The sequence below is a fragment of the Engystomops pustulosus genome, chromosome 6 (genome assembly GCF_040894005.1).
Source record: "Engystomops pustulosus chromosome 6, aEngPut4.maternal, whole genome shotgun sequence".
NCBI classification, from domain to species: Eukaryota; Metazoa; Chordata; class Amphibia; order Anura; family Leptodactylidae; genus Engystomops; species Engystomops pustulosus.
In genome coordinates, this window is record NC_092416.1 from 155,719,348 (window position 1) to 155,780,295 (window position 60,948).

At 43.5% G+C, this 60,948-nt stretch overlaps 1 protein-coding gene, 1 long non-coding RNA gene and 1 other non-coding gene across 5 annotated transcripts; all 3 read left to right on the forward strand.

Moving 5' to 3' along the window:
- Positions 1–3,914: 3,914 nt before the first annotated feature.
- Positions 3,915–11,096, forward strand: LOC140064766 (uncharacterized). The gene is made up of 3 exons (XR_011847811.1): positions 3,915–4,056; positions 6,732–6,774; positions 7,981–11,096. It is a non-coding gene; the product is annotated as an uncharacterized lncRNA (long non-coding RNA).
- LOC140066600 (small Cajal body-specific RNA 16) lies at positions 4,084–4,227 on the forward strand. The gene has a single exon (XR_011848439.1). It is a non-coding gene; the product is annotated as a small Cajal body-specific RNA 16 (non-coding RNA).
- Positions 11,097–16,863: 5,767 nt separating the features above from the next.
- SEC14L1 (SEC14 like lipid binding 1) lies at positions 16,864–60,652 on the forward strand. 3 transcript variants are annotated; one of them, XM_072111983.1, is made up of 18 exons: positions 16,864–17,005; positions 21,382–21,467; positions 24,892–24,984; positions 34,327–34,476; positions 35,375–35,506; positions 36,118–36,246; positions 36,327–36,561; positions 37,440–37,549; positions 37,676–37,865; positions 38,121–38,209; positions 38,455–38,525; positions 39,461–39,632; positions 39,727–39,861; positions 39,951–40,085; positions 41,177–41,428; positions 41,518–41,696; positions 42,481–42,582; positions 60,545–60,652. In XM_072111983.1, the coding sequence occupies exons 3-18, from the start codon at positions 24,922–24,924 to the stop codon at positions 60,585–60,587; spliced, it is 2,187 nt and encodes a 728-aa protein (XP_071968084.1). In that variant the 5' UTR covers positions 16,864–17,005; positions 21,382–21,467; positions 24,892–24,921; the 3' UTR covers positions 60,588–60,652. The 3 variants fall into 3 exon arrangements, with proteins under 3 accessions (XP_071968084.1, XP_071968082.1, XP_071968083.1); XM_072111981.1 differs by lacking the exon at positions 60,545–60,652 and adding an exon at positions 43,237–46,277; XM_072111982.1 differs by lacking the exon at positions 60,545–60,652 and adding an exon at positions 43,051–43,155.
- The last annotated feature ends 296 nt before the right edge of the window (positions 60,653–60,948 follow it).

Below are 60,948 nucleotides of genomic sequence, written 5' to 3' on the forward strand. Positions count from 1 at the left end.
TTCATGCTCCGAATACTGTTCTGACCAACCAACGCCAGTACTGGGATACCTGGGCAAGTGCCGGGGCTCAGAACTGCTGGGGGGCCACATAAGGCTGTACATAAGGAAGCCATAAGGGTGAAAGGCTGGATCTAATGAATCCATAGGAGATCAGGGGGCCTTTATATAAAATAACCATGAGGGGACTGTGTATAAAATAACCATGAGGGGGCTGTTTGGTGTGATAAACTGGGGAATATTTTAGGGAACAGGAGTCTGTTTTACTTTCTAAATTTTCATTGCCACCACATGAGTTCACTGCAAAGGGGCCCACTGTGTTTCTGTCACCCAGGGGCCTAATGAAACCTGGAGCTGGCCGTGTAACAGACACGCCAAACCTGCATTGAGGTCTGATGGTGTGCTTGTGTACTGTGTCTTCACTATATAGGAATATATGAAATATGGATTCTGGCCACAATCTGATACACATAAAGTGTAAAGCATAGCAATAGTTAATTCTTCCTTTGAAACCTGTCTGCTATGGAAGACTCTCTGGGTGTGGGTCACAGCGGTCATGCTGTTAGTGATTTTTATCTAGGGCTCCAACAGCCCTTCTACGATTGTAAGGCGTTTGCCAAAATTATAGATCTTTGTTCCCATCGCTGGGATATGGGCACAGAGAATGACACGTACACAGTCATAAGGTGAACTCAAATCACTGAGTTTATTTCAAACCTGTAGTCATGTACATAGAAACAGAAAAAGATTTGCAGAGGGTGTGAAAAGGTTATGAAATACTGAAATGCTATAGGTTAGCTTGAATATACCAGAACCTCCCCTTTAAGCTATTTTCCCAAATTCCCTAGACTTGATGGAAACAGAATGTTTTTACTAAATGTCCTTGTGAAGCTCTGCGTAAGTCAAAACAAGACAAAACATGGCCTTCAAGATGAGAAGCTGCAGAAAAAGACAAGGAAAACAGTAGCAAGGACAAAGTATTTTTGGAACAGTTTACACAAAATTATGTTTGAATCCTGACATGGCTGACAGTGGACAATATAGCCCCCGGCTAAAACAAGATGGCCTGTGGTTGAACAAAATGGTGTCTGGAGAGAAATATGATATCTCTCACATGCCATGGCCTGAATATACAGGTTGTTTGTTCTATGTGTCTGTGACCTACACCATTGCCTGCTACTAATTATGCTGTGACCATAATTACAGTGACTCACTACCTCCACTGTGATGTATGTGTAACACAAAAGCTTTGGAGAGTAGTGGATAATGAAGCTTATCTTTATGTGGTTGTTTCCACATCAGATAAGCTTCATTATCCAATTATTATTGGAGATGTCCATAGGTGTTGGTCCCACACAGGTCAGAGTTGTAAAAAATACCAGGAAGGTGTGGATAGGGAGGAACACCATATTCAAGAATTGAAGGGTACTGTAGGACACAATAGTTTCTTCCAGGATGAAGGATTGTAAACCAAGCACACTTACATGCAGATGTGTGTCCACTTTGACAGGATCTTCTCCTCATGAATCTTCCTATGCTCTTGTTTTAAAAAAAAGGCTTTAAAATTATGCAAATAATCCAGAGGGGCTCCAGGCTCTATTCATTTATGGAGCCTGGAACCCAACAGACTCATTTGCATAATTTTTAAAGCCTTTTCTTTGTAAAAACAAGGGAATCACGAGATCCTGCCAGATAGGACACATGCCATCATGTAATTGTGCTTGGTTTATAATCCTCAACCCTATACCCTAGTATACTACATGGGGGCTGGCTGTATACTACATGGGGGCAGACTGTATACTACATGGGGGCAGGCTGGCTGTATACCACATGGGGCACATGTAGTATACAGCCAGCCCCCATGTAGTATACAGCCAGCCCTCATGTAGTATACAGCCAGCCCCCATGTAGTATACAGCCTACCCCCATGTAGTATACAGCCAGCCAGCCCCCATGTAGTATACAGACAGCCTGCCCCCATGTAGTATACAGCCAGTCTGCCTCCATGTAGTATACAGCCAGCCCCATGTAGTATACAGCCAGCCAGCCCCCATGTAGCATACAGCCTGCCCCATGTAGCATACAGCCAGCCCCATGTAGCATACAGCCAGCCCCATGTAGCATACAGCCAGCCACATGTATCCAAACGAACAAACGAAGTCTGCGCTTTCAGGGAAGTTGCAAGTAAAATCAAGATTCTTTATTGTATGCCAATAAAATCCAGAATGGGCAGTTAGCATAGGTGTGAAGGTCCAAGCATAGCGACCTACGCGTTTCGCCCTTAAGCGGGCTTAGTCATGGTTATAGACCATGACTAAGCCCGCTTAAGGGCGAAACGCGTAGGTCGCTATGCTTGGACCTTCACACCTATGCTAACTGCTCATTCTGGATTTTATTGGCATACAATAAAGAATCTTGATTTTACTTGCAACTTCCCTGAAAGCGCAGACTTCGTTTGTTCGTTTGGATTTTTGTGCCTGCAGTCCGTGGGGTTTCTCTGGAAGTGCTTGCGCTGGGGACCATAGGCATCAGAAGGTGAGCAGGAACTATACTTTCTTTTTTCTAAGCCAGCCACATGTAGTATACAGCCAGCCCCATGTAGTATACATGTAGTATACTACATGGGGGCTGGCTGTATACTACATGGGGGCAGGCTGTAAACTACATGGGGGCAGGCTGGCTGTATACCACATGGGGCACATGTAGCATACAGCCTGCCCCCATGTAGTATACAGCCAGTCTGCCTCCATGTAGTACACAGCCAGCCCCATGTGGTATACAGCCAGCCCCCATGTGGTATACAGCCAGCCCCCATGTGGTATACAGCCAGCCCCCCGGAAAAAAAAATAAAGTTAATACTCACCCTCCGGTGTCCCCGATGTTCGTTGCGGCTTTCTTCTCTCTTCTCTACGATGCGACGCTGTCGCCACTGATGACGTGATCAGCGGCGACACTGCCGCATAATTGTGTGTGACGGCCGGTAGTTCGCATGGACGCGAATCTGCCAGCTAGAGAAGAGAGAAGAGCAGCGACGAACATCAGGGACACCGGAGGGTGAGTATTACGTTTTTTTTAAAAAATTGACTCGTGTATAAGCCGAGGTGAGGTTTTTCAGCACATTCTTTTGTGCTGAAAAACTCGGCTTATACACGAGTATATACGGTATAACAAAAGAAGATTGCTGGATACGGGTATGAGACGGGTAGGAGAGTGTTTATCTGATGGTAGATGTCCTGTAAAGGATTATGGAGCATGCGGCTGCATTCACACTAACAGTTGAGGAGATTTGCCTATTTACATTGCTGTTACCATTAGACAACACCATTACCAACACTCAATGTTAACGCATATGTTATGTTACCGCAATATTAACACACGTGTTAACATTCCTTTGGTGGTTGTGGTTTGTAAACACAAATGTTAACAGCAATGTAATTAGGCACATTTCCTCTCCTAAACTGTTGTATTGAGTTTCAAAACGCAATGTAAACGCCACGTGTGAACAGAGACTAAGGTTATGTTTATACATTATGATTCAATTGAAGCACTTACTCCAAAACACAGATGTACATGTCATAGTACAGATCATACATGATGTGCACATAAATGACATTTCTCGGATACTATGAGGGAGATTAATCAGAAATGTCTGAGGGTAGAACTGTTTTAGTTACTTATGGCAACCAATCAGAGCTCAGAGTTTATGTTCCCACAGCTGTTTATAAAATGAAAGATGAGCTCTGATTAGTTGCCGTGGGAAACTAGAACAGTTTTACCACAGACACTTTCTCTCCCATATGAATATATTTCTGTACTGCAACATAAGAGATGGACCAAGCCACGCCCTCTTTTAACCACGTGTCCGCGCAACTCCGGCGTCATCGCTGCCCACGTGACACATCGGAAGTCGCTCTCGGAGCCATGCTCGCGCATGCGCTGTCCCTTCGCTCGTTTATCGGCTTCCGTCTGCTTGGCGTGATGACGCAATGCAGACCCGTGTATAAAAGCGAGGCGGTCCCCCCCATGCTTTAGCAGAAGCACGTGCGCGTCCATAGCTAGGTAAGTGGAGAGTGAATGGTTTAGGTTGTGGTCTGTGCTACGGCTCCTGGTTGTTGTACCTGGCGCCCATGCACGGACCTAGAGAAACCCACCGGGTGCGACTACCCGGGGCAGTACCAGGTGTGGGCACCTCCTAGTCTCTGGTGTCCATGTATGATACTGCCGACAGGCTTTTATATCCGTGCATGTAATGATCGGTGCTCGGCTTTCCATGTCTTATCTACTCCAGACCCGCTCAATCTATAGCGGGCTCTAAATGTTAACTCTACGCAGGACTTGCTGTAACTGATTTAATGGAGAATTCCATAGTGTCCAAATGCATTCTGTGGCGTTTACCTGATTCCATATCTTTAGGAGATATCAGTGGTTAATGGCTGCAAACACCAGGCTCCTCCAGTCTTCTGATCCATGTGACTGGGGGTTTCTATAGGTCATCCTATGCTGGGGGTCTAATGTCATTGCCATGTGGTCAGTGTTGGACTGAGGCGCACACAACCAGAGTATGGTCCAGTTACAACAATTTTCAATATGTTCTGGTTTCTAGATCTCTGCTTGCTGTTACTCTGAAGGAAGCTTTATTCCTGGGAAAGGGTGTTTCATCCTCCATGTGATCACACAGGTGCATGGCTTGTTATCACACTGTTTGTTATAACAAGTCATGCACCTGTGTGACATCACATTATCATGGATGTATTCCAAGGGATTAAACAATGGAACTTCCTAAACAAAAAACAAGAAGCTGTCTAGAAAACTGAAGAATTCATTGAAGGGGTTTTCCAAAGAACTAAGTTAGGCCCATCCTGTGGATAAAGCCTAACTTGCTGATTGTTAGGGGTCTCGGTGATGAGACCCCCACAGATCATGGGACCAAGGAGTCCAATGAAGTCCCAGATACCTCAGTTGGACCCATCCTTGCTCTGGTCCTCTCATCATGGAGCTGACAACTGAGCATGGAAAACCTCTTCCTGCTTAGTTCTGCCTCGAATCTTACAGGAGAAGCAATTGAAATCAATTGATTTAAAGGAAACCTACCACTTTAAAATGACCCTTCTGACCCACAAATACCTTAAGCTAGCTCAGGATGAGCTGATGCTGGACCATATTTTCAATTAAACCAGAAACCGCTGTATTTGTAGAAAAATGATTTTCTTGTGGTAGTAAAATCTCTCTTTGGCGCTTCTGTAAGCGTCATGCGGCGCGCACCCCGGACCCTGCTCCGCGGTCACGCTCTCGTCAGCGCCGCTCCTGTCACTAATTTTGCAGTGCCCGAGAGCCGGTGACGTCACCGAGCTCTCGGGCACACTAGCGCATGCGCACCACCTCCCGATACTACCACCTCGCGATACTACGAGGCTTCGGGACTTCGCGCATGCGCAATGGGATCCGGCCGCGACGCGCCGGGAGGAGGTGGTGCGCATGCGCTAGTGTGCCCAAGAGCTCGGTGACGTCACCGGCTCTCGGGCAAAGCAAAATTAGTGACGGGAGCGGCGCTGACGAGAGCGTGATCGCGGAGCAGGGTCCGGGGTGCGCGCTGTATGACGCTTATAGAAGCGCCGAAGAGAGATTTTACTACCACAAGAAAATCATTTTTCTACAAATACAGCGGTTTCTGGTTTAATTGAAAATATGGTCCGGCATCAGCTCATCCTGAGCTAGCTTAAGGTATTTGTGGGTCAGAAGGGTCATTTTAAAGTGGTAGGTTTCCTTTAAGGGGATCTAAGTCTAGAACTCCAATTGATATGAATTTGACCTGTTAATGTATGGAACAAGGATCCTAAGGATTGTCCAACCTGCCATGTGTATTAGTCAACATGGCATCAGTAAGCACTCTCTTGCAAGTTAACCTTAAAGGGGTTTTCCCATTACAGCAAATCGATGTTTCTTGTATGAAAAGTTGTACAATTATCCAATATTATTTCTGTAATAATTGCTGATGGTTTTCTAGATCTCTGCTTGCTGTCTTTATATAGAAAGCTTATGTTTTCTTCCAGTGGACAGAAATAAGACCATGGTCACACAGTTGCATGGCTTGTTATATCTCACAGCAGGTTAGTTAATGACCCATACACCTGTGTGACCATGGTCTTATTTCTGTTCACTGTAACTTAACATAGGTGTTTTCTATAGGACAGCAAGCAGATCTCGAAAACAATGTAACGAAAGTTTAACTTTTTATCATATAAACAATTTCTCAAACGGGTTTACCCCTTTAACTGTGTGTAAGATATGTTAATGGATATATGCCAATCATTACACCTGTTTTTAGGACAGGGTTTTATTTCTGACTGTATAGTATCTCTGTGTTATGCCTGCATAGTGTGCATTGACGGACACAAGGTTTTGTAATGAGACGTAACTGGGGGCGAGATGCAGTTCAGCAGACGTCTGGGTCATGTTCACCTGCTCTTCTGGTTGCTCTGCATTTCTGTGACAATGAGACAAGTTTTATACATTGCCTTAGGGTTATGTTTTACTTCAGGTAGGTTTATGACCCCCCAAGTTTTGGACTAGTAATAGCCTAGCTCAGTAATAATGAAGTTTATGGGTCTGAGACTTCTTCCCTGCTGTCAGGATCTGACGTGGGATGTTGATGATGCTTTGTATGGTTGCGATGGAGGCAGCCATGGTCATAAGGTGTATGAATACCTTGTGTTAATCTTATTTTTCTCTTGCAGGTAAATGCAATACACAGATCCCTTGCTACATATCTATAACACGGTGAGTCGGTATAATATGGCTGCTCTTTCTATTGCTATTTGTTTGTGATAAGTTCCCTATGACTGATGGATAAATCTCTGAATACTTCTAGTTAGGAAATCCCTGAACAGTCTGGTCTGTCAGCTATACAGAGAAATGCATTATTTGCCCATTTGCATGTGTTGGGACACACTTGTGGCACAAGTTGTCTTTAGAATGTGTTTTTTAGTACACAATCTTATTTACTAGCAATGGATTAAGTGAAATGTATTGGTTACATTGCTTGAAACTTGTACAGCAATCATTGAAGTAGAGAATTTTAGTGATGTCTATTCCCTGGACTCCCTAGGCTTGTTTGGGGCCATTAGTTGTCTTTAGCTGCACTATCTCTATCGGGATGTGCTCTGTACAGTTCTCTTCCTGATGCATGCAGTGAAGCCTTTTCATCAGTCAATTGTCTTGTAGGGGTTACTTTTTATAGATGACAAAGCTTCCACTATTCGGACCCCGTTCCATCTTCCCTTTGTGCGAGTCAGAGCATGCTGGAGTTGTAGTAGTCAACATTGTAGATTTACTAGCTAAGCTTTTAAAGAGATGTCGGCATGCAGAGTGGCATAATCCCTTTAAACGAAATCTGTCATCATTATAAACCAGGGGCATAATATATCCATGGCCTCCTACCTTCTAAAACAAACTTTTATAGTTGCTAATGAACATCAGCTTCTAGCCTAATGTGATTATGCCAATACATAATTAGTCTCTCCCTTGCTCCCTCAGCACTGATTACAGTAAGAAGTTCACTGCACAAGTGCTGAGGGAGCAGGGGGAGGGTGAGACAGATTTGTTTAAACTAACTTTAGTTGGTCATTTTTGTACACTAACATTAACTCATAAGCATACACTGCAAGATTTGTCATGGGTTGTATACCAGTTTTCTGCATGACCAGGAATTGCAATTAATTTCCCTTTATGCCACCTCCACTTGAAGGGGGGCATTTGCAGTGTGTTCAGGGCTTGAAAGGTGCAGAGTTGATGACAGGCCCCTCCATAGTGTCTTTTCCAGTGAAGTTATAACTGATTGTATTGGAGGCAGAGCTGTGCAGCAGCTATAGAAGCAGGATTAGTCTCTGCATCCTGTGATCTGATAAGCCATCCTTTGATTCATAACTTCAGGACTCTTATCCAGTGTACAAGGAGCTAACCCTGGTATATGTTCTTGTTTTGCAGAATTGGATGAAAATCGTGAAGTACCGCCTTGCGAAGAAGTTGGATAGTGCTTTATAGTAACATGGATTAGTGTAATACAGCTCATGTAACCTCATAAGCATCAATTTAAAGTAAATCTATCATTCAAATCCATTATGATAAACCATGGACACTCATAGATCCAGACACTGACTGTTGTAATCTAATATTTATCCTTGGCCTCCCTGCTAAAATCAACTTTTAAAATTGTTAATGAACCCAAGGGGCTGTTACACTGTACAGGCACACACCTCCCTCTGTGTGCTGTAACTTAATCTGCTGTAGTAGGATCACAATCAGGTGGAGGGAGGGAAAGTGCCTGGATCAATGAGCAAGTGTCCCTAGTGTCTTCATGCTTGATTTGAATGGCAGATTTCCTGAATAGATGGTAGAGGATGTGGAACTTGGTGCAACTGTAGGTTTGGTAGGTATAATTAAAGGACATGTCAGATGCCCATGGTAAAGACCTATCCCTAGCCCTCTTCTAGTTACTGTGAAAATCCTTTCTTTATCAGAAAATACCTTGGGGTGCGTTCATTTCAAACGTTCAGTTTTTCAGATGCAGTTTTCACTATTCAAACCTGGAGTTAGTAGTAGTTCGTTTGAAAATTTTACAAAATGTACTATAAATTACAAAAAAAGCTTTTCTCCACATTACCCTTAAACTAAAAAATATGTAAAGTAATTTTATTAGCTCTTCTGGAAGAAAACATGGCAAAAAATTATGGCACTTAACCCCTTAGTGCTCTGCGCTGTAGCTGTACTGCGCTGAGTCCCGCGAATAGCGCTCAGCACAGTACAGCTACTGCGCAGACCATGCCGGTTCAGCTCTGCACAGGAGCCGAACCGGCATCGGGGGTCGCAGGATTTCAGCGGTAATCTACTGCTGACATCCACGGTCGGAGTGGTCTCCGACCACGGGTATTTAACCCGTTAAATGCCGCGGTCAACGCGACCGTGGCATTTCACATGCCTTCCGGGGGTCTTTACCCCACGATTGGCACCCCCGCAAAGTTTTCGGGGGTGCCGATCGCTGCTATGGCACCTCTGGGGTCCGATCAGGACCCCAGAGAAGCCTAAAGGCAGTGTCAGCCTACGCATCTCCATAGGCTGACACTGCAATACTCATGTATTGCAGAGTATTATTATGAACAAGCAATCAGATGATTGCTTGTTCATATCCCATGGTGGATCAAGTAAAAAAAATGTAAAAAGTTTTTCAATAAAAAAAACTTTATAAATCACTAAATACCCATAAGCCCCAAAACATAGAAACATATAACGCTCAGTCTAAATCATAACACAAACCCCACATATAGTATCACTGCGTCAGTAACAATCCATAGAATAAAACTAAATAACTATTGAACCCATAAAAAAACTTTAAAAACCCACCAAAAATTATGGTTTTTACCTATTATATCCCACTAAAAATGCAATAAAAAGTGATCAACAAAACGTATGTACTCCAGAATGATACTGTTGCAAAGTACAACATGTCCCACAAAAAACAAGCCATCAACCAGCTCTGTAGCCAAAAACGTAACAATGTTATGCCACTTGGAAGACGGCAATGCAAAAATGATAGATTTTTCCCCACATTAGGGTTTTATTTGGTAAAACATAAGAAAAAATATTCATGTCTGGTATCCCCGTAATCGTATTGACCCATATAATGAAGATAACATGATTATTAGTCTATACGGTGAACACGAAAAAAGTAAAAAATCCAGTACAGAATTGATGCTTTTCTACTCATGACCTCAAAAAAAAGTTCCAAAATTTTCAACAATGGGTGATACCAACCCCAAAATGGTAACACTGGAAAAAGCAGCATCTCATCCCGCAAAAAAAAAAATGCCGTCACATGGCCCCCAATAGCAAAAAAGAGAAAATTTTGTAGCCTTCAAAAGGGGGCAACAAGAACTAAAATCCTGGCAGCTGCAGGGCTCCTTCCCTTCTGCACCTCGCTGTGCCCCTGTAAAACAAGTCACACGTGGGGGGTCTCTGGTGGGTTTTCTTATTATCTTCTGGAAATGTGTAAATTTTAAGGCTAAATGAATGTATGACCGACAAAATTTGACCTTTCTAAATTTCACCTCCATTTTGATTCAATTACTATGAAGATCTGATAGCTTGAGGGGTGCAGATTTGAAAATAGGTCAGTTATATAGGGTGGTTTTAATGCTAAATATGTAAAATTTAATTTCAAACAGTATTTATCCCCAAAATAGTCAATACTGAAAATACGGAAAATCGCTATTCTATTTGTAAGCCGCGTAACGTCAAAATAAATTATCCAAACATTTCAAAAATTATGAAAAAAAGTAGATATAAGTGAAATGTTATTTAGGTGGTAAATCTATCTGCCTGAAACTGTGGTAATTACGAAAGTGGCAAATTTTTCTAAACATTCATCATTTTTCTTTTTTTTGTAAACGCAACATGTGGGGAAAAAACAATCTCGGAATCACTTTGATAAGTAACAGTGTTCAAAAGTTATAACCATATAAAGAGACGCAGGTCAGAATCCAAAAAATGGGACTGAGCCTTAAGCTACAAAATGGCTGCGTCCTTAAGGGGTTAAACCACCACATGCAGAAATTTGCTAAAAATTCCCAGTCACTAGTCTGCATCACTAAGGGGTTAATGGAGATTTGTTTGCTTTAAATGGATGTTCTAAACTAGTGGTAGATTTGCTGCTCCTTGTGCTGCAGAGTCACATGAGTTGCTAGAAAAGGTTGCACTCAAGTCAATAGGGTTGAGCTGTGAGTTCAAAGTAAATGACTTTTGTCCACCTGGGTATGTATTGTAGATGTATAGATCAACCCTCTAAATAGCTTGAAGGTTTTGTCAACTGCAGAAATAAGGCTTCACACACTGACTTGTACTGTGGGTTACGAAGACACTGGTTCCTGGAATGACTTGTCTGACCTGTCGACGAGGGTCCTTTCGTGAATTTGTCTTAAAGTGTATTAAAAAGTTTTTGCCTCTGGTTAAGTGTTTTGTTCTGAGAAGTGCTCTGGCTATGCTGTATAACACTGCAGGGATCATGTGTACATAATCTACAGAGCACTGACCTCGTGTATTTCTAAATGCATAATTATGCAAATCATACATAATTATCAAAACCAACTGGGAATTTGAAATATGGCATTTCAATAGCATCTATTTAGTAATCACTGGAATATCTGGCTAGACTGACTGATGTATTGGTCAAGACTTGCATTCCCAGTAGTTGGTTCTCGCCCTTGGAGGAATGCCTAAAATGTACTGGAATTTAACCTGTTCCTGTGGAGATGTATCATCTACAGGGATCTGTGATAATGGGACACTACAATCGGCTCAGCTCCTCCTGCTCTGTAACGTGCTGTCTGTGCATGGGACACAATGTATGGAGATGTAATTTATCTGTAGTAGAGAATGGGGCAAATTTACTTACCCGGTCCTGTCGCGATCCCTGTTCTGTACGGTCCGACGAAGATGAACTCTGGCACGATTCACGTAGCTCATGCGCCTGATTTCCTGCATCCGCAGGAGTTAACTTTCTTCCCGGTGCGTCTTGTGACACAATTTGAATTTTAAATCCCGTGCGTAGTTCAAACCTGTAGGGTTGTCTGACGGCCATGCTCCCCATTTGCGTCGCATGAAAGTAGGCGTGAATGCGCCAAAATCCGATCGCGTGCTCCAAGTGTTAAATGTGGCAGAAAAAATCCGATGAAAATGCGCTCCACGGACCCTTAGTTAATGAGCCCCAATGAGTAACAAAAGAAGTGTATTGCAATTCTACACTGTAAAATGGTTCTGCAGCCACATACATAATCTGTAAATAGGGAGCCCATAGATCATAAGAATGGGGGCTGTTGAGCAGCTGGTCATGCGTGTTGCTGGTTGCTCTAATAATTTTACATCTCACTACCTAATACAGTCATAAGACTACAGTGCCAGGTGATGGCTGCATTCTCACTGAGCAGCTGGCACGACTAATGGTGGTGCTGAAGATGCTGATGCCTGAACATTTTAAAGCTGTGACCCAATAAAGTTTTGCCCTGAAAACAAATGCAGAGGAAGGAAGTCATCGCTGTAGCACGCAGCTCTCAGGATGTGTTCACATGTTGAAAGGCTGGAGATTTCCTCACATTATATTGTGTGAAGCAAATTCACAACAAGTGCATGTGATGTCTACATCCAAAATATATACTTAAAGGGGTGTTCCCTTTTCAGCAAATGTTGGTTTGAATAATTAAGTTATACAACTTTCCAATATACTTACTATATCAACCTGGTTTTCTAGATCTGTTTGCTGTCATTATATAAGAAGCTCCTATGTTTGTTCCAGTGGATAGAAATAGTTTGTCTGAATTTTCTGATGCTTGGGTCAGGCCAAACCCCTTCAGCCAAGCTTTAAAACTGCCCAATATGGTTTAGAACCCTCAATAAATGTGGCTCATAGCATTTTAGGAACACATGACTCCAACATTCTGGTGTTGAGGTTATGGAAGATGCAAAGATAAGATGAATATGGCATCATAATGTAGAGGTAGCTTTCCTGGAACAGTATACACTGTGTTATGACTAAACCATCTTCCTGGGCAGCTACCAGTCTAAAGATGGTGAAAACTGCTACCGGTTTTGATGTGAAGAATTTACCAGCAGTTTTGACCATACAATGCTGTAGTATTGGATTCTGGTACTGGAGAAATAGGATACCATACTTGTGTGTTAGGCTGCAATTGCATCATGTTATTTGCCATACATCATAAGGACACGTCAGGGGGATTCCGACATATCCCACTGTATGCGTGGGGGGAGTGTACATTGGCAGCAGGCAGTTATGGCTGCTACCTATGTACTGGGGTGTTTCCCCAGTTATGTCACTGTCCTTACATAGACAGTGACATCAGCAGGTCCCACCTTCTGCTGATTGACGCATGCTTTGAGAAGAGGAGTAATACGCTGCGCTAATGAAGGGTGACTTTGCAGTTTGAATGCCGAGGTCAAAGAGCACAGCAGTGTGAGGAGACTCCTCCAGTGCTTCATGTCCAGCTACACTCAGAATATAAACCCTCCACTCATGTAAGCCCTCACCACACACACACCTATTTTTATACCCCACAATCTCTATCCTCCAATTGTTCTTTTATGTTTACATTTTATTGTGCCACCTACCTAACGCTCTATGCACCCTATCTTTGTTTCCCCTACCTGATCAACTCTGAACAATTTTATGATGCTGATAAAAAAAATATATATCAATCAGGTTCTAGCTTGTGGCTTTACCTCAAGCTAGATCCGGTGGCAGCTTCCTCTAATGTACAGTAGTATAGACCTTTTTAGGGCTAATTTTTTTGTGGCTTATAACTTTTATAAATTTTAATTCCCCCAATATTCAAATTTTCTAAAGATGCTACTGGGGCGTGGAGTAGCTTAAGCTGAGGCCACATGGCGCGGCTACTCCACACCCCAGTAGCCTTTTGCATTCCGCCTACCAATGCATCTTCAGTCCGCAACTACAGTACCAGGAGCTGCACGCTGAAGATAGCATAGTAGGCAGAACGCAAGAGGCTACTGGGGCTTGGAGTAGCCACGCTGTGTAGCCTCAGCTCCAGCTACTCCACACCCCAGTAGCCTCTTTAGGAAATTTGAATATTGGGGGAATGAAAATGTGTAAAAGTTATAAGCCATGAAAGAATTAGCCCTAAAAAGGTCTATACTACTGTACATTAGAGGAAGCTGCTGACGGATCTACCTTAATAGGTAGATCCGTGGTGCTAGGTTTCCTTTAAAGGGAACCTGTTACTAGAGACCTCATTCTTACTAAAGACAGGTTGCAAAAGCCCATTATAGATTACTGTAAGCATTTGCATTCCAATATAATTGTGTTATAACTTACCATGGGCTTTGGTTTGGATGCATTTCCCACCTTTGTGCTCCTGTACAGCTCCTCCCTCCCCCACTGATGTCATATCACCAGACTAAGCTCTGTGAAGGAGCAGGAGGGGAGGAGCTGTACAGGAGCACAAAGGTGGTGGCTGAGCAGTTTGCAGTCACATTGTGTTTTTTTTTTTAAGTGCATCCAAACTAAAGCCCTAGGTAAGTTATAACAAAATTATATTGTAATGCAAATGCTTAGAGAAAGCAGAAAAACATATTTGCAATGCAGCTGTAATCTGTCTTTAGTGAAAATGAGGTCCCTAGTGACAGGTTCCCTTAAAATGATTTTTTGGAGAAATGGGAAAAAAACTCATAGGTGCCTGGGTGGGGTGACAAGTAATCGCCCCATTCCCATGTTGTATTGGTCTTTGGAACTTGCCCCTGGCCAGAAGTGTCATGGAGTGATGGGACCTGCTTTGACCTTTCTGTGGCCTTCTGGAACCAGGGGACTTTTTTTTTCCTTTGTTGTCCACAAATAGGCTGAAGCAGTTCCTGTAAATCTCGACTCCTAAAGCCCCCTCCCTTTAGCCAAGTGCAGGTGTATGTCTTGTTTTTTACCTATAATATAGAAATGTAATCTTACCCTTAATACACCCCACACTACCCCTCCCCAATTACCTCGGCCCTTCTTTTATACAAATCTGCCCCTATCGTTATGTTATACCGTGTAGACTACAAGGCTCCACTATAACATCCCACTCAATTTGAACCCCTTTATTTTGTAATTGGAGGCAAATAATTACGGACATACTGCTGAGCTCCATGGAGTGCCTCCAGTTATGAGCTGTTGGGCCGCGGTCACGCTTACCGCTAGGTATCCGTTCATAATGCGACCCTAGTGCATAGGGGGAGGTCCTTGGCCAAAACGCATGCAATTGATAAGCTGATCGCATGTATTTCTATGGAAACACGTGTGTTCAGGCCGAGGACCGCCCCCTGTGCGCTAGCGGCGTGTTATGAACGGATACCTAGCGGTACGTGTGACTGCGGCCTTAGAAGAGACTGCAGCATTTGGAAAAGTGGGTTCTACGTAGACTACAACCACTGCTTGTGCTTGTTATTGCCTTTTATATTACACCTCACAGAACTGTAATATTCAAGCAGCACTCAATGGAGAGGTGGAGAGGACAGGTGTCAGACCTCCACCATTCTGAAATTGATCACTTAATGGGAGGGTTTAAAACGCCACTCATAATAAATTTCCCTCAATGTATAATTGGCCCTGGATCATGCTAAGTCCTCATGAACGTATGTTGCGTCCCGGGCAAGCATACAGCTGGGTGCAGGAGAGAGGAGGGGTGAGTACTCCTCGCCCCACTGTATATAGACCCGTCTGGTTAGACACGGTGAAGGAGATTTATCATAAGTCTCTTAGAGCAGAACTGTACTAGTTGGCCAAATCAGAGCTCAGCTTTCATTTTCCCACATCTGTTTATAAAATTGAAGCTGAGCTCTGATTGGTTTGGGCAACTAGAACAGTTTTACCTCAGAAACTTGATGATAAATCTCCCCCTGTGTGCTCACGGGAATGGGGACCGCGATCTAGCCCCAATAAGACAGTGTGCATGAGGCCCGAGGGCGCGTTCCCACACAGCGTTTTTGTTGCATTTTTAACTGCGTCCAAAACACAAGTGGGAGGGGTCTTGGCCACAAACCATGTCATCTTTAACTATATGGACGCTATGAAAGAGGAGTGTTAGACGCTTGGCACCCTGCAATCTGGGAATTAAAGGAAACCTAACACTTGGAAATGGTCATTATGGCCCACACTAACCTGCACATAAGTGGAGCTGAGCTGGTGCAGGCACATATTTTGGTTAAGCAAATAACGAAATGGATGGATTATAACTATAGATTCTTAACTTTGCTAATAACCCACTCGGCGCTTGTCTCTACGTCACAGCGCTTGGGCATTAGCATACTAGGGGAGGCATGCAGAGTGCCATCCCCGCCTCCCCCCACCCTCTCTTCTTCACTCCTGAGAGCCGGTGACGTCACCGAGCCCTCAGGAGCATTAGAGCTCACATGGTGGCTGCGCTATTGCGAGACTTTGACGAGGAGACCGCCAAAGTATCGCCGCAGAGTGGCTGTGCGTGCTATCGCCGATAGTAGGCACAGCCGCCATGTGAGCCAGCGATGCGCATGCTCAGTGGTGTAAACTAGAAGCTAATGGTCCCCAGTGCAAAGACTGCCAGGCCCCCGACTATAATGTATGGTTTACAGTAATAGTCTTCTCATATGGCTAAGTGACACCATAAGGGCCCCCTAAGCCTCTTGGGCCCAGGTGCGATCGCAACCTCTGCACCCCCTAAAGTTAACCCCCCTGCGCATGCCCTAATGCTCCCGAGGGCTCGGTGACGATACCGGCTCTCAGGAGCGAAGAAGGGAGGGTGGGGGGAGGCGGGGATGGCACTCTGCATGCCTCCCCTAGTATGCTAATGCCCAAGCGCTGTGACGTAGAGACAAGCGCCAAGTGGGTTATTGCCAAAGTTAAGAATCTATAGTTATAGTCCAGTGGTAGGTTTCCTTTAAGGAGGGCACAGCACTGTGTTTTGCTGTATGGCAATGGCCTGGCAGTGTACTTGAGGCCGGCTGTATTTCTCAGCACAGTCTGGACAAGTGGGAGGTCGGCTACTAGGGAGGACCAGCAAAGGGGCTGCAGCAGTAAATCAGTGTCTTGTGACTTAGGAGTGCTGTGTGAACCAGAGGTTAAATATTTTCCCCTGACTTTGTAAGATGGAAGTGCCCCTTTATGTCACCCCAGCATTTTCCTGCAGTGTTATATCTATAGCAATGACTGATTAATATTCCAGGAACGTCACTCCTCATTCATACCAATGCACCGCGCACGTCACACACTGGGAGGAGCCGCTGACGGCTCCGCCCCGCACGTGATCACACCCCGGAATGCGAAGATCATACAGCGGCGGGAGGCGGGGCGGAAAAAATGGTCACGATTGACGTCACTCGCTGGCATCTGTACGCACGCGCAGTGTCGCTGTGCTATTGGTGGCCGGTAGCACAGCAGGACCGGCGCCCGGCGGGGCGGACACGGACCCGCAGCGGCTTCAAGGTGAGAATGAAATACCGGGGACTGAGCACGGTGCGAACTGTGACTGTAAATACGGACCTCTATGTGTTGTATAACCGTGCAGGGTGTGTATAGCTGTAAACATGTGAGTGCCGAGGGTATATAGTGATATATACGTAGTGTATATGGCGGGGGAGATAGTGAGGTATTGCATCTATATATTTTTTGTGTATATACCGTTTGTGTTTGTATATACTTATACTGTGTGTGTACGGCTGTATAATTTATATGTATGTATATAATCTATATTTTGCATGTAGGTATATGCACTATATGACTTATGTATGATGTATATACTGTGTGTTTATACAGTATAGTGTGTTTATGTATGTATTTACTATAGTATCAGCCACTGTGTTTGTAGTTTGTATGTATGTTTATATACATTCATACACACACCTCTTTGTGTTTACTTAGTATTACATCAAAGTCTCTTTACCCAGATGTCTATTTGATGGTGTTGATTTAGATTCTACATATGTAGGTGTCACTGATGTGTATATAGATTAAATGTATATCTATAGTAGGCACCAGCTACCTATACCATGAGGTGTATGGGGATAGTGTCAGTCATCAGTGGAGCCTTCATGCGGCATACTATAGATTGCAAGCTCTTGTGAGCGGATCCCTCATTCCTATTGTTATTGCTCTGTAATACTTTATTGGGTTTGTATATGTACCCCATGATCTGTTTATCACTGCAGAAAGTGATGACACTCTCTCTCTCTCTCTCTCAGTATGATTATTGGTATGATGGGAGTAGTCATCCTCACGCTGTGGTCAGGCCTTCGTTTGTAGATCCGTGTGACTAATTCCTATCGCTTGGTTGTTGCATTTACATGGAAGTACGGTAACGGGGAGATACTGAATCAGTGATGCTATATCTGCTTCTGTTACCACATTGTAGTGAGATGATGTGACCTATTTATGAATGATCGGCAATTTAAAGGGATAAAATATCTGGAAAATCCCATTATCCTTGGTCAATGGGGAAACCCCTTTGAGTCACTTAGTGTTTGTATTGTACTTCAGAGATGTTTACCTAGTTTTTTGCTTCTTTTTGGGCACTTCTGGCATTCCCAGGAATTTGCACCAGATCCATAGAAGAGCGCTGAGGAATGGGGGGTGGACACTAAGGTAGTTTTCAGAGAGCCTACTGTGTGTGAGCCTGGCCTGGGGCAAATCTGACCAGAAAGCTGACATCTGGTATTTGTTTTGGCTCCGCAGGGTTTTCCCCACCTGTTCACTTCCAGTTTCCAGCCCCTTCATGTCCAGCAGGAGTTCAGTCACCCTCCACCTGCTCAGAGATTCAGATGTCACTAACTTTTCAACAAACTTTTTAGAATAAAGCACAAAAAATTGAATAACCTTTTTTATAGATGTTATCCAAGATGAATCTTTTTTGACTTTTCTTCCTCTTCCTAAACTGACCTTTTGTCTGTTTTGCTTGATGGACTGGATTTACAAAGCTATACATTTGCATAAAAGTCTATTGAAGAGGTTAGTTACTGTCAGAGGCTGCTAGAGATGGATCACATGTTTCTATCTTGCCCCAAGTGCTTTATTCACACTAGTTCAGAGAAATAATTCTCTCCGTGTTCGCGTGGGTTTCCTTCGGGTCCTCTGTTTTCCTCCCACATTCCTGGTAGGGTGATTAGATTGTGAGCCCCATAGGGACAGTGACTGATCTGGCAAGCTCTGTGCATCGCTGCGTGATCTGTGTGCGCTATATAAATAAAGGAATTTTTATTATTAGTTTCTATATGACTCTTCGACACGTTTGGCTTAGGATGGTTTTGAATGTCAATGGTCCATGCAGTCTCATGTTTTGCAAACCAACAACAATGTCTGCGATGGGACTAGATGCATCGTAATGATACATTGTTACACTTTGGTGGGAAAATAATGAATCCTTTCATTATATATCACTATGATGCATGGAGTCCCATCCCTAGTGGTGAAACGGGATGCTACTAAATCTCTGATTCATCTAAAACTTCCCTTGGAGAGAGAGTTATGTAGATGATTCTCCTCTACTTTTTATGAGCCGTGTACGGGAGACGACATAGCAGCCAGTCTCCATCCACAAGCAGAATTGAAGAGAGGACTGCTAAAACTCAGTCCACAATGCTGATTGCATCTTGAAAACCCCAAATAATTACAGGCACCTTTAACCAAAAGCTAATCACGAAGTGTTACTCAGAGGGAATAGTGGCAGTAAGTGTCCAGTTTCCCTACAGCGCCGCCACAGGACAAATAAAGTATTACACAATGTCTATATAGATTGGTGGTGAACTGTGTATTTAATGACAGGACAGGTCTACCAGGGGTTCTATGATGATCATCACCCTTGAGGGATGCACCCCATTCTATGTTTATAATGAAATGCTCCTTGAACCGGGTGCCCCTTTACGTCGTACCCTTTTTGTAAATGTAGGCTCCGCATTTCATGCAATGGATTTCAATTGTCCTATACTTGCATTGCAGATTGTAAACTAAAGTTTCCAGCTTCTCGTGTTTCATATCTAGGACATCTGATAAGAGTACAGAGGATCGAGGACATAGGACCTGTCACCTACTCGGCGTGTATAAAAAGTTATGTCATACTGTGCACTGTGTTCACCTGGATAGGACCTGCTATTGGCAAATCTACATAAAGATGTTTTTTAATATAATTATTCTTCACACGTTGTAAAATGATTGGTTCTCAAGTGACTGAGCTGCAGTACCAAGAACAGCCACTGCACAATATCTGGCTATCTATGGAGAGAAAGCAGCGTCGGCGCTGTTTTAAAACATCGGCAAAGCTGCTGGAAGTGCGACTGATATTGATTATCTAGTACTAGAATATCCCTTTAAGAAGTTTCCACCTGCAGTTCCTAGTCTACACTTATACTTATGTTTTATTCATTGTGGTGCGATTGACAAATGCAATATCACTTATGGCAGGACTGGACGTGTCCCAAGAGTCGGGAGCACCAGTTTTCCGAAAAAAATCCTATTGCCGCATTCCTCTGTCCTCTGTTTCGAGGTCATTTGTTTCTCTCCTCCTAATTAGCCTTCCAGATTTTTCCTCCTGGCTCGGGATCAGCTTGTCCTGTCGGGTTTACTGCAGCGTACGGCCGCTGTTCTCTCCCCTTCAGGAAATGCTCAGCGGTGCCTGATATAACAGCTGGACGTTCAACAACTGCTGCCGCATCCCTGAGATTACTGCCGCACACGTTGTAGGCCGGCGCACTAAAGTATAACCAGACTGGAGTTAAAGGGGTCTTCTGGATTATCAATCAGATCTATGGGTGTTCAGCACCCCTGATGATCACTGGGTGAGTTGTGGTCACACCAGTGACCTCACATGGTCTGAAGTTAAGAGATCACAACACGCTGCCATCATACTTCATTAAAGAAGTTGTCCAGAGTTTGAAAAACATGGCTGCTTTATTCCAAAAACAGTGCCCCACCAGTTTGTGGTGTTACATCAGACCTTTGTTGCTCTCTATACAGCTGAGCCGCAATACCGGCACAAACTGTCGCTGTTTTTGGAAGAAAGCCATATTTTGTAATCATTTAACAACCCCTTTAAGTAAATACGGCAGACTTGGGAATGTAGGAGCCAATGTGGCTTGTGGCCCAATTGCCTCTGTCAGAAAAGGCGCAGGTCTACTGCTTTAATGTAGTGAAATAAACTTACTTGACCCCTCCGTTCCAGCACTGGTGACCCTGACTCCTGCAGCTTTTTTTGCTTTTTTTTCAATGATGAGCTGTTCATTGAAGGACAAAGCCAAACAATCGCTGGCGTTGTTGCTGGCCTCGTTGCGATTGGTTGCAGCATCCTTGTGTGTTTGTGTGTATGTACTTCATATATATATATATTTTTTTATTTTATTTTTATTTTTTTTAACCGTTTGTCGTATCCTTGTTGTATAGATCTTACTGGGAAACCTATAAGATCGGCAGCAGTTTTATAGAGACATTTTCACGATCTGTTGGGTTCCTTATAGGTATGACCTGGTGTCATCATAGCAACTTGTGGTCTTCTGTCCCATAGCCCTCCAATACTTTACAGCCAGTGTGCACCACCCCTTGCATGAGTAGGGGAGAAATCCTACTACAGATGGCTGCTATGACTTCCCTATGGCTTACATAATCCTCCCTGTAGATGTGTAATGTGGGTGGGGCGCTGCAGCTGTGTGTAAGTTCAGGGCAGGGTACATGTGTATGTGAGAAGTCCTATACAATACATGGATTGCCTGGAATCTGGAGCGCGGCTGTACATGTCACCCTATAATGTGTACAATGGACATCTTTCTTCTGCTTTGTACTATGAGAGTAACGTCACTTCTTCTTTCTTCTCTCCGCAGATGTGTTACATGACCCCCTGCACTTTGTAGAGCGATGTGCGACACCTCCATCTAGTCCGGGATTCTCCAGCATTCTCATATTTTAGGTAAGAGCTGTGATCCATAACCGCTCGTCTAACACTGGATTTATTTTTAGGGGTTGGTTCATAAAACGTTATGGAGCTGAGCGTGAATGTCTATTTGCATCCAGGCATGTCGGCAGTCAACCCTCTAATCCTGTGCAAGGTAAAGCACACGGCCGACATCATTCACTGCTTCTGTACCGACGTGTGCTGACACGCCGCGTCCTTACTGCTCATACACAATGTGAATCCTTTGAATTAGTCTTTGTTATTTAAAAGAAATATCCATCATGACAAACCAGGGGCACTTACTCATAGGTCCAGGCACCATGACTGTGGTGGTCTACTTATATTAGTTATCCATGGCCTCCTTCCTTCTTGTTTATCCTTGCCTTCAGTAGGATGAAGAGGTCAAGCACCGCCCCGTTGGCTAATTTCTTAAACGCTGCTGACATTTATTATTCATATTTTGTCACCCTTTAAAGGGAATCTACCCCGTAAACCACGCACACTGACATACCGTTGTGTGCCCCATCTGGCTGGATCTGCTCTTCTTATAGCCTCCTATGCCCTTGTTTTTAAGGTAAAAAAGGCTTTAAAATTATGCATATGTGTGTGATTGGTGTACAACCCTTCATCCTGGTGGTAGATGTCCTTAAAGACCTTTGTTTCCTGGATTTGGCCAGTTATTCACTCAAACCCTGTGTCCTGCCTTGAACTGTAAGCTGCTATGTCTTACCTGCTGCAACATGTTTCTGGAAACCATAATCTGGAAGATTATCCTAGGGAATACCCTGAATGTGAGCAGGAACGCCAAGTTTTACTAACTGCATGCAGATATCTTAAAATTAGGGGCAGACTGTTTTCTAAAAACCACAAATTAAAAACAGTGATGTTTTTGAGGCTATCCTGGCCGTGTGTATTGCCCCATCAGGCGGCTAGTTTCCCAGTGTATTATTTTCCTACATAAGACTGTTGTGCAACCTTACGCCGGCTAATCCTGAGATTTAGGAAAGAAAAGCTTTTAGCTGGGAATAAAACATTCATGAAGAGCTTTCAGAACGCCGTGTACGCCACTCGAAATCCAGAAATAAATTATGCTTTCCTTTAAGAGTGAGTGTTAGTCACCTGAGATCCCGTTATATACAAGAACAATCATACAACCTACGCTGCTCTCCGGGGTAGGAGAAGATGGAACATAGGAGACTGTGGTGTGTTTTCAGAATGTGCCGTCACATTGAATCTCCAGCTGCGCCATTTATTATTATTTTTTTAATAGGAGGTGTCAAATATAAAATAAAATAAGACCTAGTCGTCTACCTGCCCACATTCTCTCTGCTTCCTGTCCTGGGCAATGTGGAAGCTCCCAAGAATGATACTGCCACCTTACTGGCCTCAATTGGCACATACACATGAATGGTAACCAATCGGCAGTGATTCTCGCACATCTATCCATTGAGGGCAGCGATTCCTTGCAGTGGTCCAGCATAGGCATAACAGGGTAGTTCACAACATAGTCATTGCGGGAGGGGTATCTTTTCGCATTCTCCAAAAAATCATTTTAAAGAGAACCCGTCAGGCAACATAACCCCCTAAACTAAATATATTTTCAACTGCCATTAGAAAGCATTGCCTCTATCCCTTCATTGTCCCTCTACATCCCTGTAAACCTAAGCAATGAGGTCCTAAAGCTGTATGCAAATGACCTGTGAAATGTCCAATGAGTCATTAGCATATTCAAGCTGTCCATTTTATTTATGAGTGGGAGGTACAGCCACACCCCCAGTGCTTAACTGACGGCCTGTATAATGGTGTAATGGCTCCTCCATGTGCTTCCTGCTGCTGGCGCCCCCTGCAGCCTGTGTGTATGAGATACTACTATACACATGACTGACAGCCTGTATAATGATGTGAGGTATAATGGTGCAATGGCTCCTCCATGTGCTTCCTGGTGCTGGCGCCCCCTGCAGCCTGTGTGTGTAGGAGAGATACAACAGCTCCCAGCAGCCATGTTATAGCAGAACATGTCAGGTCTGTGTATTAGGAGGGAGAGCATGTCAGCAGATGCAGCACCAGCAATGCTTTACTATACGTTACACACAGACATGAGCAGGGGGAGGAGAGGGGAGGGGGAACAGGAGTGACATCACTGCCTCTGACCATGTGACCAGCCTCATTTACATGATAAAGAATAGATGATTTTACAATGATTAATGTATGAAATGACTAGATAAAGGCTGGGATGGAAACCTTGTGAGCTGCTCCAACAGGTAGAGGTTACAGAAATAGTGACACAGACCTGATGACAGTTGTCCTTTAAATACAATAATACAAAAAGAACATACCCTCTGGCTCCAGTATTTCCGGCATGAAGTGAAAGGAGGAAGACACATGATCCGAGTCACCTGAGATCTCATGGTCTGACGAGGCCACTCATTGACTAATGTTGGTCTGTGAACTCTTAGAACTGAAGACCACCAGGTCTCACGGGAGACACTTCAGCCAATGAGTGTCCCCCTTAGACTATGGGTATCACTATGGGTCTGAAGAGACTGCTCATTTGCTGAAATTTGCAGAAACTTCTCAGACTGAAAGTACTGGAGCGTGCTACGTCCGCTTTCATTTTTTTTTCTTTCAAACCCTGACATGTTCCCCCACTGAGTTTTCCATGAGGAATCTACAAGCAGAAGTAGATCTGATGGTGGACTCCTCCTTTCTTCCTCTTCCCTAATATGTAATTTAATAATCTTGGAACCTAACCTAACTTTTAATAATATGTAAATTACCGCGGCGTGTATTAGCCTGACCAGACACTGGGAGCTAATGCTAGTACACGCCCCAGTAGCCTCTGCAGTTAATTTAGATATTACTAAAATAAAGTTTTTAACAAATTTGGTTTTGTTCCAGGATCATTACATTAGAGATTAGGGCAGAGGCGGCAGGAGGAATCTACCATCACATCTACTTCTAATAAGGGAAATCTACCATGAGGATTCTTCTAAATGTGTTTGACCTCACCAGTCTTACCTGAATGAGAGGTCATCTAAAATAAACTCCCAAAAAATCTCTTTAAAGAGCATTTACCATCAGGATGAAGACTGTATGCAAATGAGCATCAGGGGCTCCGTAGGTAGCAGTGGAGCCTGGAGCCCCTCAGGCTCATTTGCATAAAGTATTTCATCCTGGCGGTAGATGTCCTTTAAATGGCCTCATGTCTCGTGGGGGAATACAACTGTGTTTTGTCTGCAGAGATATTCGGATGTGCGCATCCATTTACCAGCCCAAACCCAGCACCAGCTAAGGGCTGGTTTGTTCTGGGTAATCCAGCCGACCCTTGGACAGTGTTTGTCGTACTGAACTCGGTCGTGTGCAGTGACCTTTCCAGGTATAATATCGGGTTGTAGTATGACTTTCTCATTGCAATATTGTTTTTTTTTCTCCGTTTCAGGTTTCTGACATTCCACAAGCCCCCGTCACCATGGTGCAGAAATACCAGTCACCCGTCCGGGTGTATAAAAACAGCTTTGAGATGATTATGGCTGTAAGTTTTCTCACTTTTATCTCTTTTTGCCTGTGATAAGACTTTAATTTGATAGGAAAAGTTTTATGAGTTGCATGTATTTTTTTTAAAGCATTAGCAGAAAAATTACTAAAAATTTCCATTTTTAAAGTTTTTTAAATAATTGGTAAAATTGAATGAAACTTTGAACACGTGTTAAAAATATGTACGGTATCAATCCTTTAGCCTTCAACAGGTTCATGCCGAGGGTGCATGTATTTCTACAAACTCTCTGCTCTGTCTCCATGCAGCTCCTCCTATATTCTGACATCAGGCTGGGGGGGGGGGGGCACCCTTCGTACGGTTATATTTCCTAAACCGTGGCGCCTAGAACACTGTTTATTTTAAAGAGGAGAATTAATATTGCATCAGTATTGTGTTTTATTTACAGATGGGAATGTGCTGTATGATAAAAATACATTCCTACATGGGAACATACAACTCTTTAAAATGACACCAGAACTGTGCTTCTAGGTGCCACCGATCAGAAAATAAAGCCGTTTGAAGTGTGTCTATACATGTGCTACCTGCATGGGGTATATAGCCGTATGGCTGTTGTGAATGGGTTAATGTACTCTTATCAGTCTGTTCTGCAGATTTGCCAATCTCCTCATATAAATGTGAGTTAATTGCATGTAATATTAGCACTTTCCGGGAGCCGTCCATATCACTGTATACACTACAGCAGAGTTATTTCTGTCCCAGCTCAGAATAATACAGGCCTTTAGGGTCTCCATCCAAGATCTGGCCGCTTTGATGTCATGCAAATCCAGTGCGGCAGCCAGGAAAGCAGATTTGCAAAGCTTTTCACTTTGGTTTCAGACTGCAAGGGTTTTTTTCCCTGTAATAATTTGCCATGAAAATCCCCTGCGGCTTTAGCAATGGGATTTTCATAGGCACAGTATTTTTGGGATGCAAAGAAATGTGCTGCCTTTATAGAATAGATTTTGATTATGTTCACATTTTTCTGCTTTCCATTACATTTTGTCATCTTGTTAAAATAAAAAAAAAGGTTTAATTTTCCAGGAATATCAACTTAAACCTAAGCAAATAGCGTGCAGATAACAAGCTGTACAGCCAAATTTCCAAGTTATAATGATTTTTGCCAAATTGTCATATGTGATTCCCTTTTTGAAAACAGGAATGATCCTTTATTGTGTTAACTACCCTTTTCTTTCGAGAGTTATGAAATTATATGTTCTGAAAGTGTTTGACACCAGTGGTGAAGTGGGAGATGACCAACCCCTACCTTTATCTGCCTTAAAACTGAGCCAAATCACTCTGCCCACTGTTCCCATCATACCTTGTGTTCTCTCATTCAGTAAATTCAGTGAGCTTTCTACAAGTAAATCCATTGAATAATGCACAGTGTGTATACAGGATGTATATGGTCACTATCCTGGCAGTTTCCATCACATGGAGGAGTAGGAACATGTAATAAGTGGTAGATATAATAAGCAACCCAGTTACAAGTCTATAGCCTGTGCTGTGTGAGCACTAAGGGTTAATAGCTTGGGTTTCCTCCCACACTCCAAAACATACTGGTAGGGTGATTAGATTTAGCCCCACTGGGGACAGGGACCGATTTGGCAAGCTCTGTGTTCGCTGTATAAACAGTTATTATTATCTGCTCTGTACAAGGTGGGGGAGGGGAGCAGCATGAGGCGAAGAAAAAGACAGAGAAAGCTCTGTACAATCACAGACTGGGACAGAGGGACTGATGGGGAGCAGGGGAGATATTGTACCTCACTGTTCTGTTTAGGTGATCTGTATCCACAGTCCTGAACACACACAGGGAGCACTGTCACATGACCTATGTGAGCAGGATGCACAAGCCCCTTCCAACCTGTGAGTTGGCAGATTTGGGGGATTTGGCAGCACAGGCAGGGGAAGCAGCTACTTCAGGACTGGGCTAAACTGAAGATGATGGCAAAGAAATTGCTGGGTATTGGTAACAAAGATCATAGGCAAAGTTGTTCTATATCCCAAGAGCTATTGATTTGTGAAGAATTTTTTTTTACAGTTTTTAAGTGTAGTAGATTAAAAAAAATATAACCTTAATCCAAACTGCAGATGAGACCCTTCCCCATATGCTGCCTGCTCTGCCCACTGCTGTATCTTTAAGCCTGTTCTCGGCATTCTCTAAGACCCACCTATTCTGCCAGGATTGGGGAGAGGGAAGATCTTCTCGGTAGTAGATTGGGGTGCTGCAGGCAGCAGAGGGGATGGGCCCAGGAGGAAATTGTGGTGCATCGCCAGTGAAAGGCACTCAATGGGTGCATCAAACAACCCATTGGGACTTCAGGTCAACCCATGGGAACCCATGTTGCTTAGTTGATCTCTGCATGGGTCAGCCAGTGGTCGACTGTTCTGGCCTGAATTATTTAGAGTAGCACCATGAATTGTGCAAATTCTTTAACTATGCCGCCCCTCAGGCCAAAATATGCCTTTACAAGTCAATTACACCTCACTTCTTTGTGCATATGCAAGAGATAAATCCTGCATCAGCTTGGCCAATAAGTGAGTAGTACGACTTTTTGTGATCCTTTCTGTATGGATGTGTATTTTGTCTCCTAGGCCCTTGCCCTGCTATACAGGGCTCGGTGTGATATAACCCGCAATGTCATGGCATCTCTCCAGTTTTGGGCTGTTTATGTTAATGCTTCGCTATGTGTTTAGTGTAACAGACTAATAAATCATGCATTGCCTCCCATTAATGTCTGCCGTCATTACCATATCGCCGGGGACTGGAGGAGCTGTGGATCCTTTCCAGTTTTCCGACATTCCACATGTGAGTTATGTTTTGTCAGCAGAACATTGTAGAGTTAATACTGGGGGGTCTGCACATTACACGCCTGGCTCTTGCTTTATGATGTTGGTGCAAATGTTATAGGAATCGCTATCCATGAAACGCGTTAGCTCCGATTCCACGGCCGGCGGAACCGATGTATAGGTTTTCCTAAAGCATGATCTGAATTTACTGTACTTGAGATTCTTCGCTGTGAGGATTGGAAAGTCCTCAGATTCTGGAAATGTTTGTGGGCGGCTCAGGAAGTGGAATGTGGGCGGTCGGGTTTATCTTTTGTGAAGCCAGTGCGTGTCAGCTGCTCCGCTCGAGCGCTCGCCCAGAACAGCGTGTTCTCACAACGCCTTCATCTGTGCTTCCTGAGAGCCAGGACACCCAGCACCCTTCTACATAATGGGCGAGGTCACATGACTGCTGCAATCCAAAATATCTGGCATCCCCCTCAGGTTGTGATGTTCTCAGGATCTAGTCCATCATTGCCGATGTCAGCACTTTCCCCGGTTATTGTGAGGAAGATTAGACTGCAGTGCAGAGCTGTGTGTTATATAAGTATATACACTTATTCACATATCCTCTTAATTGGCTACGCAAGGAGAATTATTATATCCTGATATACATACACTACACATATGGCCATTCCTAAGAAAATCTGTCTTAAATGCAGACAATAAACTTTTATTTATATGCATATAAGCATTTTGGTGCACTATGGGTGTAGCCCTCTTACAGTCACAGGGAAAGCAATTCCATAATTGTAGCTGGACTTTGGCATGTCCTCCCACTACCGTGCTGTGAAATCTCTGAAGGATTTTCTTTTCAGCCCCTCCTATGTTCTGAGTAAAATCTGTAGCTGTAGTTGAATGCAAAGGAGTCTCTCAAAGGGAGGGCCTGTAGAGCAGATCAATGCTTTAAGTCCAGCTACAATTCTGTTTTCCTAGTGCTTCTGGTAAATCAAGATCTTGTAGAACCACTGTTACTGCAGTATGTTGAAGTTGTTGTTGTCTTCTGTATGAGGTTGTCTCTTTCTTCGTTCCCACTCTTCTATTATAAATGAATGGCCACGAACCTCAGTGACCTGAAGCAATGATCTGTGGTCATTGGTTTCTCTAAGCAATGTATGATCTGACCTTGGGTGAGTTTTCTGGGATGTTCTCTCCTGGAAAGCTTGTCATCTAAGGAATGTTTTTTATGGACACCTTTAAATACTATAGATATTTGTTTCCTATCTTGCTGTTTGCGAGCTCATGTTATCTCACAACCTTTTGCCTCTATCTTTGTGACAATAGTTATATGACCTGCAATTACAGCGATGTACAAACGTTCCCTCCGGAGCTTCTACTTCCAATACAATAGATTGGGTTGTGTTCCATTCTATTGGACTTCTCCTAAACATTTGAGTATGCACTTCCCCCTCTCTGACCATCTTATGTGATAAGGAGTGTCCTGAACTGGTGGATACCAGGGGAAGAAGGATTAGAAGTTCCACATGTTGGATCCATCTGTTTGCATGGGAAATAAGTCGACTACTGCAGCTTACTCTTCTCTTGCTATAAGGAATACCTGCACACTTGGCTGAGGTTGTATGTGTACTGGAAGAATCAGGGGGAATAGATATTGGCCAAATGATCAGTATGGCAGACCATTAGCGGGAGGCGTCAATGTTTCCCTTGCTCTTTGCGAGAGAGATGTTAACGCAGGTGTTTATGCCATGTTAACAAACGCTGTGTGTGGATGCAAGCGAAGTCTATGGCTTTTTAGTGCTAAATGACTTGGCCCGTGACTGGCTGTGTACAGAATCGCAACGTCCAAGGGGGTATCGAAGACTTTTCTGGCCTCTATGTCCCTCATAAGATGGCTGACTTGGCTTTTGTACAAAGGCAGCCGTGCCTCCTGCTATGATGTCAGAGAGGCAGATGGGGGGTGACCGTACCGGATCTGATGGGTCTATACACGGTGGGCGGCAATCCCAAATCATGTTATTTTAGACCCCTGGATAATCCCCCTGAGAAAGCACATCATAGAAGGCAGCGTTATACTGTCTACTAGTATGGAGGAGTTGGGTGAGGTGGACTATGAGGCACCCGTGACTGCCATCTAGCACATGCACCCCCTGTTATGTGAGAAGTGTCTATTATGCTCCTCACTTCATCTGACAGCAGGAAGTGTCAGGGTGGGTCCAGCTGATAGGAAAGCTTAGTCAGCTGACTGGCGGCACAGGCAGAACGCGTTGGCTTCCTGCATCTGGCTCCGCTGAGACCGCTCTTCTGTACGCTCCTCTAGTAAACACAGGAAGCAAACCACTTAACCATTTCTATACTAGTTACCACCGTACACAAGTCTACTGCGGTTTTCTGCTGCAGGAAATTGCTGATTGCAGGGGGACTAATAATGTGCTCTGTATATGCCCTTAGTTATACCGGAGGACACATCGGGAGCTTTCAGAAAGGGGTTGCATCTAGTTTCCAATTTTATGACCTCTGCTTTGGCTACCTGATAACTTTCCAGTAGTTTTGGATATCTTCTGCAGTCTCATAGAGATTAAAGAGAACCTGCCATGCAAATTAACCCAACCCAAGATAAATAATTAAAAACTATGATTAAAAAGCATTGCCCTTATTCCTTTAATGGTTCCTTTCCATGGTTGCAATGTTAAAAATCAGTTTGTAAACTTATAAGCAACTCACCAGATGTGAGCCAAATGATAGTAATGGGGTCCGGCATATGCAATGTTCACAGCACTGCCCTGCCTCCTTATTCCTAATTGACAGGTCTTGCTGCCAGGACTTGCTGCAGTGTGGAACATTGAGAGAGCTCTGTTACATCATTTCATGTGACCCCATGATGTCATCTACGGTTCTTTACCCAGTTACATTTGCAACGTCTGCCCCATGTATGTACCTGATCACATGGAATCACAGCAGCCACTACGGAGGATGGGAGGAGTAGGAATCCATGCTGTGATTCCATGTGACCAGATCCATACATGGGGTAGTTGTTGCAAACTTAATCGGGTCACATGACATGGGGAAGAGTAGATGGGAGGGGCTGGTGAAGCAGGACATGCCCCTTCTGATGCCAGATAATATAATATAAAATTTATTTATGGGGATGTAAATTTTTAAGCTAAAAAAAAGGGAGTTGGTTAATTACTAGGGCTCTATGGGAATCTGTCAGTAGCTGTATTTGTGAAAATGTGGCAACAGGTTCCCTTTAATAGTACTCGGCCTACTAATGTATTCGCATTGGACACCCCCAGTCATTTTTAATATTGATGGACTTGTGTTCCCTTATGAATATGCAAAATCTTAGTGGGATTGCCAAAGTTGTAACGTACTTGGATATCTTCTGAAGTCTCATAGAGATTAATAAAGTGACAAGTTCTTACTGTAACGTTGGGGAAATGACAGCGGGGGTCCTAGAAGTAAGACCCTTGTGATTTTGAAAACAATAAGTTTGTGTTTCCTTCTGAATATGCAGGGTCATAGTGGGATTTTTGGTGCAGTATATTATATAATATATATTGTGCCGTGTTACTACTAATAATGATCCTTTAGTTTCTGTTTTCCCCATGATACCGGGTATAAACACTCAGCACATACTTATATGATAGGTTGGATGTATAGGGTGCCTTCAAGATTTTTAGAATATTTTTTGGATTGCCGGCAGTGTCTGAGTAATGAACTTTGAAAACTTTTGCAATCTCATAGTAATTAATAAGTAATTAAGTACATTACTCAGACAGCTCTGGCAGTCCCACTGTGAACCTGTATATTCATAAGAGAACACAAGTTCCTTTTCCCTAAAATCACTATAGGTCTATCTGCTGGGACCCCCACAATCATGTTCCCAATGTGCATAGAGCAGTTGGTCGAGCCCTAGCACTGTCACCTTATTAATCTCTATGAGGCTGCACATTATATCAAAGTGACAGTGTGTGTGCTCAACCTAGAGCTCTATTCACATTGGGAATATGATCATGGGGGTCCCAGCAATAAGACCTCTGCTAATCAGAAGATCATCACCAAATTTCCATTGAAGTGTCTGCAGGAGAGGATCATAGTGGAGGGGACTTTATATAGGATCTGTTAATTGATCTCCATGAATCCATTGTAAATGGGCAGGTAATAGATGTAATATGTTCTGGTTCCTGCAGCTCCCTACCTCTGATCCCTATTTAGAGTACAAGGATCACGGCTGTAATGCAAAGCGCTTAACATTGAGTCTCCCACATGGCTCTTCCTTCTCGCTATGTTTGGAGTCTGCACGGAGCACTGGAATGAGCAGGATAATCTCCACTGATAATAGAGGCGCATATTTCAGATTCCTGAGCCATTATAAGGGGCACCCAGGGGTGTCTGAGATACAAAAAACCCAGAGGCCCTCTACAGACTAGACAAACTCCTATAAGAGCTATAAACTACTGGTCCTTAAAGGGGTTTCTTAGATTTAAATAACAATGATGCTTTTTCAAAAAAACAGTACCACACCTGTCCATGGTTGATGCTGGTATTGCAGCTCTGCTGTATAGAAATTCTTGTGGATAATCTGCTATTCCTCACACTTACTGGGGCTTATGTAAGAAAGCTAAGAATTGTAAAGCAGTTGTGATTATTAGGTAATTACCAATATGTATAGGAGATTGAGATCTGTCTTATCAGATATTGGGTAGTTACCAATATACATCTATTAAAAGTTCTGCTCCGCTTTCCTGATATGTAAAGTGAAGCCTCCTGTCTTTTACCTCTTCAGTCAGACATTTCTGACCATTTTCAGGGTCATGTGATCTTCATATGTCCTTGAGCAAGCGCCCTGATATTCATGAATATAAGATCAAGGTCCTGACAGGGTGATTGTTCATGGACAGTTAGAGATCACATGACCCTCCATCTGCAGCCGTTCTATGGACGGGAGTGTCTGGCTGATGAGGTAAAAGACGGGAAGCTTCACTTGCGCATCTTGGTGATGGATGGCAGTGCTTGGGTAAGCACTATATGCCCTCTATTATTTACAAACCACAGTGCTGTTCATTTTGTAGTGGCCGCTTATAGTACTGCATCTCCTTACCATTCAAGTAAATTCCAGGCACAGCCGCTTCAAGTTTCCGAAGTGTCTGGTAAACCATTAGAGCCTCTATGTTATCAGCTGATGGGACCCCAACAAACTGATATTGACCATTAGTTTAGATTGACTGCTTTTTCTTAGTCTGACAATACGGTTGCTGACAACCACAACCTGAATTGTTTCAACTCTTCAGAAGATGAGAGGTGAGGAGATCAGACAGGAAGTGAATGGATTCTTCTGATTGCTTTGTTTTTGTCCCAACAATTAGGCACAGGACCAAATTTTGGGTCAAATGACTTTATGGCTGGGAATTTTATAAATAACTAGTGCCCTATGTGGGACCTAATGTTCTCTGTATACAACAATATTCTTCCCAGCAGCAGTCGCTGACTCTTCCCTTCTGTCATCGCGCTCTGCTCCCTTTCCTCCGTTCTTTTGTGTCCCAAAGCGGTGTACAGCTGCGCTCCCTCTCTGTTCTGACCCAATTCAGTCAAGGAGAATAAGTGGCTGTAGTGACGTATAGTGAACACGGCCAAATGAGCATTTTGGAAGTACAATAGGAACTGCACGGATAATCGACTCCTTCAGATAATAGCTTCTGGATACACGGATATTGGGCTTCCTCCTAGAAGAGCTGGTACAAGCTTTGTTAGGGCTGAATTAAATCTGAGATAGCGGGACTGTTATTCATCTAAGGTTAACCTATCCCTTGGGCGGCATAGCCCTTTAGATCGGGGTATTGCGTGGCATCTATAGATTTTCACTTCTTTGTACATGAACGAGGCGCCATGGGATTGACCTTGTCCTTCCCACCAGCTATGACATTGACTATTCACCTCTGTCAGGAGAGTCTTGAATGCACTTGAATCTCATAGTTGGTTGAGCTAGACTTTCAAGCAAAAAGCTATGTATACACAAACATGCTAAGATTATTAGCTTTAAAATGACACCAGAAGCATATTTCTAGGAACTATAGAGACCAAGATGGGGACATGTGACATGACTCTCCCCCTGCTGACTCATCCCGGGTAAAAAATGACTCTTCTAAATTTGCACATGGATAAAACTACCTAATGGTGCTGATAGTTTTGTGTGGTAAAAGCTGGTGACAGGTTTGCTTTAATCTTACAACTATTCTCTAGTTTTGACCATCCCTGGGGTATCGGAGTACTAGACCAAACATTCCGGGGGACGTGTCATCTTGAGCACCATTATTTTTCCTTTTTAACTGTGTTGATCAACTTCCTCACTCAAGGCTAACAACAGGTCTGTTACCATGGAGAGAAATACTTCTGCCTAAGACTCAAAATTGTTCATGTTTAACCAAAATTGTTGATGTTATTGTAAACGATGTACCAAAAATATATTAGTTGTGTTCCTCCCACTCTTCTTGTGATACGATTGAGTGCGGCTTTATAAGATATATTTATTGACCTTTGACCCCTCCTTTCTTGCAGGCCTATCAGCGGCGGTTCCCCACTTGTCATCTCATTCCCATGTTTGTTGGTAGCGATATCATGAACGAGTACAAGAGTGAAGATGGAGCAGTGCACGTGGTGGAGAGACGCTGCAAGCTGGATGTGGACGCGCCGCGACTCCTGAAGAAGGTCAGTCTTCTGTATATGGTTAACTGGTATGTAACGTCACCCCGCCTCAGAGGGGCATTTCATAACCGAACTACTGATGGCCTAGGCCTAGGAATGGTCATCAATATCAAATTGGTGGGGGTCCAACACCTACCAAGCCCACCCAAACAGCTTCTTGGAGGATATGTATAGTATCGCAGACCTTTGTACAGGTCCATTTAGTAGCACATCCTCCGGTCAGACACTTTTACTGAACAGTGGCGGAGGCAGAACCGGTCAAGTCCAATACCGGTCCTGCTATATAACCACTGGTCCCAGCAGTCTTGTGAACATTGACATTCCCGCCTCAGCATACTGACCGGAGGATGCTCTATGCACGCACGCACGCACACACACTTTTATTCCAACTGCTATTAACCCTGCAGCGTGTTGAAGGACGGCAGTGCTTGTGTAAATATTATATGCCCTCTATTATTTACCAACCACAGTGCTGTTCATTTTGTAGTGGGCGCTTTATAGTACTGCATCCCTTTTACCATTCAAGTAAATACCAGGCACAGCCGCTTCAATAAGGGCCTATGTTATCAGCTGATCTGACCCCTATTCTGATATTGATTATTAGAGCTTTTTTGTCTGCGTTCACGGCTAATCTGTTCTAGATGTATTATTCTTTTTACACTTCCTACCCTTGAGAAGTTCAGAAGGGTTGTTCTATGGCTTACAATTCATGGAATAGGTCATTAGTTGGAGATCATTGGAGTCCACCAGCAGTTGATTACAGAGCCGATAGCGGATGACTCCTACACTGTGCATCCACCAGCTGCAGGATGGCTAAGGATAGACTGATAATTGCCATTCTCGACCACCCCTTTATGTATCACGCAAGTTTTTTTTTGTTCCCTCCCTTCTTGCTTTCCAGATTGCAGGCGTTGACTACGTATACTTTATCCAGAAGAACTCCTTAAACAGACGAGACCGCACTCTGCACATTGAAGCTCACAACGAGACCTTTGCTAGCCGTATTGTAATCCACGAGTATTGCTGTTACACTGTGAGTACTCACCTTCCTTGTAGTAGCACTAGAAGATTCTTAACAAGCCTACAGTGTACAGTGGTCATTGGCTTAAAGGGATTGTTGGGGGTTGCTTAAAGGGTTGACCTGTGAAAGTAACTTATCCCTTGTTCACAAGATGTGGGATAAGTTGATGTTCACTGGGGATAAAAGACTATCATTCTATTCTTTTCTATGGGATTTCCTTACGGTGATGCCTTTGAAGCCTGTAGAAGTGAATGAAGTGCTGGTTAGACATTGGCACTGGCATTACATTCACTGGGGGAGTTTTGTCCACCGTTCTGCCTGTCGCTTGCAGGTCCCACTGCTACATGGCCTACGTTTGTGAACAGTGCAAAAGTCACAATGTGGATCAGCATCACTATGTCCGATATTACAGCTCTTCCTTATCCAAGTGAATAATTTGAGTTGCTATACAACAAATATTCCAGAGGGTGGAGTATTATTGTTACAGAATCTGGATTTCCCCCTTTTTAAGTCATATCAGACCTGACCCATACACAGTTATGTCATTTTGTCCATATTAGTTTTATTAAAGCATTTTATTTTTTCGTGATGTGTATGAATTGTTGTCCCTTTCCGCTCCCCAGGTACACCCTGACAATGATGACTGGACCTGCTTCGAGCAGTCAGCTAGCCTGGACATCAAGTCATTCTTTGGTTTTGAGAGCACAGTAGAGAAGATTGCCATGAAACAGTACACCAGCAATATCAAAAAGGCACGTGGTTACCAATCTTCACACTTGCTACGTCATACTGCATCACAAATACATATTAAGTGAACATTTCTCCTCTCCAGGGTAAAGAAATCATAGAGTATTACTTGAAGCAGATGGAGGAGGAGGGCATAACACAGCTGCCCCGATGGACTCCTGCCCCCAAGGAGCTACAAGAGTGTCAGACATCTACCTCAACTCATTCTGTCTCCCCTGCACTAAATATACCTACCATAACTTGTACTGATGGAAATAGTAGCAGGGATGGTCCTCCCACGTCATCCAGTCCTCCAGAGGCTCTCAGCAGTACTCCCGATGGTGAGCATTTCAGTCAGATATAAAGAAATTCCATTCACATACATTTTGATAACCTACCATGTGTAAGTTAGTGAGTTGTAGAGGGCAAATAAACAGGAGGTATGACTACATGAGCAGAGTTTGTAGTCTGTTACCATGGAAACATTTGGATCTATGCAATTCAAGTTAATTTCAAAGCTTCATACAACCCTTTTATCTCTTGTCGTCAAGATGGGCAATAACGCACCGAATGGTGAGGGTCTAACTGCTGAGCCCACCAATCACAATGGGAATGGGACTCCCAGCATTCTGGAAAACATGGATCCTGATTTATGGGAGTGGTGGAAATTGCAGAGTACAGTGAATAGGAGTGCTGGAAATACCCGAGTGCTGTGCTAGGGAATTATAACACTACCATGCTATTGGATGTAGAGGCAGGGCACAAGCTCAAAGTGACCCCCCACCCATTAGTGAATCCCGTTCTTTGGATTACGGGGTCCTGTTCTTATGATTAGCGAGGGTCTCAGCAGTTGCACCCTCACCGCTCAGCTTTTTATCCTGAGAACTTGCAAACTTGGGCCAAACCTCTTTCAAAAGGTTTTTTTTTTTTTTTTTAAGGAAGACCGTCTACATTTCACATAATAACAAATGTATCGAGGACACACTTTAAGGGGTATTCCCATCTCTGTTATTTACATATGTCAGAAATATCTGCCGAATGTGTGTCCCACTGTACAAAACTTTTTGAGCTTCCGTCCGAGCTGTAGGTTATTTCTTGACAATCTGCTCTTGGATAATTGGGTCACACATATTGAGGATCTTCATCAAGGGGATTCTGTCTGAGAGCACAGAGGCGAGTGCATGACCCTATTAATACTCGTTGCCGTCTTTCCCATCAGATAAGTTGGACGCCGACTACATCAAACGTTATCTGGGAGACCTAACGCCATTACAAGAGAGCTGCCTGATCCGTCTGCGCCAGTGGCTGCAGGAAACCCATAAGGGCAAAGTAGGTGTCAACTTTTCATTTTGGTTTTTAGATCGTTTAACGTCTTTATGACTGTCCTCCTCTTGGGATCTGATTTTATGACCTAGTCCATGAATATTAATGTAATCTCTTTTGCTTTTTATATAGATTCCCAAAGACGAGCACATCCTGAGGTTCCTGCGCGCCCGGGACTTCAATATTGATAAATCCAGAGAACTCCTGTGCCAATCACTCACCTGGCGCAAACAGCATCAAGTAGACTACCTACTGAACACATGGAACCCGCCGCAGGTCCTACATGATTATTATGCCGGGGGCTGGCACCACCATGACAAAGGTTTGTACTAGGCAGGGGAGATATATTAAATATGACACACGCTATCCTACATATAAAGATGTTGTGGGAATTTAGAAAACTTCCGAAACTTTCTTGCATAAGATCAACCCTGGGGAATTAAGTTGCAGAATTCTCTTCTGGGTAGGGATGGGTGTGGTTGGCACTATTACACCAACTGTTTGGGGTGCAGCATTTCATAACAGACTCAAAACCCAGCGTCTGCTTGACTTATCTTATATGGCTTTTCCTTTTCAGATGGCCGTCCCTTGTACGTTCTAAGGCTGGGGCAGATGGACACAAAGGGTTTGGTCAGAGCTCTTGGTGAGGAGTCCCTACTAAGACATGTAAGTACCCAAAGCAGGACAACGCCAAGGAAGTGCCCCCTACTGTGCCCTATAGTGGATAGGACTTTGGAGATCACTTGTCCTTTAAGAGGACAGGAGAGCACAGGACCTCCAGCATTATTAGCTGTAGGGCAGTTCAGAAGGACTTGCGGCCCATCCCATTCTATCAATAACAGGGGGGGTAAGAACACTCGGACAATCTGTATGCAATGCTCTTGATTATTTCACTCTGTTTTTGCCATTAGGTTCTTTCCATTAATGAGGAAGGACTGAGACGATGTGAAGAAAACACCAATATATTCGGGAGACCCATCAGGTAAGAGGTTTGCCATTTAGAGTGCTGGAAATGGTGCCTGTAGTGTGGAGATAATGACTTAAAGGGGATGTCCACTTTCAGCAAATAATTCATTGTTTGTGTAATTACAATTTTCCCATATACCTTCTGTATCAATTCCTCACAGTTTTCTATAGCTGCTGTTATTCTAAAGGAAGCTTCATTGTTTACTTCCTGTGGGTAAAAAAGCGTCCCTGGTCATATTATGTCACACAGGTGCACAACTCGTTATGTCACAGAGAGTAATCGGAGCCGTGTGATGTGTAATGAGCTGTGCACCTGTGTGACATCGCATGTCCAGGGATATATATCGAGCCTTGCACCTGTGTGACATCAAATGGGCAGAGAGATAACGAGCCATGCACCTGTGTGACAGCACATGACCGGTAACAGATTTTAGAATAATAATTAATAATAATTTTGTATATAGCGCACACAGATTATGCAGCGCTACACAAAGCCAAATTGGTCCCCTTCAAATAAACAATGAAGCTTCCTATAGAATGACAGCAAGCAGAGATCTAAAAGGCGGTGAGGAATTGATACAGAAAGTATATCCAAAAGTTAAATATTCATGTTCAATATCAAAAACAATATCAATTATTTGCTGAAAGTGAGGAAACTCCATTAAGGCTCCAAGGGTTTGCCATGTTTAATTGTTATCCCCTGGTGCTGAGACCATCATCAGTCAAGATTTAATTTCTGCTAACGATGGAGCAGCAGGTCGCTCCCTACCAAACATATTTCTGCACATTGTGGATTGGCGGTGCTTTGTATTGCAGCTCAGATACGTTCACTTGAATGCATTAGTTTTAGCTTTGTAAATGATTTATATAACCACCAGGGGGCTGTATTGTGCGCTTATAACTTCAAACAAGTTATTTTAAAAATTGTGTACAATTTAATTTCTCTTCCAGCTCCTGGACGTGTCTGGTGGATTTGGAGGGCCTAAATATGAGGCATCTTTGGAGGCCAGGAGTCAAAGCCTTACTGCGCATCATTGAGGTGGTGGAAGCCAACTATCCAGAGACACTGGGACGACTACTCATCCTGCGGGCTCCTAGAGTCTTTCCTGTGCTGTGGACACTGGTAACTTATTTTAAACGCACAGTATTTTATAGTTTGTTTTTTTTTTGTTTGGTTTTTTTTATGTTTTATAAATTGCCTGTGTGTCATTTCTCAGGTCAGCCCCTTCATAGATGAGAATACTAGAAAGAAATTCCTCATCTATGCCGGCAACGATTATCAGGGTCCCGGCGGATTAATTGATTATATTGACAAAGAAATCATTCCCGATTTCCTCGGGGGAGAATGTCTGGTGAGTAAGAAACATATGAATTATATACTGATGGATGTTACGTGGTGCGGTGTATGATCATGTACTAATACGTGTCACTGGGTCTGCAGTGTGAAGTTTCCGAAGGTGGGCTGGTTCCCAAAGCCCTGTACAGGACACCTGAAGAACTTGAAAGTGAGGATATCCGATTATGGACTGAGACCATTTACCAATCGGCCAGTGTCTTTAAAGGGGCACCACATGAGGTATATATCCAAATATACAATAGATATTCTCCTGCTTTTCCTGGTTTGCATTGATTTGCATCTATCATTGGGGTTTGATCTGGTAGATGGTGCCATACCTAATTGAGAAGGTGGCGCTGTGTACTGAATATTGATGTCACTGAGAAACTTGCCTCGTTTTGAAATTCAATGAAGCTTTTCCTCATTTAGCTTGTGCCACCATCATATTCCTCTAGTTCCATCCAGTTTATGTTGTTGGGCATCCAAAGGCTGCCAGTGCTGGCTGGTGGGGGACATAACCACTGCCACCAATGCATGACGTGGGGTCAATGTGTTCACCAGTTGTCCCTAGTAGACTTTGTCTGCGTACTTTTCTCCTTTCCTACACTATGACACCGTACAACCGGTGTTATCTGTCCATCCTCCATATTGACTCTGTGATCTGCTTTCCACAACCCCTTCTTCCCTTTTTGGTGCTATCACTAACACTGAGAGAAGAATTCAGTACAGTAGAGAGTTAAAGAGGAGTAGAGTGAGGAGACCTGGCTTTGTGCAGTCAGATCTACAGTGGGTATAGGAAAGTATTCAGACTCCTTTTAAATTAAATTAAAAATTAAAAATTTTCTTCTTTTGTCAAGATGGGGTGCAATAATTTAATGAGCAAAAATGTAGAAACTTTAAAGGGGTGTTAATACTTTCCGTACCCAATGTAGATGCAGCAGGACAGCCGGCTCTATGAAGGAGTTATACCTGGTCTGTACACTGCAAAGAAAAATGGACTGAAGGAGAGAGAAATGTAATTGTAGAATGAGGAGAAAGTAGATCTGTATGTTCTTCCCCCGCTATATTCTATAACTAAGAACAAGAGAAAAATGGAGTACAATGAGGAGAAATGGCAGATCTATGTCAGAAGCGGGACAGGCAGCTCTCTGGAGGAGTTACAACTGGTCTGCAGCAGCAAACAAACTATTGGATGAGTGATGTGTACAAAAAAGGGTAGAGGGGAAATAAATGTGAGCAGTGGTGTCCATATCCTTTATAGCATTTTGGTTTATTTGGTTATAAGTTTGATTTATAAGCTTTGGCAATAACTTCTGCCTTTTCCTATTTAGATCTTGATCCAGATAGTAGATGCCTCTTCTGTCATCACTTGGGACTTTGATGTGTGTAAAGGAGACATTATTTTTAACATTTACCACTCCAAGAGGGCGCCACAGGTCCCCAAGCGAGATACCCTGGGTGCTCACGGCATTACATCTCCAGTGTGCAACAATGTGCAATTAATCGATAAGGCTTGGCAACTGGGGCGAGATTACAGCATGGTGGAGTCGCCACTGACCTGCAAGGAGGGGGAGAGCGTGCAGGTAACCTCAGGTTCTTATGGCCATCGTTATTCCTGATTTTTTTTTTTTTTTTTCTAATGCTGACACTTTGAAACCTTTTCTTTTCTTAGGGATCTCATGTGACCCGCTGGCCGGGTTTCTACATCCTGCAATGGAAGTTTCATAACATGCCAGCCTGTGCCACCAGCAGCCTCCCACGTGTGGATGATGTGCTCGCCTCCTTACAAGTGTCCTCACACAAGTGCAAAGTCATGTATTACACAGAGATCATTGGCTCTGAGGATTTCAGGTAATACCCTCGTGATGGTTAGACAGTGAAGTAGGTGTTTGGGTTTTTTTTTCCCAGCAGAATGATGTATTGCCTTTTCTAGGCAGCAATATATAATATAGTGTTGTGTTGTTCTCGTCGCAATATAGATTCCTCCCAATTCATTATTTTATTCATGAAGTGTAGCTTCTCCAAGTGTAGTGACACGTTTTCCTGACACCGCTGTGCTCTTAACACTCTGCATTGAGCTGCTCCACACTGTTTGCAGTGCCCATTGCATACTACAGTCGTCAGAGTGGTCCATAACGAGAGCTAAGGGCACAGTAATTTAAGGACATACAATGGAATATGAATCATTTTTCACAGTCCTGCTTTTACAAACAACATGCTTAAAGGAGCTGATAACTTTCTGAACAGTGGTAGTCCCTGTGTGTGTGTGTGTGTGTGTGGGGGGGGGGGGGGTTCTCCAATTATCATGAGATGGGGGGGCTCCTTTATACCCAAATAAGTAAGGTTGGTTAGACATGTGCCACTCCACTATGGTACTGATGGAAGTAGCCAAGTACAACCCTCCACAATCTCCATCAGTGCCATTAAGATGAATAGGGCAGCAGGCACATATTCGGTTAGCTGCGGTACAGCAAACCCTTTATCTCATGATCCAGGGGGTATCCCACCACTGGAACCCCCACCAATCAGCAATTTATCCAAGCTATCATCTGATTATGTAACTTGATTGGGATAATATTGGTTTTACCTAATTACAGTTCACTTTAATATGTACTTTTCTTCTTCTCTCCCGCAGGGGCTCAATGACCAGTCTGGAATCGAGCCATAGTGGCTTCTCACAACTCAGTGCTGCCACCACCTCCTCTAGCCAGTCTCACTCGAGCTCCATGGTGTCCAGGTAGCTGGCTCTTCTTATCTGCACCAGTAATCCCGATAGAGCAGATCCACCGCCTTCCTCTCACTGATAGACCTCTCCCCTCCCCATAAATGATGACCATTTACCATTACTATTCACCTATGGGCTGCAAGTGCTACCCTGGGCCTCTGCCTCTTCTCCTTTTGGTTGGATAGTGCATCATTTAGATAAACGTTTTGTTTTTGGGGTGATTGGTTGGTGGACATCCTGTTTTTCGTTCTTTGAGCCGTTGATTAATTTTCAGTGCATTCCAGTTATAATGTACAAGTATTCTGTGCCCCTATGGTAACCTTTCTTTTTGTATGCCCTCTATGCTATAGCCCCTGCCAGTAGTGTATTAAGTTGCTGTGATAGGTTGCTGCCATCTTTGTTGAGGAAGGCCTATTAACCTCTCTTTATGTTCTCTTTCCATGTGCATCACTTGTACATCCACTTCTCACCTCTCCGCAGCCCTTCCTGTGTCTCCATCCATGGTCATTTGGGTTCTTGCATCTCCATTTTTAAGCGTTAATTTTTCACCTCCATTAAACCCCTGGCTGTTGAGAACCTGTATAACTTTTTTTTTTTTCATTTTTGTTTCCCCTTTCCCTTACCTATTTTTTTTTTCTCCCTTTCCTTCCATTTTGGTTGTTACAGAGAGCCCCTCCCTTTGTCTGACTCCGTGCTCCCCTCTCTCACTCACCCACAAGACCTGAAGTCCAATCCGGATGGGCTCCTGCGCCTCTCCCCTTCATTCTGGGGGCAACACTTTTCCACTCTCTACACCCTCAGACCCCCGGTCTTCCTGCGTTGGCCGCCTTCTTGGCGCCTCCCATTCATCCGGGAGGCTGGTGGACCGGCCGCCATCGAGATGGAGGGCTCCGACTCTACCTGAGGGCATGAATGACTTTTTAGGGTTGGCTCTCAACTCCATACCTGGTCAATGCGAGACAAAATCCTTCTCGAGGATCTTTTCTATTGCACTCTTGTGGAGGAGTTGGCATGTACTGCTCACACAACCGCTTCACCATATCCTCCGACATTAACACCGAGCTGTGATATTCTTATGCAATAGGCACACAATATCATTTCCACCGGCTGGAAAGTTTGAAGCAGCAAAAAAATGACATTTATCCTCCGAAAATGGCGCAGTCTGGGTGGACATTACACATGGTTGATTGGTGCACGCTATGGCGGGGCCTATAACTTGCCAGTATTGGTTTTTCTTCACAGATCTTGGGGTGGTCTTGCATCACTAGCAATGAGATAGTAGTAGACCACCAATATTTCCAGCTAGACAAAACAATGGACATTGCCGAGCCCCTGGAGGATAGAGAATGTATATGACTTCTGTTAGGACTTCAGTGTAGGCAGCCATTTTTTTTCAGGCCTTGCATGAACTGATGATCATAGCGCTTGTCTTGTAGCAGATTGCATGGGTCAAGATTACGTCCTGGGGTATTAAAATGTAGTCCCGCTAATTATAGATGGACAACTGGGGTGAAGCCACATCTCTGATCCTACATCCCACGGGGCTCCACACCCTACCGTGTGACTCTCTGCTTAGCAGTCACCTCATAGTCACAACAGTAATGGTTAACCGGATCTCACATTGAATAACTTGATACATTTACTTTCAGTATTCCTTAGTCACTGCCACGTCTAAAATTACATTTGGATGCCAGTTACCTTTTAGTCTTATAGGGATATAAATCCGGATACAATATTGTCTCCTCGTGGCCAATGTCTGGATCATTACACCAATTAAGCTGATTGAAATGGCAAAAAAAAGTTGGCTCCATTCTCTGTGTGGTGGTCAGACCAGATTACTGCAGAATAGTTCCTATATAAATGGAAACTAAGCTGCAGTGACTCTGTTCAGCCACTACGGGTGCTGTCTGGTTTCAATATCATGTTCTGTTTACCAGCTGATCTGCGAAGTGATGGACCCCTTAACAAATCTTGACCTATTCTGTGGATGTTATCAATATACTGTACTTAGCCTCGAAAACCCCTTTAATCTTTATGGTCCTGGTCTTTGTACACAGCCTTCATTTTTGTAAAGGCTTGATATTCCCCTACAAAATTGTTCTCAATGTAGAAAGATTCGTCAAGACTCCAATACACCATTACACTATTTTTAGAGCTCCCACAATCTTTGGGAAACCCCTTTTTAAAAAAGGTTAAAAAATTAAAAGCCTTTTTAACTTGGTCTAGACAATCCTATAGAATTGCCATTGCGAGTAGTCATAAAATATTACCCTAGGGGAAACAAGCTAGAGATATATATTATATTAGTGTTCTGCCCCATTACCAAAGACTTATAATCTCCCCAATCTAGATGATGATGTGATATTTATAAGGTTGTGATAAGAACACATTCCTAATATGACCCCCCTCCCCTTATATCCTAGTTTATAGATTATCCCGCACGATCTAGGTTGACCATAATCGACACTCCGGCCTTGAGAACATGGTGTGAGTTTGCACAATACTTAAGTCTTTATGCCAATTGGGTTGATCCTATAGAGCTTTTCTAGGGACTGGTCTTGTCTTGCATTTATTGTATGTGTGTGTTTGGTATATGGGACGGGTTACGATAATGCACAACTATTTCCTATTTTGTACCATGGACGATCACAGATAACGTATTCCCCGGTGTGAGTGTAATCCTGGATGAAAACCCTTCACCTTGACTTTCTTTCCCCTCTTTGCAATGTGAGGCTATCCCTAATATCCTGGAAATAAGGGCTTATTTCCCAGATGACAGGGCTGTGCCTTTGTCACTGGATGCTGTGTAGAACCCACCCACCCCCCCCCCACATCCCCTTTTTGCACCTTTTATCCATTCCACCAAGTATTTAAGTGACCCACCACAGTTGGATTCCCAGAAGATGGCAGCGGCCATTATAGGAAAGACCTGAAGGGGTAAGGTCCGGTTATGCCTGAAGCCCGTTACCCACGAGAGAGTTCGGTGTGAGAAACTCGCTCTGTGCACTTTATGGGATTTCCCAGGCCAAACCATAAATTCCTGAACTCAGAGGGGAAATTTATCAGAAGTGTCTGAGATAAAACTGTTCTAGTGGCACATGGAAACCAATCCGAGCTTAAACAGCTGTGTGAAAATGAAAGCTGAGCTTTGATTGGTTGCAATGGGCAACTAGAACAGTTCTGCTCTCAGACACTCCTTAAAAAAATTCTCCCCCAGAATGTTCATTTAGTCCAACAAATCCAAGTTTGGACCGGCAAATCCCCCCTATTGCACGTAGTGGGGGTTTTGGACCAAACGCGCTGATTGGCAGTGTTTTGGGGTTTTTTATATTCTGGATGGTGGGTCGCTTTAAATATTTTTAAAGGCTAGGATTGGACACTAGTGTTTTTTAAGGACACGTTTGGTCTTGGAAAGCTAATGACATCTGATTACGTCAGATTACGCTTTATATCAATTGTTGTGCTTTTATGATTTTTTTTTGTTTGTTTTTTTTATTTTGCTTTTTTGCGGTTGCTTTTTTTCCCCTTTCTGCATATCACTTGTAAGATTTCTCTGAGAAGGGTGTGAATGCGTGTGTGTGGCCATAGTACATTGTAACGACACAACATGACCTCAAGCCCTGTTCTAACGATTAATTTAACATACAGGAAGCTTTTCAAAGCATTTTTTTTAATTGTTAAGTATAATAAACATTGAAGCTGTATAATGAGCGCCTCTTGGTTTTCTTTCTCTCTGTAACCCCTGTCACTCAGAATATTGGTTGTGTACTTCTACAAATCTTTTCTCACCTCCTTTGCTTCCTCCCTGCCTTCTCAACCTGCAGGAGCTGGCATTTTGGCACAATAAATATCCTACACAGATTTGGGGTATTCACACGAACAAGTTCAGGCGTCAAACTTGCCACATGTTTCTGCAAGATTTACTGGTTTGATCTTACATGCTTTGCTAAGCAGACCTAAAACTCCCACAGCAGGTGCAGTCCTGTGATCACAGCAGCATCTGCAATGATATAAGGAACATTATAAAAGGGTCTAAAACAAACATGATAATGATTCAGTTTATAAAATGCAAAAAAAAAATTACGCAATGTGAAATTAGGATAGTGGCTTCATTAATGTTACCCTACTACTAAGACAAACTTCCTGAAATCAATGCATCTGGTTCTATAAGTGTCCAGAAGAAAAGTGAAGATTCATGTTTTTCCATCATTTCGTTCTCTGCATACAGCCCCTGCTGCACTCTGTGTCCCATGACCCTACAGGAAAAATTCGGCCCACTTGAAGAGAGTCCTACCTCAGCTATTTCTGACATACTCTTCGCCATAAATATGTAATAGGCGTTCGTCCCATTAGGCATAGGGTGTAGGGCACCAAACCTATGCCATGCCGCATATCGTTAATCAGATTCCCACTGCAGGGAACATTTATGCTGCCATATGTTGGCAGCAGCTATGCATATGGCTGCCATAGAAGTGCTTTGTACGACATAGAAGGGCATTGTACAAAGAGCACAAAGCATGCTTTACCCTTTTCTGTACATACGGTTTGGCTGCGCGGCTCCCTAGGGAGAGGGGAGGGGTAGGGAGCTCTCCCTTCTCCAGCCGACTGTATACTACACCTGGGTTCAGAACCAGGTCTTTCCAGGTACACTAACCTGTAGAGGGAGCTTTAGCCAACCTGTCGCCAGGGATATGGTTTTTAGCTGGTGACAGGTTCCAATGACCTATGCTCTGCTGATTTTAAAATGTCTTTGTCAGGATCCAGTTCCAGTATTCATATCAGTACTTTATAAGAGCTTATTTTGCATTACCAGGCTCCCTGCTGAGGGAAGGAGGGGTCTGCCTCCATAGGAATTCACTACTCATTACTGGCAGGGAGCCTGGTAATGTAAACAAATTTACTTTTATACAGGCCTGAAATTATTCAGAATACTGACAAAGGCATTTTTCATTTCGGCACAGCATAGGCAATTGGAATCTTTCACTAGCTGTCTACCATAACCTTTCTTCCATCTGGAGATCGTTGGTCAGAAATCACAAAGTGACAAGCCGCGATCTTGGTGATATGTTTCCTCAAAAAACCAACAATAGCTTTGTTGATGGTATGCAGCATCTAGGGTATTGGGTGTGAATATGCTGTACGTATGTGTGCTGTATGTCTGTGTATGGTATTAGATATGGTATGTATATGTGATGTGTATATGCTGCTTGTCTGTGTTATACAATGCCTGGGTGTATATGGTACTGTATGTTTAAATCAAATATATAATGGTGTGTGAGTGTATGTATGTGTCACGATACTAGTGGGACAGGAGTAGGAGTCCAGTAGTCAGGTAAGGCAGAGGAGGCTGGAGGCAGTACACGGATAGCCCGTAAGGGGCTGCAGTAGCAGTTTTGAACAGGAGTGTAGAGACCAGAGCAATAGTCTGAGTATCTCAGGAGCTGAAGGTGCAGTCTAGTTAACTTGCAGTCAGCAAAAGGTGATGTTCCAAGGAACTAGAAGAAGATCTCCATCAAGGAGGTCTCCTGGATGCACAGGCTGTACTCAGTAAACTGAACACAATACTAACACAAGCAGGAAGTGTCAGAGACACATATATATATATATATAGGCAGACCAATCAAGGTAAACTCCCTGGAATGAGACTGCCGGCGACAGACAGTCCCTGGATTGAGACTACTGGCAACAGACAGTCTATAGATACATATAAAATATTTTTTGTTAACCCATTCTCTTTTGTTGTACAGCTAGTGTGTGTGATAGTTACTCACATACACTCACCGGCCACTTTATTAGGTACACCTGTCCAACTGCTCGTTAACACTTAATTTCTAATCAGCCAATCACATGGTGGCAACTCAGTGCATTTAGGCATGTAGACATGGTTAAGACAATCTCCTGCAGTTCAAACCGAGCATCAGTATGGGGAAGAAAGGTGATTTGAGTGCCTTTGAACGTGGCATGGTTGTTGGTGCCAGAAGGGCTGGTCTGAGTATTTCAGAAACTGCTGATCTACTGGGATTTTCACGCACAACCATCTCTAGGGTTTACAGAGAATGGTCCGAAAAAGAAAAAACATCCAGTGAGCGGCAGTTCTGTGGGCGGAAATGCCTTGTTGATGCCAGAGGTCAGAGGAGAATGGGCAGACTGGTTCGAGCTGATAAAGGCAACAGTGACTCAAATCGCCACCCGTTACAACCAAGGTAGGCAGAAGAGCATCTCTGAACGCACAGTACGTCGAACTTTGAGGCAGATAGGCTACAGCAGCAGAAGACCACACCGGGTGCCTTTCAGCTAAAAACAGGAAACTGAGGCTACTATTTGCACAAGCTCATCGAAATTGGACAGTAGAAGATTGGAAAAACGTTGCCTGGTCTGATGAGTCTTGATTTCTGCTGCGACATTCGGATGGTAGGGTCAGAATTTGGCGTCAACAACATGAAAGCATGGATCCATCCTGCCTTGTATCAACGGTTCAGGCTGCTGGTGGTGGTGTCATGGTGTGTGGAATATTTTCTTGGCACTCTTTGGGCCCCTTGGTACCAATTGAGCATCGTTGCAACACCACAGCCTACAACAGTATTGTTGCTGACCATGTCCATCCCTTTATGACCACAATGTACCCAACATCTGATGGCTGCTTTCAGCAGGATAATGCGCCATGTCATAAAGCTGGAATCATCTCAGACTGGTTTCTTGAACATGACAATGAGGTCACTGTACTCAAATGGCCTCCACAGTCACCAGATCTCAATCCAATAGAGCATCTTTGGGATGTGGTGGAACGGGAGATTCGCATCATGGATGTGCAGCCGACAAACCTGCGGCAACTGTGTGATGCCATCATGTCAATATGGACCAAAATCTCTGAGGAATGCTTCCAGCACCTTGTTGTATCTATGCCACGAAGAATTGAGGCAGTTCTGAAGGCAAAAGGGGGTCCAACCCGTTACTAGCATGGTGTACCTAATAAAGTGGCCGGTGAGTGTATGTCAGTATACAAATATACATATCTCTTTTTAAAGGGGAAGGGCTCACAAGTCTGCTATGGGGCCCTGCTTCTCCTAGTTTTGCCCCTGATGATATGTCAAGATGTTCAAGGACATGTAATGCTGCTCGTTACTATGTGGTCTGCACATCTCCATAATTCCACCACTTTTCCTTCTTGCTGTTGCACTTTCAGTGTTGCGGCGTGTGGTACAAAGTAATCTCTACAGACAATTCACAGCCAACATGTGAGACACGTTCCTTTCCAAGGTTTTTCAAATCAGCCTTGGAAACTTTCATGTAGTGCTGACTGGTATTCGTTCTCCTAGACTGTCCCCGCGGGTTTCAATTATGTGCTCTGTCTCCAGTATAGGCCACATATAGTGATTAAAAATAAATTACAAACCAGCAGAGCTGATATTCAGAAGACTCCATCTCCCTCAGGTCATTATGAAGCTCCTCCAAGCTGGAGCAGAGCCGTCTTCTGGTCGCTTGAGTAAAGAACTGAAGAGCGGATGAATTTATTGTAGATGCCTTCATTTTCTCCCATGTCTTACAAGTAGCAGATAATAACAAGTAATAGACAAGGTCCTTCAACCCTCACGAAATGAAGCCTGGGACTACATCTGTCTGCCCAGAAAAGTATCTGCCGTCTTAGTTGCTATGGCAATTTCTGCACAAACTCCATCTCGACCCGAGGTCTTTTTTTTTCGCATGTATTAACCCACTTACAAGACGCAAGTGCCTAATATTTTTCTGCACGAACTGTGTTTACAGAGATAAACCTTTGAGTCTGTAGGAAAATATAATTTAGGTTTGTGGATTTTTTCCTTCTAAGACAATGGAAGTATCATTCATTGCCAAGCGAGAGCGCCAAATTGTTTCGGGAAGTGACTACACTATAGTAAGTGATCATAAAGAGATTATCTGGGTTTTCACGACAAGGAAATTATGTGCCGGTCTGGATTGGAGTAAAACACAACATAACTGGCATATGGGCTTTCAAAACCTTGTTTAGTCATCTGGAAGGCTCCCAAAAAATGTTGCCACCAATTTTGTGCACCAAGTATGTATGAATAAACTTTTAAAGGGAACCTGTTACCTGATTTTAAGCCATTAAATTACTAGGCCCTCGGTGTATTTTATGTCCTTTCTAGAATACCCTCTTTCATGTAAAATCTTGTCTGTTTTCCTTAAAAAAAAAAAAAAAAAAAAAAGAATTGCCTCAAGTTATATGCAAATGAGGTGAGAAGAGTCACTTTTAGATGCTGGAAGAGGAGTGTCAATTCTGATATCATAGACTGTACTCAGAACCCCATTTTGGCATTATATTAAAGATAACCATCTCACCTTTCAGGTCACATCAGGCTTGCTGTTCTGTGGGGTACAAAATTGGACATTCAGGCAATTAAATTAATAGGCAGGAACTGGACCTTTATCTGCAGCTCATAGTCCCAGTCACCTTTATCTCCACTGTAACTCATAGAACCACAAGCCTGATGGGATTTGAAAGATAAGATCTGCATCTTTAATAGTGTGGTTCTAGGCAGAGCTGGATGAAGGAAGTTGGAGGCCCCCTGGTGCAATATCTGGTGGTGGTGCCCTCACTGAATGTAACCAAGACAGTGATACACATTACTATTCTAAATTATTATAAATATTCTAAACTTACTCATAGTTGCATGTTGGCCTAGCTGCTGGTGCAGTGGCAGTGGTACTGACCACTAGTCCCAATAGCCACACCAGTCCAACCTACCACCGCTTCCCTGAGGGTGCGGTCACCCGGACTAGTCCCAATAGCCACACCAGTCCAACCCACCACCGCTTCCCTGAGGGTGCGGTCACCCGGACTAGTCCCAATAGCCACACCAGTCCAACCCACCACCGCTTCCCTGAGGGTGCGGTCACCCGGACTAGTCTCAATAGCCACACCAGTCCAACCCACCACTGCTTCCCTGAGGGTGCGGTCACCCGGTTCTGTTTACCGATCGCATGCGTTTCCATAGAAACTAATACACAATCGGTCCTAGGCCCGTACCCTAGCACTGTAAATGCAGTGATGGCAGTACGTGTGACTGCATCTTCAGTGTTCTCTCCCTTCCTCTCACAGATCGGGACGAGTGATTTGAGAGGAACCAAATCTAACACTGATTGGTAGAGCTGGATGCCCACCAAGTCTTATCCAATCAGTGTTAGGTAAGGGAGGGATCACTCCAGAAAAGCACGCCTCATGCAGAATGCTATTGAGCATGGCTGGACGGGCACGCTGTCACTGACAGAGCCAGTGAGTTACAGCTTGGAGGCAGGTGCATGTGTGACATGGTGGCACTGCCGTTACGCCACTCCCAGAGACTGCCGCACATTGCTGGGAGGGGGCCCAGGGGCGCGTGCCCCTGGAGCCCTCACTATAATCTGGCCCTGGTGCTAGGTACTATTGAGCCAGAGAAAAGGACGTCTCCCCCTAACTCTCCCCCTCTAAACCTGTTACATCTATAGTAATACTCCCCCTGCAGGCTCTAAACCTGTTACATCTTGGTAAAAAAAAAATGACTCTTTTCAGCTCATTTGCATAGGATTCTGGGGAAGATATTTATATGTAAATGGTTTCATAACATAAAAGGGATCATTCTAGACATTTTATACCATTTCCTGAGGGGGAAAAGTACTGTATATACTCGAGTATAAGCCAACCGAAGTATAAGCGAGGCCCCTAATTTTACAATAAAAACCTGGTAATACCCATATATATATATATATATATATATATATATATATATATATATATATATATATATATATATATATATATTTTTTTTTTACTGGAGTTTAAGCTGAGTTTGGATTTTCAGCACTTTTTTTTGTGCTGAAAAACTAGGCTTATACTCAAGTATATATGGTAGTTTAGTGGGGTAAAAGAAGGTCCTTTTAAGATGATTCTTGGCTGCAAAAGTTTTGGTTTATTATGTGGCAGTTTTGAGTGCCACATAGTGTTTTGGTGTCATCATAATTTTCATAGTTTTTCCATCTCTCTAATACTTGAGGGGATGTGAACCCTCTGGCCCTTATTGGTGACTACTGAGTCTATATAGTACACATAGTGAAGTGTAACGGACCGTAGTCGGTGCCATGCATGAATCCGTCTATTTTAAACCCATCTACGTCAATCTTCTTGAAATACTTGTCCTTTTCTATGAAAACATTTTTTATCTGATGGCATCTTAGTTTCCTGGTGCTCTCCTCCATAAATATTTGTTCTAAGGCTACTGTAGTATATCTGCCTCTGTTATCTCCCCATAGGTCAGATTCTTTCCATGCAAGACCTTTCCTTATAATACTATTATATGCTCCAGGTGTCTTGTCAAAAGATCTAAACCACTATGTATTTATTTTACCATTTGTTTCCTCCTCACCTGGTTCTGATCTAGGGTTGTATGTCTCTGTATGTTCTCCACATGTCTAATGTGCACAACACTTCATGTACCACTCCACAAAGCTCCATACATCTTCTCCATGTTTAATTATACCCCCATCTTATTTTTACTTAAAAGGGGACCTCTCATTGCCTACCCTTCACACCCTTTGGGACTGTTGCACACTAGCATTTGCAGTCCATAGAAGTGAGGAACCTTCTGATGAAGCTAGTAGATACTGCTGTGCAGTACAATAGGAAAGCCGGACCACGCTCAAAGCGGTCTGGCATATTCATGAGGGGGCGGTCCGAGGCGCTGCTTCTTACATGGACCGCCCCTCCCACTCCATAAGCCTACGGTGACTGCCAGACTTCATGCGGCAGTCCCCGCCTCCTAGTCCCACCCCCTCATGAATACGCCAGACCACTTTGAGCACAGTCTGGCGTTTATATTGTACTGCGTGGCAGTATCAGAATCCTCTGATAAAGCTAGCAGTTTATCACTACTAAAAATGGGATAGTGCTTTTTTTATGGGTGGCAGGTCCTCTTTAAGCTGGAAGCACTTTTTATAATACTTTGATGTCTATTATCAAAAGACCATAATTAAGTTCCAGGGTTTGACCCTTGTTGGCTTCCGTCCCGAGTTAGCTTAGTAACGCCAATATTTCCTGAAATACTCCAACTTGCCAGTTTACCCCAACATGATTGTGCAACACCCCTGCCAACATATAGACAGTGAAGTGTTGCGAATGAGGCACTCCATCTGTATCTCGCCAGCAGGTGAGCCTGCGGGAGAATGCAGTCAGTGTTAGATCTCAGTTGTTTTAGACCCTGCTTGTATAGCAAGGGCTAAGGTATGTGTTGTTTCTTATCCAATGATATTCTTCCATGTGAACTGGAGTGTGATTGGAGAGTGAGCCACCACCTGACCAGGGAATGACAAAACCCCTGGACAGAAAGGGGCAAGGTCTCTAGCCAGCCACCTCTCTTGCAAGGGAGGTCATGTCTTTACCATTAGTTCCTGACACAGGAGCAGCTCTTGGAATCCAGCTCTCCTAGAGAGCACACCATCCAACCGAGCATACAGAGAGATAGTGTGACGCACACCTTCAGTGCCACACACAGAGCACCCAGGACACAGCTACCTCCCAGCCTACACCTACTACCAGGCAGGTGAATCTACTCCTGAGGATCACTCTCCATGACCACTCCAGTAATCCATCGTCTGCATCTACAAGTGTTGTAGCTGCGCGCAGAACACAGGCCTACGGGTGCGTGGCCGTAGCTCCGAGGCTGGCGTTACTACGCATGCGCAGAACACCGGTACACGGACGAGGGCCAAAGATTACCTGGTAGGCGGAGGAACGAGTCAAGTAGCCGCGACTAGTAGCCTCATGTCCACCCCCCAGTAGCCGCTTAAAAAAATTAGCATATAAAGTCATCAAAGTTTACAAAAGGATAGCCGAGACGTAAGGATTAGTCCAAAAAGGGCTATCCTTACGTCCCATTCATCCACCTACCACCCGTTCTACCTTGGTGGTAGGTCCCCTTTAAGTTCGTCTACCGGGATGTATATAACCTCTTGGCTAAGAATCGAAAACCCTCCAATGTCTATGGAGGATGGGAGTATTAGTACAAGCTGTGTAGTGTAATACAGTCTATGGAGGATTGGGAGTATTATTACAAGTTGTGTAGTGTAATACAGTCTATGGAGGATTGGGAGTATTATTACAAGTTGTGTAGTGTAATACAGTCTATGGAGGATGGGAGTAGTACAAGCTGTGTAGTGTAATACAGTCTATGGAGGATGGGAGTAGTACAAGCTGTGTAGTGTAATACAGTCTATGGAGGATGGGAGTAGTACAAGCTGTATAGTGTAATACAGTCTATGGAGGGTGGGAGAAGTACAAGCTGTGTAGTGTAATACAGTCTATGGAGGATTGGAATAGTACAAGCTGTATAGTGTAATACAGTCTATGGAGGGTGGGAGAAGTACAAGCTGTGTAGTGTAATACAGTCTATGGAGGATGGGAGTAGTACAAGCTGTGTAGTGTAATACAGTCTATGAAGGATGGGAGTAGTACAAGGTTTGTAGTGTAATACGGTCTATGGAGGATGGGAGTATTAGTACAAGCTGTGTAGTGTAATACAGTCTATGGAGGATGGGAGTAGTAGTACAAGCTGTGTAGTGTAATACAGTCTATGGAGGATGGGAGAACTTTTTACTATGAGAACTGTAAATCTGTGGAATAGCCTTCCTCAGGCGCTGGTCACAGCAGGGACAGCAGAGAGCTCAGGCACAGAGCACAGCAGGGACAGCAGAGAGCTCAGGCACAGAGCACAGCAGGGACAGCAGAGAGCTCAGGCACAGAGCACAGCAGGGACAGCAGAGAGCTCAGGCGCTGGTCACAGCAGGGACAGCAGAGAGCTTCAAGAAGGGTCTAGATGCCTTTTTACACCTAAATAACATTCATGGCTATGTTATATAGAATTGTTTCCTTTAAATCCCTTCCTCATCCAATCCCTTCCCTTCCTTGGTTGAACTTGATGGACAGGTGTCTTTTTTCAACCGTCTAAACTATGAGTATGCTCTGCGCCATTGAAATCTATTTATTTAGCCCCCACCATTCCAAATGCTTTAAATGTTAATTAGTTTCTTTACTGTCAGGTGGGAAGTGCTAAGCTGTCTGCTTCATTCTAGTACTTCCCATCTGACAGAAGTGTAGTAAGGATATTACCGTAGATGCCAAACTGAATGGTCGGGAAAGTTCCATGTGCTCCAGGGCCGGCACCAGCACTGGGCATACGTGGGCAAATGCCGGGGGCCCAGAGCTGCTAGGTGGCCCCACATGAGGCTATTTAAATATATATTGTCCTGTGGTCCTGTTCTGTCAAGATCTTTCATCACATGTTACTTGAAAATCCTGGTGAGTATTTGTCTCAAGGAAATTCCAGAATGTCTCATTTTTTTTTTTCAAAATGATTTTTGAAAAAAAATTTGTTTTCGTCCTCATCTTCTATTAGTTGTACACTGTATCTGCTCCATGAATATAGGTGTTTCATTCTGTCACACAGTTCCGGAATATCTACCTGTTCATTATTACTGGGGGCTGCCCATAAATATACCCCACAGTGGTCGTGGGAGAATGTATTACACTGACACTGTTGAAACTAATGGTCGAGCATATGGTCCATGAATGAACTGGGTCCTCCAGAGCAATGGCCGCCATCTTTTATGTGCCTATTCTAATAGGATTTGTTGATGAGATCCCCGAAAATACTAGAATTTGGTTACGTGACCAAATGTCATAAGAGGCAAGCGATCAAAGAGGCGACTTTTATAAATCTTATCCAGCCGCCGTGCCTTATATAAAGGAAGGAGCCTAATAATAGTAATGCGGCTCCCGGCATCATTTTCCTTTAGCCCTTAGCGGTAAGAGGCTGGTAATGGCAGATCTGTAGTAAGTGTAATAAGGCGCATCATTAGATGGGAAATTAATTCCAGGAAAAGCATTGTAACCGAGACACGCTTCTGCTCCCTCGTTCTAGTTAAAAGGCTTAATCCCAGGCATTTTAAGAGGACACGACAAACCCTGGTAATCTGACGTCTCCATGTAATCCCAAGGGACTGCGTCTGCGAGGGAACATTTATACTAAACGTTTACAAGTGGGGGATTCCAGGACCAGCCCCATCACACTGGCTCCAGATTCCTTATTACTAAAAGGAATATGGAATTATTAGGTTTTTACAATGGGATGATGGGTAATTCCAGTCATATGAACATTTTACTGTGTTTTTAAGTGGTTTTCTGAGGTAAAAATATTGGTGATTTCTATATATCAGATCGTTGGGAGTCACAGTAGCTTCTCATGTAGAGAAATGACACAGACAAAAGGGCGGGAACAGCTCCTTTCTTTGTGTAGTGGCTGAGTAGAGTTACTGCAGCTCAGGTCCCATTCAATGGTCTATTTTTCCCAGTCCCCACAGAATAGTCACTTTAATATAAAAATAAGTCTCCTAGGAATGGCACTCTTCTAGTTGGCTGAAGGATACACTAGATGCGATTATCTAGGGCTCCATAGTGCCTAAAACAATGCTTCTGGTGACATTTTAAAGAAGAGTATCTCAGAACTCCAGTTCTTTGGGCTGTAAGACAAGAGCTTTGGGCTTTTAAAGATATAGGTTGGAATTCAATCTGCAGATAATTGTAGCTGAGATTCTCTAACCAGAAGCATACCGTAGTCAGACAGATAAATGGTCTACCTCTCCCTGAGGCTACAGTGTACTAAGCTTTAAAAACATAACAGAAAAACTCCTCCACACTGGTGATACCCCAGAATTTTTAGTAGTTAACTGCTGAAACCTTGGAATAGACATTTCTTGACTCTGGGGATATATCTGGGTCTTTGACCTTTATAAATAGAGACATCAATGCTGATCATGACCTTCAAAGAGATAGTCAGGGAACTATCCTATGACCAGGTCAGAGGGAATATTATTATAATAATAATAAGAACCTGCAGTAATTTTAGCTTTATTACGGTAATTAAAGGGGTTGTACAGGAAAAAGAAAATCATGGCTGCTTTCTTCCAAAAAATAGCAGCACCCCTGTTCAGAGGTTATGTCTTCAATTGCAGCTCATCTTCACTAATATGAATGGAAATGAGGTGCAATACTACAAACGACCTTTTGTCCATAGGGGGCACTGTTTCTAAACGAAATCAGCCGTGTTGAATTCCGTGGTGGCATTTTTCTTCAACTTTAAAAACCGCGAAAAAAAACTAAATATGGCACCTACATTATGTACCACTACCTACCTAAAAACAAAACCTTATACTTCTACGATGAACAGAAAGAATGAAAAGAGTCATGCTCACTGTAATTCAAAAAGGGAGAAAAAAACTGCAGCGCTGAATAAGAATAGTCATTTTTGTGTGTTTCTTTTTTTTATTCTCTAAACAGACAAAAACAACCTTTATATAAAAGAAAAACGGAAAGAAAAAACCCCAGATGAAATCAGAATAATGTAAATGGACATGATGTCCTGTGTGAATGCGGGTGAAAGAACAATGCCGGCGGCCACGTCTGATGTTAATATGCATTTATTAATGCACAGATGCCCGTCGTGATTGAACGGTCATTGAGATGATGGAGGCTCATTTTTATGATTTTTTTTCCCCTTGAATATGATTTTTCGCTTAGTAACCATGGTAACAATTACATTGATTACTGTCTTTTATTTAGAATCAGTTTGTGTAATTTTCTCTGCTTTTAGTAGCTTGTGGCTGTTTTCCCACTGTTAGATTTAACCCTTAAGGATGCAGCCAGTCTTGGTCTGTGATATGGACAAGGCCTTTTGTTATGGGGTTCTGCTAATAAGTTTACCACATGGTCTTTTGTGGGCTAAAAATATTACTAACATAAACAAAGAATTGGGCCTCAATATCTGCTTGGTGGTGGTCCAACACGTAGCACTACTGCAGATTTGCTGTTCTCAGGATCTGATAAACAGAGAATAGAGCAGGATGCAGACAGTGCTGTTCTCTGTGTAGTGGTCAGACCAGGTTACTTCAGATCAGATCCATAAACTGCTGTTACTTGGATCAGCCACTCCATGGAAAACAGTATTGGGGCACATTTACTTACCCGGTCCTGTCGCGATCCCCGATCCGGACGGTCCGACAAAGATGAAGTCCGGCGCAATTCACCAAAATCGTGCGGCCGCTGAGGTCCGCTGGAGTGTCTTGGGACACAATTTGCGATGTTAAATCCCGTGCATTGTCCGAATCCTTCGGATCATCCAACTGCCCGCCCCCAGATTTGTGTCGCGTGAAAGCCGGCGCTAATGCGCCAAAATCCGATGTTAAATGCGGCGCATGACGGAAATCGTTGGGAAACCCGATGAAAATGCGGTCTGCGGACCCTTAGTAAATGAGCCCTATTGTCCCCAAGGCTGATCAAAAGCAAAACAACCAGCACTTGGGAAATGAGCCTTTGTCCCTCTTAGCAATTGGTCTGAGGTTAGCACCCAAAACTTTTGACATGTTTCTATCTGAAAAAATAGGAACCTTTAACCTTGAATGGGCTGCCATTGACTTACAAGGACTCTCTCCTGGGATCAGGTGTGAACATTATAATAGAAGCCTTGGCAAAGGGCAGTAAGATCTGTGATGCCGCCGATAAAGCTAACAATTTATTCCTGGGGGAAGGCGGTTTACAGCGTTTCCTGAGAAATGACTTCACCAGTAACAATCTGTCTGGATCTACAATTATAAAATATACAGTTTCGACTTACATACAAATTCAACTTAAGAACAAACCTAAGGGCCGTGCGCCAGTTTTCTCTCAGACTTTGCAAGTTCTTATTAGTGCAAACAGCTTGCACAACTATTTACAAAGTGTCTGCGCCACATTTGTCGCACGCAACTGTTTTGTGGCCAGCTGCACTATTCTTTATGCGACACAAATTTCTGTACTGAAGGGTCGTTCCTGTGCTTAGTCGGACCGTGCGCCAGATTTAACGTGCAAAATCTGACAGAAGTGTGTAGCATGGCCCATGTTAAAGGTGCACGCAAAAAAAGTGGGTCAGGCAGTGCAGGCAGCACCAGATTCATGAAGAACGGGCACCAGATATCCTGAATCTGTTATACTCTACACCAGTGATGGCAAACCTTTTAGATACAGAGTGCCCAACCTACAACCAGAACCTTCTTTTATGTCGCAAAGTGCCAACATGACAATTTAAGCAGTAACCTATTGATCCCAGCTGTGTCACAAGTTTAAATCGTATTGGCGTCCTGAGGACGCCAATACAATAGAAAAAAGATGGAGAAATTTGGATTATAGCTTCTGTCCCCTGAAGAGGAGAGAGACCCAGAGCAGGAGCTCCAACAATAATCCATCTCTGTCCACACCTTCTTGCTTCTTGGGTAGCCCTGGCAGCCAAGGAGGTGTCCCTTTAAAATAACACTGAGCATAGCATGTCCATATCTTGGACCGCAGGAGGAAGCCTTGAGACACATCTAGCAAATTCTGTGCTGAAGTGAAGGCATGGGTGCCCACGGAAAGAGCTCTGAGTGCCTCCTCTGGCACCCGTGCCATAGGTTCGCCACCACTGCTCTACACTATACACAGGACACTGCACATAGTACAGACTGCACTGTTCTTAGTAAATGTCGGACAGTGTCCTATCTGCAGGCTACATGTTATAGAACAGGAGAAGCAGCCGAGAAAATTGTACATAGTGTCCTATCTGTCATTCCCCCAGACGAAGGCTAGCGCCGAAACGTGCGTTGGGGAGTTCTCCGGTCCGTGGTGTACTCGGGGTGTATAAGATACCAGGGGTAAGCTATGTACCTATGAACTGTGACAGTACATGGCTGTACTGTGGAGGGATAGGATGATTTGCCCTATTATGAGATATTGTGGCAATAATCTGACTATCATTGCACTAGCACTTTAAATTACGATCTGTATGAATTCAGTTATGTGCTACACTTAAAATCATGTGCATTTTTATTTAATGTATTTAATGTATTTTGGCAGTCCATTAATACACAATGGTTTTAATTATAGGATTCCGCTACTCCTGGTCCCTCTATTATGTTCCAACGGATAACGCGATATTCTGATGTGATGGTTTCTCATTACCACTCCCATGTATTGTCTTTTTATATTCATGTTCTGTGTGTCATTTCAATAAAGATTGTTTTATTCATTGTTGTGTGTAAATTAGCTTAGTTTCCAAATAGGAAAATGTTCTATCTGCTAGAAGAACGTTATAGAGTAGGGGCAGCTGAGCAGATTGTACATAGTGTCCTACCTGCTAGAACAATGTTATAAAACAGGAGGAGCTAAGCAGATTGTATCTGAAGGCAACATGTTATAGAACAGGAGCAGGCGCTTAGGAAATTGTACTTCGTGTCCTGTTATCTGTAGGCAGCATGTTATAGAGAAGGAGGAGCTGAGCAGATTGTACA

Excerpts from the sequence above, each read along its gene's own strand:
- SEC14L1 (XM_072111981.1), top strand. The coding sequence starts at position 24,922 with ATGGTGCAGAAATACCAGTCACCCGTCCGGGTGTATAAAAACAGCTTT. Across the intron at positions 37,866-38,120 it reads CTGGCACCACCATGACAAAG|ATGGCCGTCCCTTGTACGTT; the intron begins GTTTGTACTAGG and ends TTTCCTTTTCAG. Across the intron at positions 41,697-42,480 it reads ATTGGCTCTGAGGATTTCAG|GGGCTCAATGACCAGTCTGG; the intron begins GTAATACCCTCG and ends TCTCTCCCGCAG.